Raw genomic sequence first — 72,089 nt, forward strand, 5'->3', positions numbered from 1 at the left:
TAAAACCTCTTTGTGCAGGGTTCCAACATTTCGGGCTCCGTCTGGTAGATTAAAAAATAAGCAGGCAAATAACGGTGCGTGGGCCAAATCTAGTCCTCCAACAAAAGGGTTTAGTCCCCTGATAAATTCTCATTGACGTTAATGCAGGAAGAAAGCATAAATATTTTAGCAACCTTTGCAAGTGCCAAACTGTGATGGGTAGATGACAGCTTCAGAGCAGCGGTTAGTAGCTATCAAACATGGTGAAAGGAAGAACAGCAACTGGGTTGTAGGCGTCCAAGGCTCATCGATGCGGGTGGAGAGCGAAGGCTGGCCCGTGTGATCCGATCTCACAGAAGAGCTACTGTAGCACAAATCGCTAAAAAAAACCTCCATGTTTGATGTGCTGCACATGATGACACCAAGTGAACACATTTCTCCATTTAAAAAGGCAGAATGAATTAATGAATAATTACAAAAAGGGCAACGTGTCTGATACCAATGAAAGGATTTACATTTATTTGAGATTACACTATCATCTTATTTATAATCTTTTTTTTTTTTATAGGTACCGACAAATCTCTTGAGGATGTTTTAGAATAATCTTTGTAGAAGAAGCAATAATTGATCTCCTTTCACACTTCGTTTGCTTCACTCTGAGATACCAAAGGGTTGCAGGTATACAATAAACACAGTAATTCCTTTTAATTTGATAAATTTTTAGGAGGAACAAAGCGTTGTTTCAATGAACTCAAAGGCAAATTTGCCCACATCAGGTAGTTACTCTGGATGGCTTTGCTTTGGCCTCCAGTACTTTTGTGAGGAACCTTGGAGTTATTTTGGACCAGGATATGCCCTTTAACTTGCACTTGTAGCAAGTCTCTAGGATAGCCTTCTTTCATCTTCACAATATTGTTGATATTAGACACATTGTGTCTCAGAAGAATGCAGGAAAAGTCAATAACATTTGTTTCTTTTAGCTGAACTATTATAATTCCTTATAATCAGGATGGTCTGACGGCATTTAGCAATATTAGCTTCTCTTCATCGGCTCCCTGTAAAATCAAGAATATAATTTAAAATCCTCCTCCTTACATACAAAGCTCTCAACAACCAAGCTCCATTACATATTAAAGACCTCAAAATTCCTTGTAATCCCAAATGAACACTTCACTCAGGATTAGTTGCAGTTCTAAAAGTTTTCAAAAGTAGAAAATGTGAAAACAGCTCCTGCTTTCACCCACGTTTTGAGAACATTATAATGCCAATTTTGTGGCAACTCTGTTTAAATGTTTTTGATTTTATTATTATCTATTAAAATGAACTTACACTGTCAAAATGTTTTCTACAATTTTAAAGAATTCACATGTATGTTTTATAGATAACTCTTTGTAATCTTTGGTGTTAATAACAACCTGAACCTTTTTCTGAGTGTTGTGTTGAGAATGTTCTTTCTTTGTCATCATGTTACATTGTTGGAATAATAATAATATAATCTGTTACCTCATCAACATCCCCAAACCATCCTTTGAGTTTTGCAGTGAAAACATTATGTCTTAGAGAAGATTTAACCTTTTAGGAATATTATTTGACTTGGTCAACATACTTAAAGGATTCCTTTTTGTTAAAGCATAATTAGAGCTTGTTGGTGATGTGCTGCTGGAGCCTTTCTGTGTGAGGTTTGCATGTTCTCCCTGTGCCTGCGTGGATTTTCTCCCGTTTACTCCGGCTTCCTCCCACCGTCTAAATACATGCTTGTTAGGTTAATTGGTGATTCTAAATGGCCTGTAGGTGTGAATGTGAGCATGCATTGTCTGTTCCTATCTGTCTGTGTTGGCCCTTGTGACCCTGTTCAGGATAAAGTGGGTATAGATAATGGAAGGATGGCTGAAACTTGCAGGTAGCCAAAGCTGTGGGAACGTACCCTGCTAGCTGGGCAGACCCGTCTCCTGTAGAACCAGCTCCCAGTTTGAGTTCGGGAGCACTTAGCACTTAGCTCGACACTCTTTTTCACTCTCCATGCATTTATATGGTACGATTACATCTCTAATTATCGCTGTACCTTTCTGTAGGTATCTCTGGAGCTGCATATTTCTGATCTACGGATAACGGCCCCACCTACCTGCCCAGTGTTTCTTTTTAAATTGTTTCTCTATGCTTTTCTTTTCTGTCTCGGATCTCATCTCACCCAAACCGGTCGAGGCAGATACTGCCAACCCTGAAACTGGTTCTGTCTGAGGTTTCTTCCTGTTAAAAGGGAGTTTTTCCTCCACTGTTACCAAGTGCTTGGTCAAGTAGGAAATGTGAAATTGTTGTGTTTCACTTTATAATTTTAATTCTGTCAGGTACAGCCCTGAAATCTCACAATTTGGAGCCATAAAGTTTACATAAAACATATGTAGGCTACATGCAAATGATAATAATGAGAAACACAAATTAAGGACGGTGATGGAATTATTGCCACATAATAGAAAAATTCAAGCAAAAAATAATAACATTTGCAATGTATTTAGCTTTAATAATATGTGCTTCAGCATGTGTGTAATCCAAAAACATGCACCTCAGGTCAGGTTACCTGGCGCTGCGCTAGTAGCAGCCTGTTGCAGCAGCTCCCCCCTGAGAGCCCCCCTGCTGTAGCGAAGAAATTTCCCCTCGGGGATTAATAAAGTGAAATAAAATAAATACATTAAAAAAAATAAAAATAAAAATAAAATTTGTCATGAAACCTGTGCACCGAGCCGTATACTGGGATTTAATGACCGATGTGTATTCATGAAATACATTCAACATTTAATCACAAAGAATGCACATGCGTTTGTCCTCAACTCTTTTTCCTTAATGACATTTATACCATGAAAGCAATTATTGAAGCTTTGGTGAAAATTTCTCATTAAACCCTGTAAACACATCTATTTTCTGGCTCCTGACAGCGTCTCCTTCACTGAGGAGGTTCACTCTCCTGTGTTTCCTACTTTGACCTGAATGTTCATCAACCGGTGGCTTAAATTATTTGGTTGTTGGACAAACCACAACCATGGACACCCCCCAAAACACACACAAACACTTATAAAGCTCCACCTCTGCTGTCCAGCACATTGAAGCGAACATGGCTCATCACATCCAGTCCACCTTCAGCCCTCAGCCGCGTGTCATGTTGGTTGACCACGGCCTCTGAGGTCATCCTCTCCCCATCGCCTCCCTCCAGACCCTCGTTATCTCATCATCTCTGTGTTTTTTTCCTGCCGCTGATGATGTCTACTGACTGTGGCTGATTATGAGCGCCTGTAATGACTCACAGCTCTAATGCACCGCATTTGGTGAAATGGACAATCATTTTCAAGGTTGAGAAAGTAAATTTCCAGTGAAGTCTTGTTTGTGAGCGTCTGGGGGGTGTTACTGACTGTGTGTATGTGTGTGTCTGTATGTGTGCACGTCTACGCTCCATAAATGTCAACACATGTGTAGGAGTTGCAACAGGGTGCATCCCTGGCTGCATGTCAGTCTCTCACTGAATGTCACAGCTTCTCTTCCTAATAAACTAACCCCACCTGAGGTAGAAACTCATTCTCCCTTAAATGTGATTTACCGTTGACAATAATGTCTAAAGTGCATCACTGACTCGTTACCTCCCCGGCTAATGGAGAGGCTTGCTGCTGTCTTCCTCTCAGCCAGTTTGTTGGAGTCATTACTCCTTTTGCCCTGCACAGGCTCTAGGAGCTCCAGTTCAACGCATATCATTAATCAATCCTAAACACACTGTATTCACTGTTCCCGCAGGCAGTCAGCGGGGAGCGGGTGAAGAAATCAGCACCCATTTCACGAGCTTTTGGGTTTTGGAAATCTTACCTATAATGTTGCTTTGAGGCCAGCGAACACCCAGTAACCACAGTTTACAACTTTACATAAAATGAGGGGCAACAAAGAACAAATGTGTCCAAGAAATTTTATATACAGTGACAAAGAAAGGGTAAAATAACCCAATGAATTATCTTAGATCTTAACGAAAGTTACAATTATGACTTCATACATACCTTTTTAGTAACACACAAATCATTGTAGTAGTCTTGTTTATATTGAATACATTAATCAGATCTTCATACTATGTCAACCCCCAGGCTAATTACATCAACATAAGCTAACTGTAGTCAGGAGTGAGAAACCTCGGAGTCCAAACAATGAAACAGAGTTGGAGGTGTTGGTTAGAGCCACAGACTGTATATAAAAGTGGACGCAGCGTTGCTTTGCTCCCTCTGACCCTAAACAACTCACGATCACTGAGAGAACAATTGATACCTGAATTTTTCAAGGTATCATAAAGGATAATATAAGCTGAAGCTCAGTAAAAGTTGGGGGACCCTAAAACCCCGGTACAGTCAATGTACTACAGAATGACTTCATTCAAAAATGAACTCTCCTCTTCTTAGAGTGGACTAGTCAGAACCTAAACCTTCCAGTCCAATAAAGATGCTGTGGAACGATGTCAGATGGCCAAAAACACCAGACAACTAAGTAATATGGCTGAGCGGCAGTTCTGTTAGTGAAAATAGACCAAATTTCCCCCATAGCCACCAGAAATGCTTATTAGACACTGTTGATGCCAAAGAAGGTTCGACTATACATCCAAGGGTTCACTTACTTTTTCCCAGCAGCAATGGGGATGTTTAATGGTTTTTAACAGTAAAAAAGAAACCTATTGAATGCAATAAAAAAATAGGCATACCATACAGAACATATTGCTCCAATAAATATTCAGTCCCGTTAAAGACATTATCAACCTAATCTGTCAAATAATCCTAAAACTATTTATGTCATGAATTGTCTATATTATAGATGAAAATCCAGCATCACATAACAAAAGCAGACTTCACGCAGTGAGACATGGCAGATGGCTTCATTCATAATGTTTGCTCATCATGTCAGAAATGAAATGCAGGTGGCATTACTTGTAAAGAGTATTATGTGAACATAATTTTCAAGAGACATGGAAAAAAAAAAATCTTTCCTGTATTTTATGCTATATGTGTATGTTCCATTGAAAAAACAACAACAATATACAATAAGGAATGTATAAAATGGCTCCTGGGGTTTCCAGCCATCATCACAAAAGTGCCAGCTGGCTCAGTGGCCTACTTTACAATGAGCTGATTTTGAAAAGAGAAAGAATCTCATCTCTCCTCCTTTCACACTTCTCTTGTATTCTGAGAGGTTATAAGGAGTCTCAGGTGGCGGGGCACATGCGCCAATTACACAGCAGATAGAAGTGCAACAGGAAAGCAAGGACAGTCATAGGACTGGGAGGAAAAATCAAAGCCGGGCTGTTACAGGAGAGCGAGGCCAAAGCCAGATGGAGCAGATAGGGATTATGCCTCAGAGACACCGATTTAATCTGCATCCACATCTGCACAATATAATTGGAGAGTGGAGCTACGTTCGACTTGAGAGCATGTAACATGACAGGCTAATTGCTGGGACAGGTAATTGGAATAAGGCCAATAAAATTGTAAATTTAAGTCAGTTCACCCAAACTGCAAAAAAAAAAAATCACATTCTCTCAATATCTTAGAGAGAGAATCTCAAAAACACAACTGCTGGGATGTCGTATTTATGAAGCCCAACGTTGGTTATTTGTGGAGCTGTTCCTAACAGAATTTAGAGCTTTTTTCTAAATTAATATCCCAAAATAGCCAGGGGCTTAATGTATTAAATGGTGGATGGAATAGGTTGTAAAAATTGCATCATCATTTTAAAGATATATTTAATCAATATTTCATGTGCAGCTGGTCTCATTTCCAGTAGTATCTACAGATTTTGAACACTGATTAGGCAGCCACTCAAAAGCCATAGTGATTCAATATTACAGAATTTTCAAATTTTCCTTACTTGCACATTTTAGAAACAAAACATATATTTCATATTGTATTCAACAAACTGAACTAAGTTTCAATAAAACAACAGCCCTACTAGATTAATACCACTTATAACATTTATTTTGTAATGAGGGTGAATTGACCTTTTAATCCATTATATGCTGATATTTGTGTTCCTTCATCTATTGTATGAAACTGGAAGGAGCACAACAGCAGCAGAGATAAACCCAGTAGTGGTACAGCGTAATGTCTATAGCATTTCTCAGTATTATATAGCTGCACATTCTTCTTTCAAAATGCTCCATACTGCACATCTTCATTGTCCACGAGCTCCATTTAGTCACCTTCATGGAGCACATGAGATATTAGGCATAATGGCAACTATGGAGGGTCAATAAGCTTTTAGTTACAGTTCACTTAGACCCTGGCACCGACTTAAGATGTACGACCAAGTAGCACAGGGACTCCTGTATTAATCTCACTGCTGGTTGGTGCGCTGCTAATTTAATTAAACCCGGCCTGATGCTTTTCTCCCGTGGGGAGTAATACGTTGATGAAAATAATGGAGGCCTTTACTCCATTGGAATTCCAAATAGTGGTATTTCTATTTGAAAGCAGAGCGCTTGACTTCATTGTGTGATTGTTTTGGGTAGAAATTCAATGAGATGCAATCAGCCCCACAGCGCATTGGAGCGGGGCGGATGTGTATCTATCTCTACACAGTTAGGTTCATCAACTAGTGTGTCTCACTGAGTATCTGGAGTGACAATGTCAACAATCAGAGAATAATAGAACCTTGTTTTAAATATAGAGCTACACTTGAAGCATACAGCTTGTGTTTCATGGTCAGACATGTTCACAATTAAACATGTTATATGCACTGATTTACAGCCACTGATGCTTATAAGGAGTGAAATATTGTTGCTGAATGAGCTTCACTCCATGAACGCAGACATTATTTATCTTTAACTGTAAATTGCACTACACGTGAAGTTCCTGCATTTCTATGGGAACCTACAACTTACACCCTGTTCAGCTTGAATTTTTTGACTCTTTGGCAAACTGGCACTATTTAAAGTATGCCCAATTAGCTATTAGCACTCTTAGCACAAGAAGTGGTAAAGTTGCACTACCCCATTCACGGTTGTAAAAAAAATAATACATGAGCAAAGATCTGATCCCATTTGATGCAGTGCCCGCAGATGAAGTTGCTATAATTTACCACAACTACATGAAAAATTAGCTTATTTAAAAAAAAATAATTTATTCAATAAAAATATCAATAGATAAAATATTCTTCTGTGGAAAAAGTAAGAAAACACTTGGTGTCAGAGCTTTGCATTGCTCCCTTCAGCAGAAATAACTTCTCAGGCATTTTGCATAACTGTCCACCAGTCTTTGACAACAGATTTTTTAACTAGTTTTTTTACAATTTAAAATTCTTTAAAGATTTTCCCAGTCTAACATCTTGATTTCATCTTAAAAATAATCACTTTGAGAGAAAGTTAGAAGCAAAAGAATATATTTTTCTCGCACAGCCTGTGCAGAGAGATCCTGGGCTCACACTGTTTGAAGCAAGTTGTGGGTTGCCAGGTTGCAGTGACGTTTAGGCTGAACTTCGATGTGAGGTGTAGATTGTTTGTTTGTGTATATTGTGTATACGATCTGGCACCTTGGGTAACGTCAAACAAATATTCAGAAATTAAAGATCTATTTATGATGAATAAACGGGAGAAAAAACAAAACGGTAAATGCCAAATACAAAAAACACTGGAAAAATGGAAATGTTGGCAGATATGGCCTAAAGGGGGTGATGTAAAGCAATGTAAACCCCATACCCTTACATTCCATCCATCCATCCATCCATCCATCCATCCATCCATCCATCCATCCATCCATCCATCCATCCATCCATCCATCCATCCATCCATCTATCCATCTATCTATCCATCCATCCATCTATCCATCTATCTATCCATCTATCTATCTATCTATCTATCTATCTATCTATCTATCTATCTATATTCTCCAAAAGTTGCCCTTGAGCTGAATCTGCTGGAGCGATCCATCTTCCACAAATTGCCACTCATTTGAAATCTATGCTTTCTAGTTGAATGATTTATTTCAAATAATTTGGAGATCGTTTTAAATCCCTTGCCAGACGCATGAATCCACACTGTTTTTCTGATGGTCTTGGAGAGCTCTTAGATGTTGGCATGATGACACCACACACTTCAGAAGCAAAGACAACATCTCACCCTATCAGAGGAGGAAATAAGAAAGGTTGCACCTGTCACTTCCTGAGAGAGTTTAAATCATGGCACATAATCTGGAACCCCTGATTCTAATTTTATGGATTTGATAAATGTAGGGGTATATTTACTTTCCCTATGTAACTGATATTTTTCAGAAACAGGAAAATATAAGTTTTTGTCTCTCTTTTGTCTCATTTAATGTCTCCGTTTCAAAGAGGGTACAATGTTTTTTTTTTTTCTCCAAATCTGTCAGAAAAGCCAACAATTTCTGTATATATTTTCTCACATCTGTATTTGTATTAACAATGGGTAAAATCATCATGTGTGATGTAAAACAGGTTGGTTGTAATGATAAACCCACAGAAAATTAGCACCAACTCTGCAACTCCCCTCAGATCTTTATGTTTTAATTATCTAAGCCTTAGCTTTGTTGTTTTATTTTTATCTCATGGTTCTAATTTCAACTTTCCAGCAACATCAGGCTCCTGTTTTCACACAGTACACCGACAAAGACAGACCCACAGTGTTAGCGTTCAAAAATAGTGGGGCATGTAACTGCTTAAAATGCAGATATTTTCCTCCTTAGGTGGCCAGAAATGTCTTCAAATTAAATGGGATACATTTATTAGCCTTCTTTCAAGTTTGAGACGAAAACATTGACACAACTTCCATGTCTGTGAGGAAGGCTGCTGGGCAGAGCCTAGCTTAGCATAAAAACTGGAAACGAGGTCTTTGTCCAAAGTTTAAACTTTTTTTAAAGTCTGCCATAAAAGCCACAAACTGATATGTTGGTTCATGCCTGGATTAATCAAATGTTATTTAATTAGCTTTAGAGATGTTGTACCAGGAGCTAGCATATCTTTTTTTAATTCCAGTGAACCAGGCTAGCCCTGGTCTACTTCCAATCTTAATGCTAAGCTAGGCTAGGCTAATCATCACTCTGACTCCAGCTGTATAAATAACATACAGATATGAGGGTGGTGTTGATCTTTTATTCACATGCTGCGTTCAAATAGGGTCGTGTTTACAATGTACTTGAGAATGGTCCATATGAACACCTCCCTCATCTGATATTCACAACGTCGGAACTTGAAATTTCTATTAGACCCCTAGAAATTAGTTTTACATTGGATGTTAAGCTGTTAATATTTTAACTCTTGAGTTTCTCTTTATAATTTAGATAATAGCCTACATTTGAGGAAAATGTCGATCTTCGCAACGGCCTCATCTTTTCCCTCTGTGCCTTTGTATTTCCTGCATTATGATAACCTAACCTTAATTCCCTGTGACTTCTAGACACCATCTACGTTGCCTAGCAACAATGGCTTTACGCATTGACCACTTTAAACCTAAGCATACGGTGCACACGACTTCTCATGTTGTAACCAGAAAGCTTCATTCGCCCACTCAGAAAGGGAGTTCAGATCATTATTCATGCTCATTTGAAAACCAAAAAGTGTCAACTGAAATTATCAGGCCAGAGGAAAGGTTACAAAATGTCACCGGGTCAAAATCAATAGGTTTCCTCCTCTGGGAACATGAACAGAAAAGTTCACCCCAATGTGGACATCCGTTCAGTGTTCGGCTGAGATAACCAGCTGCTTCTCAGACAGACAGAGAAAAATGATGTTTCGTAACTTTCTTTCCCACACGGGTCAACAGTTTAGTTCTTCTGCATTCTTCTCTGCTTTTTCATTTCCCCACAGGAGTGTTTGGAAAGATACTCAGGACTGCTTTCATGTGTTACCTGGTCATGTGACAGACACATCATTGCCTCTCACTGGTACAGCAGCAGCAGCAGCAGCAGCAGCGGTGTGGCAGTCAATACTTTGCTGTTCTCCCTGCAGTAAAAACGTAGCTGTCAGCACATTAAGTCCCGGAGGCCCTGACGTCTATGGAGCTCCCCGCTTTAATACTCCAACTCCTATGGCAGCATTTCAGGATAGACGGCTTTACGCTGTTCTATTTACTGTCAATAAAGTGTTTGTCGGCTGTTGCTATATTTTACCGTGCCACCACGGACAGATAAAACCTGAGTGCGCTTTGGAAACCCAGCTGCTGACCTGTCAAAAATATTAAATTCATTTAATTTAATTTAATTTCTTATATGGATGACTTACTGTATGCAAATCCAAGAACTGCCTCTTTCTGGACTGTATTCAATGTGTATTTTGAAAGGTATGCATTACATGAAATATAATAATTTCTATTAGCAGCCTTTACTCATTTTCTCTTCATCAGATCGAGGGGAAATTTCCCTCAGTGGTTCTTGTAACATTGAGGAACTCAAAAACCTATATTACCTGAATCATTTACTGTCACTGTCACTCTTGATAATCCGCAGATCTTCCTGTGAATTATTTTGTTTGAAAGTTTTGTATTAAAACCAGATCCACCCAGGTAAATGATAAAATGACTTTGGTAGACTACTAGGAGGTTGATAGTCATGGATGCTGTGGCTGTGGTTGAAATGTGCAACCCACTTGACACATCTCACTAACATTGAAGAAATGTTCAGATTTTGTTCTTTCCACAAGAGCCCTTTAAGATTGTTATTTTGAGGTGTCGATGAAAGGCTTTGGTTATAAGTAGCATTATGACACAAAATTGCCAAATCGGCTTTTTGAAGGCCAAAGACAGCCTGTGGCAAAGCTCTGACAGTCAGATAGAAACATGCATGGATGAATACGCGGTGTGATTAGGTCAGACAGGAAGAGTCCCTGGATGGAGATCCCAAATGCTGTCAGCAAAACGGCTGTTCCAGGCAATTTATTTCTGTGTTTACTTTGAGTCAGACTGGAAAAAGAGACTTTAAAAAAAATTAACATGTCAATTTGATTCCATCATTTATGGAAAGCTGCAGGGAGGTCACACGAGTTGGCTTCACTCCTCACTTCTGTGAATCTGAATGCAAAGTCACCATGACTCATCAGCTACAACGGACACATACAACAGAAATATTTTGTAAATTTTTTTCCAGGGGGCATTGACAGAATATTGGGGCGTTTGAAGCAATCTTTTTGAAAAGGCGGTCATTTGAGTAGCCTGGCTCCACCCACTGTCGCTCACAGCTTCAGTTTTCTTTGCTGTGAAAACAGTCTGGAAACTTTGCACCACTGATTGTATATAAAAGTGGACGTAGCTTCCAGCTCTGAAAAATGAGGCCGATGTGGAAGTGCCTTAAACTGCAATACCACCGGGTGCCACTAGAGGTAGGCTCCAAAAAGCCTCCAGTTCCATAGACTTCCATTCAACTTCTCATAAAATTCTCAGTCAATAAAATTTCTCAAAAGTTTTCTGTATGTCCTTCATTAAATTCACTCTTCCAGATTAGTTTTCTGCCATCCATCTGAAAATATCCCGTTATTAATCAAAAAAAAAAAAAAAGCCAGGTTTTGGGGGGAGTGTCTGTTTGATTGACAGGCCTGTGGTGCAGTCAGGTTACAGATATCCCTGGGCGGGATGTAGTATCACCGGGTTTACAGTCAGATCCGAGTCAGATTGACTCTTGATTGGACGGCTGTTGACAGTGATGAGCGCAGCAGTAATATTTTTAAACTGTCGCTGACCAGAAAAAAATCCCCGAACGTTCAGTGCTGAGTGCAGAAATAAAACCTCGTCAAGCTGCTGGCGTTCATTGAAACAATTTGAAAAATGGCTTTTCGTTGTTTTCTGTGGAAGGGTCTGCTCCAGTGCTTCGGACCCCTTTGACAGAGGAGCACGCTCTTCAACTTTTAAATCTTTTCACTCATATCATTCCAAAGAGCAGGGTGCGTTGGCCATAAATAATAGAGTTCACAACAGATACAGTTATCAGCTACAGTTCCTGTTGCTTAAATTCAGAATCAGCATTTGTAGTAGTGATTAAATGTTTCCAATCACTCTGTAAACATGAAAGTAACTAACAAAATATGGTTAGTGTTTGATGAATGGTCATTACACATGAAACAAATTTTCAGTTTTCCAAAATCATTGATAGCCAAACTAATAAAACGGTTTTGTGAACAACACAGAACAGATTTGGGCCAGTAATTATGAATTAACTATTTATTCTTGTGTTGTGGGACTTCAAGCTTCATAAGATACCCCCCCCCCCACCCCTCCCCCCATCCCAAGCTGCTATTTTTTTTCCTGTTGGAACAATTAATAACATTGCTTCTTGTTTGGCACCAGCATGAAATTGCTGCTCTCTGACTGGCTGTTGTTTGTGATCCATAACGTGACCTAATTAATATTTGAATGTCAAATTTCTAACGGATGCATTTAAAAAAAAAAAACACTCATAAATCTACTTTATATCCGCATGGCTTTTCTGCTCCCAGGGATAAAATTATAATGATATCCTAACTGTCCAGTTAAATCTGTTCATTATAATTCAGTAACACACTTTGATATAGCACAGAATAATAACTATCATTAATATTCAGGAAAGACGATGAGTCCACATTTTAATTGATGGAGGGCAGTAAGTGACCATGGATAATGGATTGCAGGGCGGCGGACTTAAAAAGCCAGAAAAGCACCATTTTAAGACTAAATACGGACACTAACAGCCCAAAGAACTTTGGCCAAAGCTTATTGTTTTGTTGCATTTTCAAACCATGAGAGCGGTGAAAGCGAAAGACGCAGGCTGATGACGTTTTTATTGTACTAACTTTCAAACTTTATCAATTCAACATGAATTCAAGGCACGATCTGAGAAACTGAAATTTATAATGTACAGCTAGAGAAAGTCAAATTACTCATGATCATCCATTTAATAGTCCACAGGATAATCCACTATTGCATTTTGCTTTCTGAATTTCCTTTGAAAAAGTGATAGGCTAGCAGACGTCTGCAGATACGTATGAAGGGTGATTTGGTCAGTTGGTAAGTTGCCCATGATGTAGATCAATATTCGTTTATTGGTTACGTTTTTGTTTAATTTTGGTCAGGCATGCTTCATGTACAAATCATGTATATTTGGAAAGCTGCTGATAAACGCTGTTTTGTGCGAGTTCTTAACTCCTCAAATCTCTTGAATGGAAGTTAGCATGACCCATAGAACATTTATTGGATATACGCCAGAACTCTGTCACCTTCATACACAGCTGTTGACATTTTATTGGGCTACTTTTCTGATCCAATGTGTAGTTTCTGTTACTTTAATTCTTTTTTGGGGGTTATTTTCCCTTCCTTTGATAGCCTGCCAGGCTATCATATAAAGACCACTTGACAGAGGAAGAGGTGCCGTTGGAAGAGAGAGGGCTATAGGGATTTAGTTTACTTTGCAGAATGAGAACCACTCTGGGGTGCCTCCTGAGCCACTTTTTCCACAGTAAAAACTTTCCCAAGGGACTAGGAACCTTTTGAGTTTCCCTACAGGCATTTCTAGGTAGAGGAACCAGGGTATGAATGAAATATGAGAGAGATCTATTTACCCCTAAAAATGTCTTTGTTTTGGGAGTAATATTTTCTGACCTTTTGAGGTCGGGCTCACAGCAGAATATTGTTGATTGTCAACCATTTTACAACTGCAAACAAGTTTTAAAACTGCAAACAAGTTTGGAAACATTGTGCTTCAACACAACAACATGGAGCTACATTAAATGATAGATGAAGAGCATGCCATGTCAAACATTAACAGGAAGGAAGCAATACATAAAGTTTTGTTCCTGCCTTCTTGGGTATGTTTTTTTTATTGTTCTGTTTGATATGTCAGCTAATTAATTTGCATGCCCTAACAGGGCTTTAGACCACAATTAAACATAGGTAACAAAGTATAAACCTTTTATGTTCCTTGGACCTTTGAGACTAAAAGTTCAGGAGACTTTTTGGTGAACCAGTTTTTGCTATTTTAGTGGAGCTAACTAGCTGTGAAAAGTGATTATATCACCAACCTATAAGGCTCTGATTGGTCAGTCATTCATTCTATTAGAAGACATAGCTGTCAAGATAGTTGTCGACACCAGATCTTTATAAATCACTGAATGCAAAAATACAATGATTTTAATTCGGTAGTCCAGCCATTTGCAGTTAGACTTCCTATAATATTTGAAGATTTGTGGGAGAGATGTTTAAAAAAATTGTAAAACTGCTATCCAGATATCCTGGGTTTCAGTCCCTGAATTGGGTCAAGCTTCAATAACACTGGATCCTACATTTCCCATAATGCAACTCAGTGTCATGTTTTGTTTAACCCTTGCCACGTTCTTGCCAGGTGAATGCACTCTTCTTTTGAATATCACAGCTCCATTTTGAAAAGAAGTTTTCTGTTGTAAGTGTCTCCAAACCCAAGTTCAGTTCAATTCAATTTAATTTGTATCATATTTTGCCAAATCACAACATGGGTTATTTCATGACACTTAACACAGTAGAGTCCTTACAACAAAACAGAACCCAACAATTCAACAATTATCATGTAAGCTAAGAGGGAAAAACTCTCCTTTATGGGTGAAAAACCTCCAACAGCGGGAAGGAAAAACTCCCTTTTAACAGGAAGGTTACTTTCTCAGATCTGTAATCTCTTCTACAGCCCCAAAAATATTTTTTTTACAAAGGCTAAGTAGTGCTGATGATGTAAAACATCAGTGACGTCCCCTTTAAATCAGAGCATTTCAGCATATTAAACAGATGAACGCTTCCCTCGGAGTTCATCATGTTCTTTTACACCTTTGGTTAGGATATAAATGAAACCGTCAGACACATATTTCACGAAGGTGGAGCCGTCTCTGTCCACCTCCAGACTAACGCTCAATAACTCTCCTGTTTGTTTGCACGTGTCTGAACGCCTTTCATTGACTCTTCCTAATTACTTCCAGATTTCTGAACGTTGTCCGCACGTTGTCAAACAAGGACAGGCTGGAGGAGTGTCTCAGTGCTCACAGTGTCACATCCCTCACGGAAACACTGTCGCACCTGGAAATAAACAATGTGGCAGGAGACGGATTTCAGGACAGATAATAGCCCGGGTTGTAAGTCACCCTGAATTACTAAGGTGTGTGGGGGGGAATAATGTGTCGCAGAGGAGTGAACTGACAGGAGTCCGATGTTGCGAGGTAGGATCAAAGAAAATGACGAGGCCGAGAGGAGAAAACAAAACAGAGCTGTCAACAGAAGCACGGTGGTAGATTTGGAGTAAAGGAACGGTTGGCAGTGGGGAATCTAAAGGAAGAAAAGTGATGAGGACTGAAGGAGACACTTGAGTGATGAAGGGACTGATCGGAAGACTGCTGGAAAAGACAAGTGAAGACATTAAAGTGGGCCGTGATAGGAAAAGCCCATCAGCAGCTAAACTCATCTTAAGTTGTGAAAATATCACCGTAATGAAGATGTACGTGTTGGAGTACAGAAAGTGTTGCAATCAGAATGGTGCATTAGGAATTACAGATTTTAACTAGGATGGAGGAGAAATGTTGTATAAAAAAGTGAGACGAAGTTTAGACGCAGTATAGACACAGATTAGACACTGTAGCTTGTCATGGTAGAGTGCAATAGTTGTCAGGTAACTCAGGGACCTAAAATAACCTCACTGTGGAATAAGACAATTCTATCAGCCAGGTGATGCGATGCAAAAAACGATTTAAGTGATTTCTTTTTGTGTTTGAAGTTCACAAGAGACCAAATTAAACAAATGAACAATACTAACATTTGTATTTTCCTTAACTGCAGTAAGGACACATTTTAATTGTCTAAACAAGATCAGTACAAGTAGTTGTTTGCTAGATAAACTTGCCTAAGTTTGTTAGATCGCTAGATAAAAAGCTTCACTTGTCTGCCGGTACCGGACTGCCCACATGACACTAATGATCACCCTGTATGACAGGCACACAGAGAGGGGTTATGAGACAGGAGCGGTTGTGGCTAGCTGGTTAGCAAGGACACTTCAGTGGACATCTGTGCAACACAATACATAGACATGTTTGACATAACTTCAACACTGCTATTTCTTTACACTCTTTGGATCATTTTGATGGATTTTTGAATGTTTTAAACGCAAAATTGCAGAAAAGTTCAAGCTAAATTCGGGTTTAGTCTAGTCTAGTTTAACTAGATACAACTTGTTTTGCAGCCCTCGAGGAAGCAGAAAAATCAATAGTTTGTTTTTATTTATTGCTGCATTTATTGCTGCATACAGCTTCATTTAACCCTTGTGTTGTCCGTGGGTCAAAATGACCCACAGCTGTGTTCAACCAAGTTCTATTTTATTTCTATAGTTTTATATTTTTTTGGGATCATTGGTCATCATTCTTTAGAGAAACCCTCACAGCCTCCTTGTCACCAATGATCCCAGAAAATATGAAAATAAAATAGAATTTGGTTGAACACAGCTGCGGGTCATTTTGACCCAAGGACAACACGAGGGTTAATACATTTATGATAACTCAGCCTAGTTTGAATTTACACAAAGCTGTAAAAGCTAACTGTCATGCCTTTTTAAGTAAATATGAAAGGATGATTTCATCCATGTTATCAAAAATATCTGCATTCATTCACTATTGTTAGTTCAATCAAAAGGACCAAACTGTACAGTTCGCGTCTTCATTTCACTTCTGTCATTTCTTGTGCTGAGTGCTGCGACATGTGCCGGTGCATGCCGGCTTCTCTGATGAAGCGGGCTGATCCAGAACCACTTCAACTTTCTCTCAGTCACTGATTCAACCTCCATCTCCCTCCCAACTACACACACTGCATTTGCTTTCAAGCTGCTTCAAGAGTCGACAGTGTGCTGTTTTCAGGTGTGTTTCTGTATTCATCAGCCAAACAGGCACGTTTGAGGACAATGTAGTACATTTCTAACTTCAGGCCAGAGCCCCGTTGTCCCATTGTTGTTGCCTCAGTGCACAGAAATTACATCAGATGAGTCACCCTTATCCACTTTTCATTTACTCTGAAATCTTGGCAGAATGACTATTGTCTTTCTCTCACATACAAGTGTTCAGTTTACAGTCTGCAGTGGACTTCTTAGAACATGTTCACAGTTTTAGAAATATACAATTCTCTGATAGCTACAGCCAGGAAGTGATTACCATTACTTAGCCAAAAGAGAGTGAGCAAAAGGAAGCAGCTCTTAAATAATGAAACGTAACAATGGTGAATGCAGAATGTCATAACCATAAATGTCAGAAATACAGTGAAATAAATTCTGCATTAAAATCTGCTAGCACAATACAAAAACTACATTTTATTATTGTTATGATTTTTGCCTGATTTGAGTGTTTAAAAAAACATCATGAACCAGAACTTCAAACTCTAAAGAACATAATCCCACATTTGTCTTTATTCTTACGATTAGCACTCACTGTGTCAGACGACAAGCCGAGGACCAGAGATTTGAATGAATGACCTGAGATTTTCTGCTAAACCCTCATTTTAATCCGAGAGAAAGGAAACACCGTACCAAACAAACAAGCTGGTTTCAGATAAACAACTTCAGATTTATAGTTAAGCCCCCACAAATCTCAACAGCGGCGGTAAGCCTTCAATGAAAATCCTCGCTATAATACACAAATATTCACAGTCCTTTGTTAAATCGCACCTGATTGTTGAGCTTTATCATCATCCTCTCAAAGTCTAAAACAAAGCCATTCAATTAGATGCCATGCCACGCTTCCATCAATAACATGCAAAGTTAATTGAGTCTCAGTCATTTGGTTGTCCATTTTATGCTACTGTTCTCCTGATTTAATGTAAAAAGGCAACTCGTTATGATTCCATTTATGGTATGAAGCTATATTCTAGATTATGATATATAGTACAATATATGTCATCTATCCTTCATCTCTTAAGCACACAGTTTTGAACACACTTAGCTCGGTCTGCCATGACAGTTTGTTTACAGGCTGATGGGTGCTAATTGCTGCAGAGTCACGGTTCTGGTTTTCAGCGGCCGGAGGCGGCGGTCTGGATGATCGCGGCTGCCCGGCACTCGGGGGCCACATTTACACCCAGAGGCGCTGGAACAGAACAAGCTGGCTCAACCAATTACGGATCAGCTCTGTCTGTCTGCACTACCACATCACGGTCTACACACACTCACAACCTGTGTGTGTGTGTGTGTGTGTGTGTGTGTGTGTGTGTGTGTGTGTGTGTGTGTGTGTGTGTGTGTGTGTGTGTGTGTGTGTGTGTGTGTGTGTGTGTGTGTGTGTGTGTGTGTGTGTTTGGAAACTGTCAGATGTTCAGCCTTGTTGACTGCAGTTAATACAAACAGCATTACAATCTGAGCTGTCTAGAACTAGTAGTGACGGGTTTGACGCACACAATTAAAGTCACCCCCACAAAATTGCACATGAAAAGTTAATGAAGTAGATCCCCAACACTTTAAAACTCTGCATGATTTAAACATAATTAGGTCTTTACTTTAGGTCTAGCACTACAAATCCACACTCACATATCTATCTATCTATTCATCCATCCATCCATCCATACGTACATTCATACATACAGTAGCAATATAGGTATTTCTAAATGCATGTGAGTATACATAAATGTTATTAGGCTTAATCTGTCCTCAGCTCACGGATCTGCCCTCTTGATCTAAAACCCAAACTTTCATGCTTGGATGTTGCCCATTTTTTGCTCTTCTGTCAAAGGAGGAATGAGACACGATATCATTTTTCTGTATAGAAAAAAATGATATGTACAGTGGATTTTGCCCAAATGAGCTAAATTCTGCCTTCTCCCTCCTTCTCCATCAACAAATGACCACACGGTGTTACACCATGTGATGCAGAGCAGCAGAAATCAGCAATAAGGAAGATAAACTCAGTGAGACGAAATGAGAGACAGTGAGGTACAGACAACGCTCAGAAAAATACTTGTTCAAAGGTTGTGTTTTTATGTTCAGTTTCAGACTCATAAAGCTTCTGCATTTAAGATGAAAACAAGACTGCTCCCTTCCTGTTGTCCACAGTTCCAAATCAGGCACCATCATATTTTCTATTATGTTTCCCTGTGTATCGGGTAAAGGAAATGCAATAACGGTTGATACTGAATACAAATCCTGAGAGAAAATTGGGATCTCAATTCTAAGCAGGATTCATATTTTAGCCAGAATCATGCAGCTTTACATCTCAGGACTTTAAATATGGAGAGCCAAACAGACTGCACAGAGTATGGATTACAGGATTTAATGTTGTTATATATTTTTAACTCAGCATTCATTACAATGGTGGATAAGCTTCCCTGGAGGTCACGAGGCTCAGGATGGAGGAGGGAAAGAGGATGAGACCAATTTCCTTCTATTACCTGAAATTAGGATTCCTGGGATGTCTGAGTCCGCTCCATTTCTGGTCCAAGGACAGACACAATACAGACGGGCTGCCAAGCAGACAGGCATAGAAAATGTCTAAAAGGAACAGAGACAGACAGATTGGAAGCATAAGACAGGGGAAAAGGTGCAGGATTTCTGAGGGAATCAAGAAAAAGACGTCAACCAGACAGAACAGACGGCGACAGAGACCACACGTTGGTTTGTTTGGAATCAAAAAGTAATTTAGTGGTGTGCTTTCTTCTTTCACACTCCCACCAGGATATGCAGGCTTTAAAGCTAACCTTAGATTTTAAGAAGCAAAGTTCTCCATCACCCAAAGTTATTTGGTTTTATTTGATTTTTAATGGGTCAGAAGTACACGCAGTATTGTTGTTTTAATATTATTTCCCTGCTTCCTGAGATTGAAGTCAAAGTGAAACTTTCTAGTTTTTTTCCAACCAGTTTACTTTATCCCCACTGAATGCTTGTGCGGTTGCTGGAGTTTATGTGGATAGACTTTAAAAATTGTATAAATTTGAATTTGAATTTAAAACAAGACAAGTTCAGAACCTGCACTGTGTAAGAAATGCGTGAGGGCTTAAGATTATGTCTGGAGTTTACCTTTCACACCTGTTGCACACAACTGGAGATGGTCCTTGTCAGAAGCACCTGCTGGAAATGCTGCGTTTGATGTGGCTGAAAGGTGTCGCCTGAGTAGACCGTGCAGAGATTGCTGTGAATTCTCCAGACAATGACCTGCTCTATTCACATTCCCACATAGGGCCCTATTTTTGTACTGGCGTAAAGCTGGTCTAAGCACAGATCCAGGCACAGATGCATTCTGGTACAGCGCAAGCTCCTTATGCAGATTATTTATTAACACCACAACATCAGTGACATCTGGAGGACGTTGCTCTTCATCACTGTTGTTAGTAAATGAACTGTGTTGGGGGCTTTAAGTGTGTGTAATTTACTTTTGCTCACTACTCAACATCTTGCCAACAGCTGATTTCACTCTATTGGATAAGTGTTCCTTGTTCACTTTCACATTTAATTATTGGCAGTGTTGGACATCTATTAGACACAAGTTTTGTTTGGCTCTTCGTCTTATATCGTTGAACCACTTCCTACGCTGGTTAGCGATTCTCATAATACCAGGGGAAGAGGCATTTAAAATATTAGTTACTTCTTCCCAAGCTAATTTGACATCATCAGCCCATGGTGGCCGACTTGTAGTACTATAAATCTGGTGATCACATGCCTGAACATCCCAGAAATGTTTGTCAGTTTCCTTCTGGGTAAAGTTTGGATGGGGGTGTCGGTCTGCTCCTTCTTCAACCATTAGGAAACTGACGATGCGCTGCGTTACAGCAGTTTTAAAGGTAACGAGAGGAGGTGAAGTGATTGGCCATGATTAAAGTCGGCTATGAAACACCTTCTATTTTCTATTCCTCCTGCTTCACCAGTACACCATGCTGCACCACAGTGTTTCTGTTCAACAAATGACCAAAAATGTTGGCCACACCTGCAAGCGCTCCCACCACACAGACCTCAGACCTGCATTTGAGCCGCCCTGAAATTCACACAAAAAAAGAGCACATGAGCTCAATCAGACATCATCAGGAGTTTCAGACATTTACTGCTCCATTCATTCTGACAAGAGGTTCGAGTGCCCTACTTCTTCTCCCTCTCATGTTAGTCTGAGAGCAGAGTAAGCACTAGTGACTCACTATTGCCTGTTGAAGTGGGCGGTGGTCTTATGAGACAGCAGCCCATGGGGCTAGCCAGTTAGCATGCTAACCTGAGTATATATCTGTGCAACTAATACGTAGACATCTTTGACATAGCATCAACATTGTGCTAATTCATCTCATTCAATGAATTGTTTGAGTTAATCTTTGAATGTGTTAAACTAATAATCTTGCATGTTTCCCCTTTAAAACAATATAATACACAGTATAAGAGGATAAGGTGGTGGTGTGGATGAAGGGTTACTTGAATTCAACTGACAGGACAATCAACCAAAAAAGCTGCTGCACATTCTGTGTCGTGTTCGGCCGGTATTATTGAAAGTAGAGAGGAGGGCGAAGCAAGCAATAATTGCCTCTCTTTCATGGGAGTAACAGTAAAAAAGCAGTCAGGGTGTTTTCACTCATCAGCTTAAAGTAAAGGTTTAGGTTTTTATAACGGCTCTGAATCTATTCATATTCATTATGGGTGAGTATAATAAAAGCAATTTCAGACAAGTATGAGTCACTATTATAGCTGCCTGAGCACCACTGGCACCAGATAGCTGGAAAGTGATGTCCACCTGGTCTGGACTAAATGTGTTTGAGATGGCAGTCAGATGACAAATTAGCAGTCAGGCAGCACCACAGTATGGGGGACACTAAAGTTTTAAGAGATAGGAGAACTGATTCTGATTCCGCTCATCATTATGCACTGTGTCACTGTCCTTCTGGCTGAACTACTTACTATTGTTTTCACTCTCATGGTTTTGTTGGAAATTTTGAAAGTGTTGCTGTTAAAACATGAGAAACACAGCAAGGCTCAGTGCAGCTTTGTATTCTGGTCATTCTGCTTCTCCGATTCTGGTCTATAAAAAACTGTTCACCGCAGATATTTTTTAGGCTTTTTCGTGGCAAAAGAACAGATTTTGCAAATATAATGAACAGTGGCTCAGTTCTATTCAAGTTTTCCAGGACCGTGAAACGTGTGGTTACATTGCAACCTTAGTTTTCTGAGTGAAGAGACGATAGAAAACTGAAGCAGCTTAATGAAATGCAACCATTATTCATTTGAGTGTTTAAATCAGTACTTTTCCTACTGTGACATGAGAAATGTGTCCTGTGCAAAAGGCCAATATGTCTCCGGGCAGAGTTAAGACTGGTCAATAGGAATAGGGCAGTCCTAATTTTGCTTTAAGACTAGTGAAATGCGACTTAGAAGAGTTGCACAAATTCTTAAATTTGTCTTCAATTTTAGAACACCTACCCAGCTGTTGGTTCTCATGAAGTTCTCCTTAAATGTAAGATATAGTTCTCTAAAAAAACATTCTAAAACTTTCTGAAAACATTTTAAGAACATTACCACAAAACATTTGCTTTATTATGTTTTTAAAGCCCATTATCCTAATCTAAACAAATTAACATTCTGAGAACATTAAAAAAAAAACTTCCCAGTGAAACCATTATATAAATTAGGGTATCATGTTCTGACAATGTTCTGAAAAACCTTTTAAGAATTAGGGAGGAATGCACACAAAATATTTCATAATATAATATATAATTAAATATTTTAGAACTTTTTAAATAAACACCTTTAGGAAGAACATTGTAGGGTAATATTCTGAGAACACTTTTTGAACTCCAAATTTCTAGTTGTCTCGCTCCAGCAAGACCTGCCTAATGACATTTTAGTTCCTGTATTTTATTGTAAAGCAGATCAGTAAGTGAGTTGAATTGTTCTGGATACATTCAGTGACAGCTGCTGAAACCATTAGTATGCGATCACGTACTCTTAAATCTAGAACTAGTTTCCATTCTAGCATCCAATGACACCTCCTGACTGAAATAGTTATACACAGCTTTATTTGTGCTTGAAGAATTTGTGAAGAATGAGAAAATAGAGTTTTAAGGGAAAGCGATGCACTTGTTTTTCAACTGCTTCATTTATTCTTAAATGTTCTGTGCAAAACAACCCTGTAACTTCTGTAAAGAACATAATGTAATAAATGAAGGCTTGACTACATAACTTATGAATTCATCTTTCAAATTGAACAATAAGATACTCACATGAATTCACTCGGTTAGGGTTTTGCTAACGGTTGAACTGACGCACAATCCCATTGTCATTTATTTTTGTACGCTGTACAATCAATAAATTAAAAATCCTTAAATGTACAATTAATTCAAGGTGTTTCAGTTTTGTAGTTGTTCTCATTAAGAGTAAAATGCTCCAAACTTGATTTGGAACCAGCCTGACTATTTATTGTACGCTGACCTTTTCAGGAATGTATTACAGAAACTTAGCCTGGCATTAATGATCCAATCACATGATATTTCCAGAGAGAGCCACTGTCTTCATTTACACCCATAGCAGTCAGCTCCTTAACCTGTGAATGTGCTGTGAATCACACAGCACATTAAAAGAACAATTAAAACATTTTTTTTTGCTGCTTCACAATCTGGCTTTTGAATGTAAGATAATTTCCTTTGAATTATAATTCTCAAGTCTTTTACTCATTATTTGGTTCACAGCATTTGGCAGCGCTGCCACCATGGCTTTTACACTGATGAGCCAAAGCATTATGACCACCCCCGACTCATATGCTGTCGCTCCTTTATGTACCACCAAAACAGCTAAGAGCTGCCAAAGCTTGGACTTCACAAGACCTCTGAAGGTGCCCTGTGGTATCTGGAACCAAGACATTGGCAGCGGACCCTTTAAATGCTGTGAGTTGGAGTCACTGTCAATCAAAATTTGTTCCAGAAAATCCCCCATCATCCGGTCTTCCTCCTTCGACGGCTGTCGATTGGTACTGACCTACTGACCACGAGCAGTATACACACTTTGCCGTTTGGATATGCTCCAACCAAGTCTGGCCATAGTGATTAAGCCCTTGTTTAAGTCCCTCAGGTTTTTAGACCTGCCCATTTGTCCCACATTCAACAAGTTGACTACAATAACCGACTGTTTACTTACAGTTAATACATCCAAGTGTCACAGTAAAGTAGACACGCCCGTCCACTACACCAAAACCTGAGATAGCTACGCTTGGCAATGTCTAGGCGTGACAGTTACACGTTTTTGCTGTTGTCGACCAGCGTGTCCAAGACATTGACGTGTGCCAAACTTATCAGACCAAACTATGTCAAATAATGCCATTCTCAGGGGGTCAAATACTGACGTTTTATCAAAGCTGTTAGCATCTCATACTAATGGCACCTTGTGCATTTAATATGAATGCTTAAGGTGCCGCTTGCCTATGGTGAGGAAAAGATCATGGTTCGGGTTAAATGTGGCGTGGACGCACAAAAACTGAAAAGGGTGAGAAAAATATCATGATTTGGGAATCAAAATGACTTCTGCTTTATCATAAACTCAAACATCGGTGAAAGTCCTGGCTTTGTTCCACCCACTAACCTCCATCTCCTCCATACATGGACTTTCCCCCCTCATTACTCTGTCCCATGAGCTTTTCTGACCAGCCGTGTCATGGCGCATAAGACATAAGGTACCTCGTGCATATGTCTTACACACCAAAGGTCACCTTGTGTATATCTTATCGCCACCAGCGGCACTGACCGAACAGCAGTATTGCACGTCCTGGGAATGAAAAGGGATTGCATGAAACATTTCATGCTTGAAACTTGTATAGTAGGTTGGGTTTTATTTTGAAAAAAGATTGAATTTACCAGATAATTTGCCCATAATTTATATCACATTGGTTCTACTAAAGACATAGGACACTAGACAGCTCTGAGCATCTGAGCTGTATCTGTTAGTATATGTGTTGGATTTGAGCCGGAGTTATAATTTGACTTTCTAAAACCCGTCCCAGGTGTGAGTGTTTGTTTGTGGACACTTTCTGAAATACACACTCAGCTCTCGTCTGTCTATAACGGACAATAAGACATTATCTCATTCACACACAAACACATATATACATGCCACGCAGCGCTGAAAACAGAACAGCAGAACAAAACTAATAATCAAAGCATGTCCTCAAAATTAACAACTCAATTCCACTCTTCATTCATAGAAAAAGATGCTAAACATCAGAAGTATGTTTTTTTTAATGAGGTAGCATCTCGAAAAAGAAGAAATCATTGAAGTTGTTTACTGTGTTCCCATTTTTAATTAAGCGAGCCAGACGCAGTGTAGGGTGGAGAATGTGCTCTATTCAGTGGAACGGATACCTCAGCCATGATGAATGAGCTGTCATCTCCAATTGTTGCTGAACCTCTGTCTCCTTAACACCCAGCGATTCCCACTGCAGCTCGTCTGCGCGACTGCTCCGCGCAGTCGGGAGGTCAAAGATCAGGCCAGTATGCTAATGTAGACATGGGCACAAAACCAACCAAACAACTTCAAAATACACCCCAGTGTATTGTAAGCTGCAGCACGGAGAAACAGCTCATTCTGCTATCAGTAAAGTCCAATACAGAATAAACAAAGCAAGAAAAGCACTTTAAATCTGAATCAATATAAAAGCAGCTCTGATGCGGCTGCTTTTACAGGAACACAGTCAAGGAGAGATGCTGCTCTAGAGGTCTGTCGGACAGCAGGGTAATAGCCTGCAGTGTGGGGAAATTCCTGGAACAGGCTGCACAAAAGAAAGCCACAGAGGACAGAGTTGGCAGCGCTGTGCTGTGACAGGTGACATTACCGTGGCACTGTCCACATTCTCCACAGGGAGCAATCCTACTTCTGCCACAAAGGACATCAAACAGCGTGTGACTTGAATCTCAGGAGTGAAAATGACAGCAGAATCTATGCTCAGATCTGAAAGACAGTTTGGGTAAGATTAGAGGAATAGCCCGGGAACCTGCAGAAACTGTCTCTCAAATCTTTACATCTGACTCGAACAAGGTCTGTCACTGCACATGATGTCTCCAGTGAGAATTTCAGAAGCTCTACCACACAAAATTCTTCATAAATCTTTTTTTTTTTTTTAACAATGACTAAGTCTTAATTTTAGACATAGTGAAGTGAAGGCAAAAAGTAGGCTCCTCGTTTGTAGCTCGCAATCTGACCCCCAGAAAAGTTCCCAGGTGTGTAAAACTTTGTCAGTTTGGAACGCCCTGTGATCCAAACAGTGACAGTCGGACGTCTATTCATGCTGACCCTGTCGTACTTTGTGTGGGTTCCTGGAACATTATGACAGCTTTATCCTCTTGGAATTAGAAGTTTCTATCTGAAATTTCTGTAAAAACTGCATCATTCAGATATTCTGTGACAACTTATTTACATTATGTATGTTTTTGTTTTTTTTAATAATTGTATGTATTTATAAACAAATCAAAAAGGTTCTATCTTCAAACTCTAACTTGGTACATAAGGTGGTTGTGAATCACAACATTTGACATGTATCTTTCATTCTTTGCAATACTTTTCCTCATCATCCATTGTCTTAGTGAGTCAATTGTAGATAATTCTCTATAAATGGCAACCGTTAGAAGACCACTTGAATTTCACTAAATTGATGAAAAAGTGAAGTCTGCAAGAAAACAGTTAAGTATCTTATAGATGTCATTAATTGTAATGAACTGATCATGTTTAACTTTGTAATTTTAATTTATGTTTTAAAAGATGTGCAGTATAAACTATAGTTTGTCTTCCTATGTCTTAATGAAGGTAAATTCAGTAAAGTTCACCAAAAGGAAACATTAACCCTCTAAAACCAACCTATTTTTTTAGGTTCTGCTCAAAAATTGCAAAAAGGATATATCTCTGGAACCACAATAAAAAATAATAATAAAAAAAAGCATTTTAATAATAAAGGGAACACTTGTGAGATTTGTTCAGCTATTTAAATATCAGAAAATATGTTCATATTTTAATAATAGTTTAGTCTAGGGCTTAAAGGGTTAATCTAATGTTGTTGTTTTTTTTAAATTATTGTTGCAGTGGATGTTTGAATGGTCTGCACTTATATACCGCTTTATCACCTTTGCAACATTTTCTCTTTACAGGCCTGAATAACTGTGGAGATGAGAACTGTACAAACAGACAGCAGTACAAATGCTGGCAGTTGCAATGTTTTCAAATCATTTTAGATCTTGCTGAGGATATTTTGTTTTATAAGCTACCATGCTAGCCAGTTAATGTTATCTTATGTTAGTCTGCCAGCTAATGCTAACATGAAGAGGCAAGAACTAAAGGATATCTTTGGGCTTTTGAAGTCTTTATTCTTTATTCCACTCACAGACAATGTGTGTTTTCACTTTGATCCATGTGCTTGTACTGAGCTGTAGTTGTGAAGCTCTCTGGTATGGTGCCTTGGATAGATCAAGGCAAAAACATAACCTCCAATGCATGACGTCACCCGTGACTGGAATAAAGGTCAAAACCTGAACGTAAAGTAGCTCAAGGCTACAGAACAAGAAAGAGGGTTCGAACAGTTGCTTAAGTTTTAGAAGGATGATTGCCGTACAAGGGTGGTGGAGAAACTGGTGCTGAGGAAGAAGAGGGAAGGAGCAGCGCAGTGAAGGAGCGATGTTGAATCATAAATCAGAATCAGAATCAGAATCAGCTTTATTGGCCAGGTATGTTAACACATACAAGGAATTTGACTCCGGTTGAACTTGAGCTCTCAGTGTGCAAAAAACAAACAACAAAACAGACAGACATAAATAGACATATTAAACATAAATAGAAAGAAATATATATATATATATACATATATACACTTAAAACAATGGTGCAATTGCACCTCGTGCAATAAAGCGAAAGGAACACTGATCTGGACACTAATACAGCAGAGGGAGAGAGAAACCAAAAAAGACAGAGACCAACAGAAAAGATAAGAATTAAGGCCTTTACATACAGGGGCTTTTTTTTTTTTTTTTTTTTTTTTAAATGTTTTATGCAATTCATTTGCACATTAATCTATTTTTTTCAAACTTGCAGGATGCATTTCTGTTAACATCCACAGGTGTGGTTGTGGAGAGAGTGGAAAGACATTTGATGTAAGAAAGAGTCAGTTTTCAGCTACAGAGGTAGTGAGCTAATGATAAGATTAACTCTGAATTCAATTTCAATTCAGTCTTATTAAAGGTTTAAAATTGCAACATGCTCCAAATACACTAAAATACAAAAAAAAACCAAAAATAAACAACCATATTCAATCAATATTAATGAAATATTGCTACAGAATTGTGTTTCTTTTTCTACAGGCAGGTGACAATGGTTTAGTAATGCTCAGCTATAACTGGAAAATAGCCTTTCAGGTGAGGGGTTTAACAGATCAGTGAATACATGGAAATTAGCTAATCAATTATTCTATATTTCAAAGTGTTATCAAAGACAATGACTCACTCTTTAAAAAAAAGATTGTGAAAAACAAAGAAACATTTTGCACCAAATACATCAATAAAATCCACATCCATGAGTCAGCAACTACCTTATACAATTTAACATATTATCACATTTCATTTAATGAAGCCTTGTGGCGTGTGATCAGCGGATATATCGCTACAATACAGCACAGTGTCTTCTGGCTGAAGATTTCTCGTGCTTCAAAATCATGTTCAGGTATGTTCTGTTGGATCAGATCATAACACCTCACTGGTTTGGTGCTATTCTTATCTTTGACTCATGAGAAACACATTTACGAGTGCGACTCAAGCGTTCCCAGCAAATTAACCTGCCTGAGCTCTGACATCAGTCTCGCAGTGATCGTAGCAGCGCGACCTCTCTTTGGAGAGGACGACATCCCTCCGTCCCATTAATCCGACTGGCTGCTGACTGATTGAAGCCTCAGTCTTAAGAAATTATTCTGTGGCCCTTCTCACTTGCTTCTGTCCTTTGATACTCATCATTCCAAAAAGGAAAACCATCTAAAATACCAAGCGTGGCAGATTACCAGTCGGGTCTGCTTAGACACGGCTGGCAATCTGGCTTTGAGGATTTTTTTGATAGGACAGAGCGTCAGTTATTACAATAAATGTGATGACACTCGAACCCGTATTAGAGTGTCACCACCGCTGCTGAAAGAACTGCTTTCAACCACAGTATCCCATTTGGCCAAAGCCATCTTAAAGTTCATGTCTTCGCTGCTTTAGAGTATCTTCAAATAGAAGTAGGATTACAGAAACAATATAACAGCTGAACAAAATTAGGTTTAGCTTTATTAGCAAAGGCTAATGGATGTCAATCCGTTCAACAATTGAATTCAATTGAATTCAATTTTATTTATATAGCGCCAAATCACAACACAGGCTATTTCATGGCACTTAACACATTAAAGTCCTTACAGCAAGACTTTCCAACATTATACAGAGAAACCCAACAATTCAACAATTCCCACACAAGCCAGGAGAGAAAAACTCCTCTTTCAGGGAGAAAAACCTCCAACAGAGGGACGGAAAAACTCCCTCTTAACAGGAAGAATCGAAACCACACTCAGAAGTGGGCGGCCATCTGCCTCGACCGGTTGGGTTGAGGGGAGAGCAGAGAGAGAAAAGGACGGCATAGAAATCCAAAACATGAACTGTTGATGGGGCCGACAATCACAGAGCAGAGACATGCAGCTCCAACACACTTGTAGTCTGGACCCGATCTGAAATGGAACTGGAAATACAAACTCAAACTCAGTGGGCATACATTAACTTTCAAATAAGAAAGAGACCCGATCCAAATGGGATCCGAGCGAAACCGGACCTGACCCAAATAAATCTGGAGAATAATTATACTCAAAATCTGAATTGACATCCAACAGAACAGATCCAATCAGGTAGAGCAGCATGATGCACAATCAGTCAATTCAATCAGGTAAAAAACAGCCACAGTGAGAAAGAGAAGTAATAAAATGTTTAAGAAGCTTCTCTTAAGTTCTGTTTCCACCTTCTACATCCACTGTAAAAGACATTACAAATGACAGAAGCACACTTGTATCCATTCAGGTCCACTTGAGTGTTAATTACATTAACGGAACCGACAGGAGCACAATGCGACCCTGACTAAGTAATATTTGGACCCACTGCGGGTACTGGCTGGACTTTGGTTACTCAGTATTGAATGGACCCATGAGGACCTCGACAACTCACACTATCATGACCAATGGCGACGACCAGCTGGAGGGGCGCCAAAGGGGAGGAAGAAGGCCATTTGTAATTGCTGCTGATCTACTTTTGAAGGTCGGTTACTACCATCCAAAATGTGCCTTGCACTGTTAAAAAAATAAAAACAAAACACTTGTACCAATCATAAACTGTATGTAAAAGTGAAAGTAGATTCCGGCTCCGAACATTAGGCTGATGTGGAAGTGCCTTAAACTGTAATACCACCAGGTGGCGCCAGAGGTTGACTCCAAAAAGCCTCCAGTTCCATAGACTTACATTCAACTTCCCATATGAAATTCTCAGTCAATAAAATGTCTCTACAAATTTTCTGCATGTCATGTAAATTCACTCTTCCAGATTCGTGTTCTGGCCGTTTATCTGAAAATATTCCCTACATTAATTATAAAAAAAGACAAAAAAAAAAGGTTTTGGGAGGTGTGTCAGTTTGATTGACAGGCCTGTGGTGCAGTCAGGTTAAGGCTGTCGGTGGGCGGGACGTAGTATCGTTGGGTTTCCAATCAGATTGAGTCAGATCCCGCGCTCGCTCCCCCCGCCCCCGGTCGCCCAAATATGGTCACTACCGGCTCCAAACCGCTCAGGACTAGCAATATCATGCCGGCCAAATTACAAACTTGAGGCTTCATAACGGTAGTTCACAAACCAACGGGTGACGTCACTGCTGCTTGCCGCTTGGTAATAATGCACTAAACAGCTGATACTGAGCAGAGACTACAGCTTGACTGTAGAAGGACACCTTGCTGGGAGCTGACGGACTCTGTCATATAACCTACTAGCTGCAGATATTGCAATGATTCTTACAATTGTTCATTTGCTCACACCGCTTTTTATATATAGGGAGCGTAGTAGTTACAAATCCAGAAGTTTACTCTTGGAATGACAGCTGTGAAAATCACCCCACTGTGCTCCGATAAAACACTTCAGGCTTTTAGAGTGAGTAATCTTTGAAGTCACTTAATACACACAGTAACAATATGAGCTCGTTTTAGTTGTTGAACCGCCGTGTTGTAACACCACACGATATCTTAAACTCACAGTACACTCGGCATACCTATGTGGCCGTGAGGTTTGTGATGTTACATACATCCTTTCCTCATGTACACAAGGACATTTATGATCACATAACTATTGTGTGAACTATGCTATCAACAAAAAACAAGTGATGGGTGCTTGGAGAAAGATAATTTATGGGGCCCTTTGAGGGGGGAATGCCAAGTTGAATTGTTGGATCTATAAAGTGTCTGACTCAGGAGAATTTTACAATAGTCTTTACGATCCCACCAGGGCAGAGTGGGATCTGGAAAACTTCAGCACAAATTTATGTTTCAGTCCCTTCAGGATTTTGCAGAAGTTTTTGCGATGCAATTTGCAAGGTTTTATGTGATTTCATTTTGTGATAAATTGGGAAAAATTGCCAAAAACTTTGTTGTCAAAAAAACCCTCCAATTGCGACATGTAATCATTTCCTGTGATAATAAGCATATTGCACATCATAGAAATGTTTAAGTCCTCCTTTTTTTTTTTTCATAAATCTTGCAAAACTTCTGCAACCTGCAAATATTGCAGAGATTACTTGAATTTGCATTAATTACTGTGAGCACAAGATTGTGTTTTCTTGGAGGGACTGATTCTTACTTCTGCCTAAATAAAACAGAAATAAAGAGTGAACAACAACATTTAGAACGATGACTCAGTAGATGTTGATGTTATCTAAACTGCAACTCTACCAGATTTAGGAGAACAAAAATTAAGCACAACAAACGCTACATCCATTTTAGTAATAGTTGGCGGCTGCTCTCAGCAACCTTCCAAAATGTCGTCAGGTTGCGTTTCATTAAAAAGATACAGCCTGATCCTGGTACAGGGAGCTGCAGGGTGTCAATAATTACTGCCAGTAGTGTGCAAAGCAGTCATCAAGGCAAACAGTTTGAAGACTTTAAAGAAATAAAACTATGAAATATATGGTTTGTTCAAAACTTTTTTGTTGACAACATGAGTCTGTGTGTTATTTCAGTTTTGAGGTCTTGCTCTACAAACTGGAAAATTGTATAAAAAAAAACAAGAAAACTCTGGCATAAGCAGTTGTGCCCAAACCGCCGCCTGTATTTTGTCATTTCAGTATAAAAACTCTTTTTAATACACAGTACGCTCTATACAGCAAGCACCAGCACAATACAGCAAACAAGAGAGCCTTGGCCTACTTCAGGGTGATGGAAAGGATCTTTTTCACAAACCGCAGCACTTCAGCATTTTCTCACATCTCGCTTTTACTGGACGGACACATTAGCACACAGGAGGCAGACTGCAATTTTAAACTCATCATCTCTGACCTCAAAGAATGGTCTCATATTTGTCCTCCTTCCTATGATGAATTTCTCTTTGCCAAAGTGCATGTCATTAAAATTTAACAGGACAAGTTCATTTTCTGACTCCAGTTTGAGCTACTCGGCAGCTGGAGTTTTGCCGTCCCTCCCGATACTATCGCTGAACCTCAAATTTATTTGAGGCTTTGCCTTTGGCTAACTACGCATGTACTGTATACACAGGAGCACACCTGGTTCTTCTGCTCTTGAGGGAAGATTTGATTGTTTGGCATGACAATGGACAACATCAGTTCAGCTTCTTCATCTTTGTGACATGACAGTGCATAAGCAGGTAGGTGGTAGCTCCAAATAAAAATCGGCAAATATCCTCACGATGAGACTATATTTATCTGTGGTTATGACCACACAGAGACTTTGTGATTGTGCAAACAAAAGCAGTATTTAGGGCATAAATCAGAAGTTTTTTATTACAGCACCTTTGGTGGGCAAGGAGAGTATTGTAAAAAAAAAAAAAAAAAAAAAAAAAAAATGGCTGGTCTTTACACAGCACTGCAGTGTCGATAATAATCTTGCCCATAAATAAAATTAAATAAAAATCATCTCAAGTGACTGTGATCAGCTGATCAGGAACTAATGATGTTTGTTACAAAGTTAAGCATAAAGCCTAAAATAAAATCCCCTCACACTAATCCACCACTGTCCCTGTGGATGATGAAAGATTTGTGCTAAAAAACAAACTAGCCAGTACTTATCAGCTAATGAATCCACCGTGTATGAACCCACAGCCTGGTTTTTTCCAACCTCTTAATAATTTATCTCACGAAAGCCCTGAGAAATAGTCTTCACTGAAATGTCGACCTTTTTCCTGTCCTGCAAGTCTTATCTTCAAAGTCTTGTGGGAAATAAATGTTTGTCCATTAATATTAAGCACACGGCTTTAACCAGAAATGCAGGGTTAATCCCCTAATTCGGTGTTTCGCCTATGGGAAAATGTGCTGACTGGACACTGACACCATTCTGCTGATTACATCATGTAGCCATCTGGTTTTGTCTGATGGCAGGAAGAAGGAGACAAGGACAGGATCTAATTTTGGTCAGTCAAGGTATATTGGCCAATCAGAACACCCGACTTTCCTTCGAAGAAATACCAGCAATTATTTATCTGATAAAATATGTTCGTAGAGGAACTGAAATTGATGACTACACGCTGCAGATAGTTGCTAATGCAAGTTTTTCATTCTGCTAAAGCAATGAAAATGGTTTCTTTCTTTTTTTGGGGGGGGGATTTGCCTAACTTAATATTCATCTACAAAAATCAATCAAAAAAATTAATAGAACATTACATATTGTAAAAATTCAACTTTTCCTTCTACTGCTGACCAAGTGAGTCAAAAATATGGTTTCGTGCAGCTGGATTATCAGAGGTATTGAAATGAACTGACATAACAGTAGGTCAGTGAATGGCTAAAGTCTGAGTCTGTTTATTTACAAAGACGTTTGTACATACATCCAAATAAATACAACTGGATTTCTTGTAGCGCTGCTAAAACAATTATTTAGAAGGACCAAGTCACCACTGTGGTGAAAATTCATCCTTCTTGGTTGCTGGCCAAAAAGTTACCAACAAGTTGCCAAAAAGTTTACTGCTGTTGCTTTGACTGTAAAAATGACTTTAGGAGGGATACAGTATCTGCTGTTGATAAATTAGGTATATTGGTAGTTCTTTCAACAACGATACAATTCTTGACCAAGTAAAAATATAAAATCCAAACAAAAAATAACCTGAGTGAATATAGAATCAAAGAACAGTGGTTCATTATGTATCATAACACATGTATCTGTATGTCTTTTCTTTTTTTAACTGCATACTTTTTCATTTTATTGACCGACTAATTTATTAACAATTCAAATAATGAGAACAAATTTAAACCTTGTTCTACAAGTTATTGATTTTCTTAACTAGACTGTGTTCTACAACCAATTAAATCACTCCAGGCCTTCTCTCGCTGTGACGCTCATTTCATGTGACGTCAGTCTGATGCCATATGAGCATCTGAAGGACACTCTGTTCCCTCACCTACTTCTCCCATAACAGCATGATACTGTCCGAGTCACTGGTGTCAGATATCCTCTCTCCAGGACAAGGAAATAAATACTGTGTGCGCAATTGTGTTTGTGTGAACATGGGGAATGAATGTGCATCTATACATGTGTTTATTTGGGAATCAGATTATTAGTTCAACTGTGTATTATTGAACTTGTGCTTTAGTTCAGCTCTATTATAATGCCAATGAAGTACGAAAAGGCACTAAGCTCCTCTTAGGGTACCAGAGGCACGAAGCTCCTGTTAGGGTACCAGGGGCACGAACGCCTTGTCGGTGTGGATTGAGAATGTTATGGGGTTAGGGTGAGGGTTGTAGGCTGGGGGAGAGTGCAGGGTTAGGGTTAGGATTAGGGGAGAGGCTGGGACCTGGGATGGGGTTAGGGTGAGGGTTGTAGGCTGGGGGAGAGTGCAGGGTTAGGGTTAGGATTAGGGGAGAGGCTGGGACCTGGGATGGGGTTAGGGTGAGGGTTGTAGGCTGGGGGAGAGTGCAGGGTTAGGGTTAGGGTTAGGGGAGAGGCTGGGGCTCATTTGTGGATAGTGTTCATAGTATATTCTGTATTAACATACTTTTAATAATCTAACATCATTATTCCTCAGGTTGTGCATTCTACATTTATTTATGTTAATATATGTTAAACCTTTCTCTCAGAGTTGTTAAAGAAAGCTTTGTTAAATTATATGAAAAGCACATTCGTAAAACGCTTAAACTGTTCTTAAAACTAATAAACATTTTGGTCACTGTGTACTATTAACATATACATTACATACTTTTAATGTTTACATTAAATTGAAACTCAGACACTAGCCCACTGCATATTGAAAGAAATTCACACTGATAACAATACTGCCTTTATCATGTTATTTTATTACCTATTAACAATCTGGTACTGAAATAAAATTCTAATTGACATTTTTTTTTTGACCAAACATTATTGAAACCCATTAAAGGGTCAAAGAAGCTGCTGGTGCATTTACCAAAGAAAGGAAAAACAAAAGGTACCGAAGCATGCATAATTAATCAGCAGAACAGTTTATAGAGTTTATACTCTAAAATATGCTGTTTTAATGCAAAATATACTTTTTAGTAATTTAAACGCAATGCCAAAGATCACAAACTAAAGCTCAACAGCAGTTTCACAACTGATGTTTCTCCAGCAGTATAGACAACAGCTCTGTCACACTATGAGTTACAGCACGAGTGTTACAGCCTGACATGAAGCGCCTATCTCACGACATGATGCAGTACTCAGGATTCTCCTCTGTATGCATGGCAGGATGGAGGGAATCGAAAACATCTTTTGTCTTTCCCGTCTGAATCCTGGTGAGATGCCACACAGCGACGATGCATCATAACTAATATTCATAACGACATGTACGCTCCTGAAAGAAAGCCAAACTGGAGAAGCGGCATGAAGAAATGCAGTGTGTGATTGACTGCTCAGATGTAAGGTTTCTCTGCTCGTCTGAAGAATCTGCCGGCATGCTGTTGGTCCCATGGGACCGCCACAGTCAACAGCAGCTGAAACACTGTGTCAGAATGGATTTCAACTCTGCTCCATTACAAGACTCCGCAAGTGACATGCACCATTCAATTCTGTAACTACACCCAGTATGTTCCTATTTAGTCAAAATCACTTAGATGTTACAGAATGTGGCAATTTACATGCTGATACAATACAATAGTCCATATTACATATATGGTAAATAAACCGTGTACTCTGTATAGTGGATTGTGAGAGAATTTCACTGTGGGGTCATTTTTCCAAGAAGATCACCAAATACTAGGCCAGCATTTAAATGGCTTAAATTCAACAACCATTTGCACAATAGATAAATGTAGATGTCTAATTAAAGTATGTTAGTTAGCTCGAGGCCATCGTCGAAGATTATCTTTGTGAAACCAACCCTGCAAAGGAGAATCCACTTTAACAAATGCCCAATTTGATTAGCTAGTGGCGTTCATGTAAATTTACATTTAGCACCTGGTTCAAGAAGTGTTCAGTTAAATGACGTTTTCCTACTGCATGTTGTTGGTTGCTTTAATTTGAGCTGATTTCACCTCCACTTATGAAAATACTGAAATCTTTGCCACTTTAAAAGGATACTTCTTCTGTATTTCAACCTGGTATAATTCCCCCAGATGTGGATTGACTTTGCAGTCTTCACCTCCGTTGTAGAGATTCAGGGAAAGGAGGAGTCACACCAATAAGTGTATATTGGGGCACCTAGCGCAAGAACCTTACAGCTTTTGAAAAAATAGATTTTTACATGAATCATTTTGAACGTTTACTTATTGAAAGTAAACACAGAAATTAGCCACCAAGAACAGCCATTTTTCTAATGCAGTTAGAAAAATGTCTTCTGAACCTCTACATTTCGCCACAACATATTACATTAAAGTAAAATATACTGGGTTGAAATAAATTGGGATTTACAAGTCAAACTGTGTTTTCCTGCTGTGACAGCGCGTGCATATGGTTTCTTGCACCAGTTCCATTATTAGTACACAAAGTAATGATTTTTTTCTTGTCTTCATTCCTGCATATAATGTTGGCCTTAGTTAAACAGCACTGTCTTAAAATCAGGTCACTTCACAAACAAGCCCTGAAAGTCCTGGACAGGAAATCACAACAGTATCATCATAGTGATATACTTGTTAAATATAAAATGTGAAGCTTTGACAACTTAATCCTGAATTCAGATGTCCGCCTAGAGCACACGGCAATTAATAATGCTGCTCCTCCACCTCTGAGGAGCTTTGTTCAGCTCAGCTCTGACAAAATGAGTCGAGCCTCAAGAGCTGCAAGAAGAGACTCCCCAAATGAAGCACAGACTTTGCACAATCTGTTTTTCTCTTAAAGCTGTTGAATGGAATAAGCTCCCTGTCAATCAGAAAACCTGCACAGATTTTCACATCTTTTCCCGTGAAGCTAAACATTTTTTTATTTTAAACAACCAAACCTGTCAGCATTAATTTTACATTTTACATTTGACAACCTGTTTTTATAAAATCTGTATGTATGTATGTAATATTTTGATATCTGTTTAATCTGTTTAATCCTGTTGAGTGCGTCTTCGTTCTATGAGTATGTGTTTGTGTACGTATGCCTGCACGGGTGAGTGTCGGCTGGCTGTTAGTTTATTTGTAGTAGAATGTTGTATTTGTTTCCATTCACCTGTCGTGGGACTGAAGATGGAAATTAGCTGGAAGCTAAATCTGGTACAAAGGATCTTTTCTTTTCTTTGAAATTTATGTATTTTGTACATTTTGGTCCCTGTTGTAGATAAATCTAATAAAGTAAACTTCAGTTCCACAATGAATCATCCAGTCATACAAAAGTAAAGGCTCAGTGTTTGGACCCTTGCTCTCCTTTCTGTACATGGCACCTTTAGCTTCTGTAATAAAGAAACATGGTATTAACATCCATTGCTAGCCTGCTGACACCCAGCTATACCTTTCCATGAAACTGGACTAAAATTACCTACCTTGCCTAAAAGATGTTCATTAGGGAGAGATCATTAGAAGTGGAAAATGATTTATTGAAGTGACAATTTGACATATACAGTATTTTGGCGATTAGACTCTGATGATGAGAGGTCTTTTGTAGAGCGATGTTCCAGATTGATGTAGGAGACAAGCCTCGATGCTGGAGGTGGTGGAGTATGTGGATTTCAAAATTTGTGTTTATGTAGGGCCAAATCACAACAAAGGACATCTCAGGGCACTTAAGACAGGAACCCAAACAAATCCCACATGAGCGACAGCAGGAAGGAAAAAGCTTTTAACAGGAAGAAAAACCTCAGACAGAAGCAGGCTCAGAGGTGAGCAGCCATCTGCCTCGACCGGTTGGGGAGAGGGGAGATCGGAAATGATTGATGAGAACTTTAGGTAGAGATGCCCATGAAAACCAGGCAGAACAGGTGGTGATGGGGAGGAGGAGGGGTGCGCATCAGGAGATCTGAAAGGAAGAATGGCAGAATGACAAATTGCAGTGATATCTAAAGAACAGGGATGAGAAACTGACTGGCTCAAAAGCGCAGGCAACAATATCATTGGACAAATATAGTGAAGACAAGATTATGAATGAGTGATTTGACAGCGTGGGAAAATGGAAGTGGTGCAGCAGAAGATAGCAAAGCAGAATTAATTCACAGAGGTGGAATTAAACCAGGATGCAAGGTTACAGGTCTTATTGAACTTCTGTAAAAGCTTAATTTAAAGTATGGATGATAAACAACTTCCTGCTGCTTAAAACAGATCAAATTGAGTTTATGTTTGTAGGCCCTAAACAACGGAGAATGACACTATTCAGCCAGCTACTCACACTCGATGGCATCTCTCTAACATCCAACACAAGTGTCACAGATACTGGTGTAACTGTGGACCAACACCTCTCATTCTACTCACACATAAAACATGTTTTTATTTACAAAATGTTTCCCAAGTCAGAAAAATCCTCTCCCTAAAGACAGAATAAAACTTATCCATGCGTCTATCATTTAACGACCAGACAGCTGTAATGCTCTCCTGTCTAGATGTAGCAACAAGTCACCAAAGAGCCTCTAAATAATTTACAATACCGCTGCTCGAAAACCTACTCCAACTAAAAAATATGAACACATTTCATATCTACTTGCCTCTCTACAATGATCCCTTTAAAAAGTAGCACTGATTTCAAAGCACTCCTTCTACCATACATAGCTCTAAACAGCCTAGCTCCAAATTCCCTCAAGAAGTTAACTGTCTCCTGTGGTCGACCAAGACTCCCTCATTCTCAGAGTGAGGGTCTTGTAATTCCAAGAGCACCAGAAACTAAGGAGGCAGAGCGTTTTGTTATCGAGTCTCCTTCCTGTGGAGGAATCGACCTGTCTCCCTTTGGTTTCCCTTTCCATCTTTAAGTGCAGACTAAAGTCATTCCTCTTTAATGTATACTGTAGTCACAGTGTACTTCACATACACCATGCATCCTATCTTTTACCTCTTTGTTTCTCTATATACAGTATGTCATATGCTATGTCAGTGATACTGATGAAGTGGGCATATTATTGTTGTTCTCTTTGCTATGGCATGCCACTGTACAATGAGATCAATGGTTAGATAATTAGTGTGTATGACTGATATTCTGTTTAAATGGTAAATGGTCTACACTTGTATAGCGCTTTATCACCTTTACGGTCTCAAAGTGCTTTTTCATGGTTCTCCATTCACACACACACGAGACTGAGCTGCCATGCAAGGTTCCCGCCATCAGGGGTACATTCACCATCAGAGGCAACTTGGGGTTCAGCATCTTGCCCAAGGACACTTAGGCATATGGAGAGGAGGAGGAGGAGCTTGGGGGGGGGGGAATCAAACCACCAACCTTCTGATTAGTGGGCAACCCACTTGACCATCTGAGCCACAGCCACCCAAGAGGTTTGACTTGTCTCTGTTCTCTCCTGCATAGTAAGACTTCTGCCCACCAATGCTGATGTATGTAATAACAATTTTCTTCATCACCACAACCTCTAATTACATATACGTATATGAGGCAACCCACTCTTCTGCCTCTTCTCATCCAAACTATTTTGTGGAAGAATTTGTGTAACATTAGAGTACAAAGTGTATGAATGTAGAATAGCTGCACTGTGTGTCAATCATGAGACAGCGTTAGATGGCAGAAAATCTAATTACAAGTTGCTCACTGTGTCAGGTGAATATTAGATAAAACCCATTGCGTCAGGGCACATGACAGAAGATGTGGAAACCTGAGCGCAACGTTCAGACCTGAACCAGTTTAAAAGGAAGTTCTTGTGACTTCAGCTTCAGTTGCTCTCGCAAGAACACTCGGTTTTTTGAAACCTTTGATTTTCACCCCAACCGGTCGAGGCAGATGGCCGCCCACTCCTGAGCTGTCGGAGGTTTCTTCCTGTTAAGAGGGAGTTTTTCTTCCCTCTGTTGGAGGTTTTTCTCCCTTAAAGAGGGTTTTTTTCCCTCCTAGCTTATGTGGGAATTGTTGAATTGTTGGGTTTCTCTGTATAATATTGTAACGTCTTGCTGTAAGGACTTTAATGTGTTAAGTGCCATGAAATAACCTGTGTTGTGATTTGGCGCTGTATAAATAAAATTGAATTGAATGGAATTGAATTGAATTGATTTTCAATAAACCTACATTGCATCAGACTCCAAAGACTACGCGTATGATAATGACAACTGCAAGTAGTGTGAAAGGACCAGGGCATCCGGGCTTCGGCGAAGAATTTCCACCACAATCTCCACTGAGATGCTATTGCAGGTTTTCCACCTGAAACTGTCTGCTTATCGCTGCTTACTCCCGCCAAACTGTAATGCTCAATTTCAACTCTGCTTATGACATCTTTTGTACATACTGTATGCCAGTATGATACCTCTTTTATACATTCTATCAGTATGTATAGATAGATGCCTATTTAGCTGTAATATAAACGCATACCATCATTGTTATGGTTTGCTACTTCATCGGTCTGCATCCATCCCTACAACCAATGCAATAAATTCCATCTCTCAACAAGCAATCTATGTATATATGTATCATGTACCATCTTGTATGCATGATGTAGTAGTGTATGTAATATGCATATCTGCTGCATGTATGAATTTGGGTTGTGGTTGGGTTGTGCTCAACATTTCTTCCTGTTAAAGCAGAGCTTTACTTTACCGTTGCATTAGTGCTTGCTCAAAGTGGATTCAAATTGAATAGTGCTTCTATTGTGTATATTGTTGTTTCCTATGATTGTCATTAAGGATATTTCTTTTGTTAATCATAAATGGTGTTGCATGTTTATGGTGAGGCAAAAGTCTTTGTCTGTTTATGTTTACTGTTTGAGAAACATCAGAATTATGCTGACCAAAAATCTGTCATAACACAGCATCACAGCATTCCTCTGTGAACCCAGCTGATCCATAAACAGCCAAAGGTTCTCATAAAAAAAGACAGAATAAGTTGTTCCCCTCCCTTAAGCTTCTCTCAAACAGCAAAGCCTCCCCAGACAAAAAGAGAAGTTTCAGATGCATACCAAATATGGATATACCAGCAGCTTTCTGTGCTTTTCCGTCCTCTGCTCAGCTGTCTGTGACATTTTGACGCTCATTAGGATGCCTGGATGGTTAGCATTGAGACAGTGCACTCCTGAAGGTGCTCCAGGTCGTATTATGATCGAACAAAGCACCAGGTCTCGCCTCTAACCTACTTCCTTTGATTTATTTATGTAGTTATAATTCAGTATGTATGTAGGGTGCCGACTGCAGCCGAGCTGGCCCAATTACTTATTAATATACAAGTGTTCTTAAGTCCAGTCGAGCCTTAATCCCCTTAACCACGATGGAAGGCTTTCCAAAGAAGAAGTGACAGCAAACTAATCCATAAAGCTTCGGTACACAGTGGCTTTAAGGGCGAGTTTACGCATGCAATTAATATGGCACAGCAGCCTCACAGATCCAGTCAATTTCTGTCTGGGCGCACCATAACAAATTACCCACATGTTCAATTTAAAAAAAAAAAAACAACCTCCATGCTGTATCTGTTCGTTGGATGGTTTTAAAAAGGTGTTTTGAAGAATCAAACAGGGTTAAGTAGTCAAATATCTACAATTTTGAAAATAGCACAGTAAGCACAACAATAACGACATCTAAATAAGATGTTTGATGATTGAGAAACAAATAAATAATCTGTCGTGTGTATCATTACATTTAAGACAGAAAACCTAATCCACTTAATCCTGCTAAATAAATACCTCCCCCTGCAGCAGGGCTCTTCGTCTCTTCGTGAAGTGAATCATCATATGGACGGTCACAAACGGTCACAGTCTATTCCAAGTGATCCCTTATTAAACCCGTGTGTGACTCTGGAGCAGCAGAGGCAGATTCATCGCTGGGAAAGACATAGACTTCTCGCTGTAGCCTGTACACCTGACCCCTCCATCTGCTGGTGGATCAACCATGTTGCCTCGGACACTGGGATGAAACCAGGACTCAGAGCAGCCAAATTAAAGCCGACCACAGAATCTGACCTAAAACAGGCTTCACAGTGATAACCCAAAACGGAGAGGTCACTCAGAAGAAACTGATTTCAACATTTTGTTCAAATGATTATTACAAAACTGATATTAAAGCGGTTTTTCGCTATTTTATTAGTTTACTTTTTCTGCCACTTGTTAGGCGTTTTAAACGACACTGACATTTTTGATTGAGCTGTATTACATTATATTTGCAAAAAAAAAAACATTTTTGGTAAAATGTATTACTCAATAATCAAAAAATGTCTTCCTGTTTGCCAGCAAAAGCTCCATATTGTTGTGTATAATTTGTTGAGCAAACCACAACAGCCTGTTAGAGCTTTTGCCAGCTTGTCTGTTTCAAAACTCATGTAGCAAAATAATACATTTCCGTTGTGTGGCTTGCTAACCAGCAGTTAGCTGAAAAATTGTGTTTTGTTTTTTTGAGGAACTGAACCTGGCTGTGGGAGAAAAGGTCGTGTCTTTATGAAAAATAAAGGACTCGTAAAGACTGCTGGTCTGTGGCTCATTTATTACACAACTCAAGGCAAAGTTTAGTTTAGCTGATTTGTATCAGCAAACATTGGCATTTGCTTCTAGCAAACCAAGTTGGATATTCATTCTTTACTGAGCTCAAGCTTGTTTTCCATCAACTCAAAGCAAAGACAGCTACATGTCTCTTTAGCTGCTAGGTGCTGAACTATGTTGACCAGCTAGTTGCTAATTTTGTCATTTGGTGCGGGGCAGATTAAGTAAATGAAGTAAGTTTATTGGCACTACAGTAAATAAATGAGTCTGATGACAGTGATGAAACTGAACTGGGTTCTGTCGGCAGTTTCTTCCTGTTAAGAGGGAGTTTTTACTTGGGTTTCTGTGTGTAATATTGTAAAGTTCCACGGTAAGAACTTTAATGTGTTAAGTGCCATGAAATAACCTCTGTTGTGATTTCGCGTTATATAACGGGTATATTCGCGGGTCAGAGAATAATTATCTGAGTTTATCACTACACGCGGGTTGCGTGTAGTGATAAACTCAGATAATTATTTCACATCCTGGAAATCATCTGGTTCACGGTTTAAATTGCACACAAATTTTGATTATAGCTAGAGTGACAAGGTCCTTTGTGCAGGATTGCACAGCATTTTCGTTCCTTTTTCGTCATCCCACATATTGACACTTGTCCCGCATTTTAATTGGCTTCTCTAAAATCTGGCTTTAATCTAATCACTCATCATGGGGGCTGTGACTGATTTCAATCAAACTGCGCTCGCGGATGAAGTGCACGTTAGTCTGTCACGTTATGCCCAACCTGGAAAATAGCGTCCAAAAGTCACAAATTGCAAATTTCAGCAGACTGAAATCATGGAAACTACATACAAAAAAAGGAGATGCAGCTATAACGAAGACTGGGAAAGTACCTGTAACAGGGTGAAATCGGTGGAAGTGGACTCTCAGAGAGTTTTTTTGCCTTTTGTGCCAGAGTTCTTTTTCGATTTCACACGGAGGAGATTACGACCTCAAGTGGTGCAGCACATGTGAGTCTCACAATAAAATGTGTTTCAAAAAGAGATGTGCAGATCCATGGACACATACCTGCTGAAACACAAAGAAGACTGCCTCACAGATAAAATAACAGCAGCGGAAATAACTCACCTTTACCACACTGTGCAACACTCCCAGTCTTACAGGTCAGCAGACACGTCATTTTTCCAGACTTTGATATTGGGAAAAAACAAAACAATGCACCGGCTATTATTACAGATGTGCTGGCACCTGCCTCTGTGCAGACTTGTTCAAGAGAACTAAAATCCCCAATGGTTCAACCCCAAAGTGACAAAAAGACACACGCCTTTTTTTCAGTAGATGCTTCTAATCATAGCGTGACAAAACGTGAGAGACTGGACACCAGAGTTGGGTTTGAAAAGCAAGATCCTTGACTCTTATCATCTGCTACAATATACTCCCAGATTAAAAATAAGTTAAAAGAAAATGACCTACAAGTGGATATGATTTCAACATACACTGCTGATAATGCAAGTGTAAATTATAGCAAAAACAATTCAGTTTTTCAGAAACTAAAAGAGGACAACAGTGGCATCAAAAAGGCAAACTGTATGGCCCACATAGGACACAACTGTGCAAAGCATGCTGGAGACAGGTTGGACATTGTCATTGAGTCCATAGTGAACACAAATATTTAGTCACTTTTCAGCATCCTAAAAACGAACAGAGGAATTAAAAGCAATATTCACATTTGTTGAAGAAGACTATGAGGTTGGACTGAGACACGTTCCCACAGGATGACTAAGTTTGTGGCCGGCTGTCAAGAGGCTACATGACAGCTGGACACCTATTAAGAGCTATTTCTTGTCACTGTGAGAGGATCACTGCCCAAAGTCATTGAGGTGACTGTTTAAAAAAGATCAGGACATTGATGGGCAACCCCTTGTGTTATAAGAATTTCATTTTTATATGGTAAAATACGGGGAGACGTCCTTGAACAACTCTTTGTGCCCGTGTAGAGATGGCTCACTGCTGTGCAACTTGTTATTTTCGTCAAGTCGTCAATAACAGGCCCTTTATCGAATAGCTAATTATGAAGGCCAAGGCCTCAGCCTGAAGAGAAATGTATCGTCTGAGTCGACGAGGACCACAAGAGATATAAATGCTGACTGTAAACGCTCATACTCTGAGCCTTTTACTCTGTAACCACATGATGTTGGTGCATTGTTAAAATGCTCCTCAATCAACTGCTGATTAAACCTTTTAACTTGTATTCTGGCTCCGGTCTCCTCTGTCTAAAAGTCAACGAAAAACTCTTTTGACACCTTGAGCTACATGTCCACCTTTCCTTCCTGAATGATGTGCTGAAGATCTTCCACAATGTCGTGCTGCTGTTGGAGGTAGTGGATGTGACTATCTGTGAGCAATATGAGACTATGTTCACTCTCAAGACAAAACTCGACAGATGGATAATTTTTTTGGAATGGAGACTAGTGCTATTCTCCAACAGTTTCCAGACAAACGGGCAGCCGCCATTAAACATGAACTTTCCAACTTCTACAAGGTTGCATTCGACTACCTTGAAAAGTGATATGACTTCTCAGACAAAGACCACAAGAATGTTACAAGCTTGATGCTGAAAAGCAAGTTCACATTCTCCCTTCTCTGTGATGCAGTGGACGTCCTCCAGATCAGGGGAAAACTGGACATGGATGAACTGTATGAAGAATACTGTGTGACTTTGCCACGCCAGCAGACAATTGTGGGGAGAAGAGCTCCTGTTCTTGTGCAGTGGTCAACCCTGCTTCACAGCACAAAGACACCACATATGACTGCTGTTGCATCTTTTCTCTTCAGCATCCCTGTTACCAATGCTTCTGTAGAGAAAGTGTTTTCCCTCATGATGGCAGCGTGGGCCGACCAACGAAACAGGTGCTCTCTTGAGCTTATCAAGAGTCCAATTCAAGTCAAAAGCAACTTTGGCTACAGCTGTAATGAGTTGTACACCTATGCACTCAAGGAGAAGGCCTTAATGGTAGCTGCCCGTTCAAACAAAAAGTATAAAGTCCAGAAGAACATCTAAGGTAAGATTAACTTGGTTTAGAATACGGAAGAGGATCATGTGATCCATTGTGGTGTTTAATTTGAATACTAGGCTGGTGCTATTATATTCATGTGTTTCAGCCAGGTGCTGTCCATGGTGCTGAAAATGCATATGGGCCAACCAGCAGTTTTTACAGAGTCCCTCAAAGAATAAGTGATTTAAATTTACATTTAATGAGTCTTTGATCACCTTTCACGTGTTGTTTTCTTGTACAGTTAAATGTTAAATTCCGACCTGTAACCTGAATTGTCTTTTGTGTGTGTTCATTTTTGATGCTGAATAAACATATCAAAATTTCAGACTACCTCTCAGCATTGGTAACGTGTCCCACATTGTTCTACTCAAACATATGCTGTGTTATACTTTAATGTTGTACTTCATTAAGAGGTGGTAGTTAGGTGATTCAGATACAAAATATTTAATAGATAGAAGCAAGATATTCCATAGTTAACTGAAAGAAATTGGATTACTTGACTATATTTGATCAACTCAGTGGATTACGTTGCTAAACCAAAAACAGATTACATCGCGACAGTAATCCTCCTCAAATGTTACACACCAGAGACGAGCTGCCCACATGCACTAATGTCATCACAAATGCAGGCCAAGCCACGTCTCCCTGATGCTTCCTTAATTCAACCAATTTTATTCACCACTCTGGATTTCCAGCTCTTTAACAGTCTCTCCCTTTTTACTTTTCATCCATATTTTATTGGAGCTTTTTATTATTCATTTTTTTGCAAAACAGCTCAGGACCCCTACTAAGAGGGGAAGTCTGTCTCAGAGTTGATTGCCAGCCACAGCAGTCCAACCTGAATCACTCTTACCGTCTGGTTGTACTTAACTGCTGTGTTTTTCTGCTGTTTTTTAATCTATTTTTTAACACGCTGTAAAAAAAAAAAAAAAAGCAAGTCATTTCTCACAGAAATATCCTCATATGCAGCTGTTATCTGTCAGGTACATTTTCATTTCAGGCAAGTAAGAACAGTTTATCTGTGGGTGACAGCACATGCTAGCCTGTAAGTGCCTGGGTTTCACTGCAATCAATCAGGGAGGTTTATTCCATTTAGTTGTCATGGGGGAAATCGGAAAAACAACCATTTAAAACAATCCACCACCACCACCACCACCACCACCACACCTCATCTGTCGAGGAAGAGAGAGCAGAGTCAGCACAATGCAAAAGGAAGCGGCGTGGTCTCAAAATTGCACGTGCCATTCCTCTGGAACATGAAACATGTCATTACTGTCAACCAGTTTCAAAGTACAACCACATTTACCAGTGTATCAATTCCCAGGCAGACTTCCAGAGCGATGCACATTCCAGATACGTGACCCATTTCTTGTACAGCTCTCATTCGTGATGGATTACAGCATCAGTGCTGCAGTGGGTGTTGTCGGTAGCAGTAAATTAGGCCCAGGATCTATTTTTCATCATGACACTGGACACAGGAAATAAAGAAAAAATTGTACGCTCTCATCTGCAAATTTCCTGATCGTGACCTCACACGGTGATTTATAGACTAATTAAAGGTGCACTCCACCAATTTTATAAATAAAGGGCCTTTCACGAGTAATACACGTCTGTAAAGATGTTCTGATTAAAAGCCCAAATTGAATCTTTAAATATTGATCCAATTTGTTGATTAAATACGTATCTGCCACAGTGAAACAGCAGGTGCAGCCTTTAAAACTGAATCCACCGTATTTGTAACAAGATACTCGGTTCTAAACTATTAAGCAAATCAGTTTACATTAATGATCTAATATGCGAAAAGTTTAAATGGGAGAATGTGCCCACTGAAACCGACATGATGCAGTCAGGTTGACAGAAGATGTCTTACTCTGTTGGAGTTGTTGGGACGACAAAAACAGAGGTTTCACCAAAAAACAAATGCACAGTACAGGCTGCAGCTTTATAACAATGAGTCGCTGACGCAGATGTCATTGAACCTGTTCTAAAAACACTCTCTGCAACCTCCTAAAAACATCTCCAGAATAGGGACTTCCAGGGGTACAGTACTTGAGTAAACATACTGCATTCCACCATCGCAAAAACTACAGTCTTCAGAGCGCAGTTGCCTTGTGAAGCTGAAATACGGGTTTCTATGGGATGGAAATTGACAACAGTAGAGCATTGGAACGCTTTATGGTACATTTCTACAGTCACATTTCTGCATTTCTGTGACACTTCTAACATCTGGATTACCAAAAATGGGGTTACAAGTCAGCACAATTTTACAAACATGTATCCTCCAGTAAAACAGAAGCAAGAAGAACAACAAATATTTCTCCACTATAAGAAAATAATATTTGGGTTAAAACTGTCAAACTTGCCATCAAAGTGAATAAAGCAAAGTGAAGTCAGTAAAATGAAGGAAAGAGAGACTGTGAAAGCTGGCTGTCGCTCTCCACAGGGCACTGATCAAGAGCCAGAGCAACATTAGCATTCCACCCTGACACCGAGGCATTACTGAGCGTCTAAGCCAGAGCCAATTGATTTTTGCTTGCGTTCTCTTATTTCATCCTTACGGGTGAAATGTGCAGCCCTATGTGTTCGCCCATCTACTAAGTATGAGCTCTTGATGAGCCCGGTCGAGACATAGGAGCACGACTCTAACCAAGGAGGTGATAGAAATTGGAAATGCACGTCTTACCACATTATATTTAAGTGAGTGACAATACCACACTGATTTTCATTTGTAGGGATCGCACTCTCTCATTTTTTTCTCGATTACCATGAGCGCGCTGTTCTAATTTTCAGGCTGTGGGGCGGGTGAGTGGGAGGATTTGTACATTTCTGTATGGTGAGCCAAGAGAAACTGGGTAAATAGGAGCATCAAAGCAATCTGCTGCTGGGCACCGAGAGCACAGGCTCATTATAGGGGGCCTTGGCTGAGGAGTCGCCAGGAAGACATGCCAAGTTAGACTCCCGTTGTGACAGACAGTGCTCTTTACGTATTAATCAACAGGCTGAGAAATTGAAAGGACAGCGAGTTGCTCATGGAACAATTTGTCTCACTGTAAGGGATTGAATTTCCCTGCACCGTGGCTCCCGGCATCATCCCATCCACCGCCTCCAGTCATTCTTTGTCAAACTCCTCTGTTTTTCTGCTGTGCATTTCCTCTAAAGATTGGACGACATCAGTATCAGACAGCGGGGTATTGTGCTTACTAAAGGGGTGCGGCAGTTGTTTTATTCCAAAACCCATATATTAAATGCAAAGTCTTCTGTACTTAATTTTCTTTTGTGGACCACAAGTTGACTGAATCATGACATGTCAGAATTAATATGAATGCAATTCAACTCTCTCTCTACTTTTAACTTCATGGTCTTTTAATCTTCAAATCAAAAACACAGTACAAAATGAGTGAGTAACAGAAAGAATATCCTTTTTGTGAGAGAAACTAATGGAGCGATCCAAAGTGACCAGTGGGTCCATCATTACAAAGACATGCTGTGCAAAAGGAAGCTTTTATCCAGCCCACCAAACTTTATTTTAATCTCAATGGAGAGACAAACATTTTCCTGAAAAGTGTTTCCTCCTGTGTTAACCCAGGTCTTGAGGACTGCACAAGTAGAAATGATGAGCAAATACAATGACAAATGTCAAGATATTTAATAATGCATCAGTGGTATGAGGTAAATGCTTGAGGAGAGACTCCCAAGATGCATTTCAAACAATCCAAACATCAAACTTTAATGTTTAATTCTGTGTACTTACAGGTAACTTTTGGATTCTGGGTAAATCATCATGTTTCTTCTCAGCTCCACTGACGTATGGTTCTGGTCATATGGTTTATGAGGAGCTGATACAAAAACAAATCAATCAGATAATGTGTGACTTCTTGCTTTACTTGCAAATGTTTGCCAAAATGTTACAAAATCAGCAACACCAGAGAAGAAGAGGCCTAGCAAAGTCCAAAGTACTGCATGTCAACACTGGACCTTTAGGTGGATTTTAAACAGGAATTTTAATGGGGGAAGCAACTATTGTGTGAACAGAAATTACAGGCAGCCTCTAACATCCAGAATTCTCAATATCAGTGAAAGACAGAAGGGCTTCGACACAAGTCAGCGAGCCGAAAACTTTGTAATGACAACTACTACAAGCAGCATCATTGTTTGTGTGAATTATGGAGCGTCTTTGGCCCAGTCCATTTTAAACAAAGCAGTTTATATACCGTTATTATGTGACTCACGCATACTATTGTTGCTGTTACATTTCTAATCTGTGTGAGTGGATACATGACAAGGTATTTTTGCAAGTCCATTCTGCATGGCTGGAGTCAATATGCCGAGCATGCACTGTGTTTCTTAATATCAAATACGATGCTTTTGTTCAGCGGTGGCTGAATCCAATTATCCCATGAAGAAAAGCTACTTAAACATTTATTAAATAGATACTGCAGAATAATACTGAATGGCTTAGTTGTATTATGTGCCTCTAAGTCATGTTAGCATTTAAAAAAAATAAAATAAAAATGTATTCACTTCATTTCTGTGTGACTTCAAATTCTAACTGTGTGAGGAGCGCTGGCCAAATGAGTGTATATGTAGGTCATGGGTGTATTAAGGAGAACCGAATACCAGATTACAAAATGGTGCCTCATTCATTGAAATTAAAGTTTCTCAGTGGTGTGTGGGAAAAAATGTCCAAGCTTTCTCCATGAGGTACCTCCACAATTTCAGATCCATATAAGGTAGCAGGTACATTATGAGACTCCCATTGGCCAAACAGCTGACTTCCCGTTGGCTCCCTGCATATATGAATGGGATGAAATAAAATAATCATGCGGCGCCTCCAGACTTCCCAAATGTTATTGGACCAATTGGAGCCAGCTCTGATGATACAAATAATAATTTATTGGGGTTTGTAAAGCTCCGAAAAATGGTATCACTATTTTACAACCACTTCTTTTCTAATCATTGTTTGTGTGGGAAAATGCATTTAGTGTCTGTGGGCATCACATAGTGAACACGGAAGTTGTAGTAACATGATTTGGCCACTACACTAATAATGCCACACATTGTAGCCAAGCAGCAACCAACAGTGATGTCACCCATTGGTTTATGAATGGTTGTTTTGAAGCCTCAAGATGGCGCCTTGGCTGGCGGCATCTTGCTATTTCAGAGCAGTTTGGAGCCAGAAGTGACCATATTTGGACAGGCTGGGGGGGAGTGAGCGATGGATCTGAGACGATCTGATTGGAAACCCGACGATACTATCTCCCACCCACCGATAGCGGAGTCTATGGACCCAGAGGCTTTTTGGAGCCAACCTCTAGTGGCACTCTGTGGTATTGCAGCTTAATTGGCCTAATTTTTCAGACCCCGGAGCTACGTCCACATCTATATACAGTCAATGATTGTAGCACAGTTCCTGTAGGCCTGATGTACGTGGGTCCTTAAACTTTTGGCAAGCAGGTGACCTAAAGCTGATCTCCGATTGGTTGCATAATATTTTCCACACACACAGGGAGCTACAAACCGTACACTCCTGCCTCCATTAATAGCATACAGTATCAGTCTTGTTTTAATTTTTTTGACCACGTCATTGGACAGTTCCTGGCATTGTTTCGTCAATATCGACCAATAACTCAGTGTCCTGACTCTCACTGAGCACTTACTTGCACGGCCAAGTTTCAGGATGGTGAAAATTCTGTTTTGTCTAATTTACTAAATGCTGATAATAAACCCACATCAAAATTCACTGATCGTTGGTACTTGTGACTTTTATTGTCCTGACCTAAGCTAAGCAGTGTTGTTTTAACACATCCTGCTGCTGATACTTTGTATCAAATAATTGTTATATTTATATTCAGTCTTGTGCCCCTGGATTAGTGACAGTGCAATTTTTTGTTTGTTTTCCTCTAAACATCACCAAGTCACATTTATTTGTAGTTTAGTTTCATACAGAAGCAATTCTTTATTTTGTATTCTTTTAGTGCTTTATAGAGAAATAAAACACACAAAAAATGTCCTCAGTTTACACTTTAAACAGGACAGTAAAAGTGAAATCCATAACTCAGCTGGCAAGGTGTTCAACAGTCTTTAATGGCAGATGACTAAATGCTCCGTCTCCTGGTTTGGAATGAATTCGAGAAATTGGGAGCGGAAAGCTTTTTTTGTGGGACTTCAGTGACCTGCTTGGTTGATAAAAAGGAACATTATTTGTTATTCAGGATCCAGGACATTGAGCACTTTATTGATCTTGGCAGCTCAACCCTTTTTCTGACATTTTTCCCTTATCTTGTTTTCCACTCCCTATTGCTTGCTAAATTACATACAAATAAAAAGTCTTGGTTCAGACAGCCTACTACTGTATACATACATGAAGTCACTGTATTTATTTGAGGCCATTAATAATTATTCTATTTTTCTGTCATCTCCCAGTCACTTTTATCACTGTGTATTGTCAGCTCTGCACAAAAAAAACTGTCAATGTTCCAAAAGTTTTAAGGTTGTTGTCATTACATTGTGGACCACTCTTTGGTGAAATTAATTGTGTTAATAGAGTAGAATAAGCCTTGTGTAGTAAGTAGAAACCGTTTTGCTTTCTTCTATCTTTGTTTAAGTCATTTCTGTTCATTCCAGCCAGTTGCCAGTTTTTTGTAAGTATTGGATTGTTTGTGTTGTTTGTACTCAATACCATGTAACCAATAAGAATTCAGATTCTGCCTATTCCATACAACTCCGTTTGTTTTAATATAGTGCCAATTTACAACACAAGTTATTTCAAGGCACTTGACATAGTAAAGTAGCCACAGGTCTGTGTTATGCCCAAGCAGCAACCAACAGTGATGTCACCCATTGGTTTGTCAATGGCCGTCATGAAGCCTCAAGTTCGGATATTGGCCGGCGCCATCTTGCTAGTCCAGACCGGTTTGGAGCCAGAAGTGACCATATTTGGACGAGCTGGGGAGGAGTAAGTGGTGGATCTGATTGGAAACCCAACGATACTACATCCTGCTCACTGTTAGCCGTAACCTGACTGCACCACAGGCCTGTTAATCAAACAGACACGCCCCTGACACACAGCTTTTTAGGAGTTTATTTTCTAATTAATGATGGGATTATTTTCAGATGGACCACCAGAAGACTAATAAGAAGAAGCGACTTTAGCTAGTAAATCAGAAATAACTTGTGTAAAAAATGTATCAATTAGGAATTTTATGACACAAGTTGAATGGGAGTCTATGGAGTCGGAGGCTTTTAGGAGCCAACCTCTAGTGGGACTCGGTGGTATTGCATCTTAAGGCACGTCCGCATCAGCCTCATTTTCAATCTACGTCCACTTTTATATTCAGTCAGTGCTTACACCTAAGTAACTGAGTCGAATCTTCAGTGACATAAGATCATTCACTAAAGTAAAAGTGCCATTATCATGATCTAAAATACTCCATTACAAATTAAGCAAATGTACTGAAATATTGTCACCATGAGGGTCATGAAAAGAAAACTCAGACAGAACACCTCAGTGTTGCAGCCATAAAAACATCAAGTCTGTTCTCAAGGCTTCGTAAGAACCACTAAATGAAGTGCTACAAGTGCAGACAACGACAAGTCATACAGTAAACGTAAATAGCTTTTAAACTGTGCCTAAAGCCACGCTGAATACGCTGTTCCCCTCCCTCCCAAAATCTCTGTAACCTCGGCTGTTGTTGTCAGGTGAGATTATGCTTTGACACACTGCCTCTTTGTCAGCCCCTTTGGCTGACAAAACACTAATATTTTTCCCAGCTGCCAGCGAGATATTAACTTATGACAAAGGTAAGAGCCAAGTTTGTAAATCTCCTGGCCAACATTTTTCTTGATCCTATTATGTTTGTTTTCATTTTCATTCTTCCTCTCAATCCGCCCTCTTCGGCTCAATTTATGCCCGTCAGAAAAAGACAGATTATCGATCCAGTTGTTCCTGAACAGCAGAGCCGCACAATTATCTCCCATCAGACGCTGTGGCTCACTGTCAGGCGCATCAGCAGCGGCCTGCCATTACAGGGTTCATATGAAGTGACAGCCTGACTCTTCCCAGGAAGATCCTAAACACACGCTGCTAGGCAGTCCGGTCCAAATGACAATCATTATTGAGGTGAGGAGACACCTGGGAGAATGCGATGGCTTTCATTGTGAAATAAGGCTTTAGCTTGGTTTCCATCCGAATGTAGTGCAACACTTTTCAAAATGTGCCCACATTTTTAGAGAATAGGCAATAGACAATGCAAATGAAGGTCAGTTTCCATCCACTGCAGTTATGCGGTTGGTTGATTGTCCAGGTAATAAGCTAGAGGTACTAATTTTCCAGTTGAGTACTTGTGAACATGAATGTAGGGAAAATGAGGGAAATATGACCTTTCTGTTTTTTTCATCTCAACCAAGCATACAACTCTGTGAACAAAGATAGGTGGATGCACCTTGTAAGACTGTTAAGGACTGAAGATTCCTAAGATCTTGCAAATACAACAAATGACTCTTGGCATCCACATCCACAGATCTTTTTTTAGTGTTGACAGTTAGAAGGAAACATATATTTACAGACTGAATAAATACAGAGGACAACTCACTGGACAACAGGTACATGCAGCGGCAACACCGGATAGGAACATCAGTATTCGATGTCTGACAGTTATAACTATAGCTGAAGGGTTAATGTAATGGCATTTTTTAAACCCTGTTTTTTGAGTTGCATGACAAGATCAATTCCACTCTGATATCTATTCATTAATATGTAACATGTATGAAGCTACGGCCTGAAGCCAGTTAAGTTAGCTTGACATAAAAACTTGAAACTGGGAAACAGTTAGCTTTCCCCTGTCCAATGGTAACTGGATTTTTACAAATCTGAAGTGCATGAAGAAATTTCCCCTCGGGGATTAATAAAGTGTATAAAATCAAATCAAATCAAATGTTGCTAAAAATGGTTGTACGTAGGGTTGCCTGCCAACGACAAGGTGACTGGCTGTTCTACTCACCTGAATAATAAGTTACTGTTAGGCCAAGCTAAGCTAACTGTATGCCATAATAGCGGTATCAATCTCACTGAGTTCCCACAACCATTTCTTTAAGGCATGTTTAGAGGTCAAGCCACTCAAACACTTGGATAAAGTTTTGGAAACATTGTGGCTAAATTTACTAAAACGTTCCTGCAAGTTCATGATCACATGTATACAAGATTCAACACCCTCTCCTCTTGACTGGACACATAAAGGCAGCACTAGTTCCTGCACTGACACTGGACATGCATTTAGAGGTGCAATAATGTCTGATATAGAAGTCATTTCAAAGAACAGCCTACTGCATATAAAATGAGTATCGTATTCCTTTTTCTTGAACTTTCATCTGTGCTATTATAAGCTGCAGTTCACACAGAAAAGAGCAAACCAATAAAAATAAAACTCTACATTTGTAGATAATTATTAAGAGTATGATTTAGATTACACAATATCGGCATGAAAAGACTTCAACCTTTAATATGAAGGGTGTTTGGATTCCTGCATTACAACTGATTGTTTAATTCCTTGTGGTGTATTATAGTCTACAACAACTGATGCTGTATTCAAGGTTCATGTGTGTCACAATTTCCCACCAAAAAGACCATCCTCTCAAAACTGTTTTACCTTCTTTGGCCCAATGAGAAAGTGAACAATAGTAGCACATATCCGTCTTCCACACATAAACGAGTAAAGCAAAAGGTTAAAGAACAGACTAACCACAGGAGGTGTTATCTGTTTGCCAAGCCAAGTCAAGTCATAGCAAAACTTTATGACCTACAAAACTTTATGAATCTATAATGAGCTAATCTGATGCACTGACCATCTTATCAGACCAGAATGGGGTGCAGTCTGCATAACTGGTAAGAACAGAGAACTTCATAAGTGTGAGGTGAACTTCAGGTAAGCACTCGCTCTACAATGAAGTCTGATGAAGTATTGGTTTAAAAAGTAGAATTGTTGTGCAGGACCTTTTGCCAGTTTAACATTCTCCAGCATGTTTTAAAGACTATTTTTTCACGCAACTTAAAAGTCTCGAAGTTACAAAAACAAAACAACTTCCAACCAATTCTGAAAATTTGTTGGCTTTACTGTATTAGAAAATGACTGATTCGATTCTTTTAAAAAACATGTATTTATTCGCCAAATGACATCACCAGCTTGCCGAGGAAAAATTCCAGCTCAGTGTGCATCATAATCTTTATACTGTAGAGTGGAGTAATCTATCATGCTACATCTTAAGCTTAAAACACACAGGCGCCGCACCGCTGCGAGACTGCAACAGAGAGAGGTGAGGAAGTCAAGCTGCAACAGGAGCAGAGTAGATGATAAACTCATACAGGAGCCGTGAGGTACATTAAACTCTTCTCTCTGGAGGAAATCTGCAACAAAGAGAGGTGAGGAAGTCGCGCTGCACGGGAGCAGTAGTTGCATGTGACAGGAGGTCGGGCGTGAAGATGAACTGCTGCAAGTGACGCAATGTACAAGAAAAAGCCTTTTCTCGGGCGGGAAAACGTTTTTTTTTTTTTCAGGTGCGGTGACGCTGAAAAATAGACTGTGAATGCGGTTTGTGGGTTGACATAGAAAACAATGGGAGCAGCTGTTTTCATGCACGCCATTGGCCTTTGGTATGTGTTTTGGCCTAAAATTTTCTTTTGTAAATTGAATCACAAATGTTTTATTATTGGAACATTCATTAAGGGTTCTTCCTACTTAAGCAGTTTGGTTTGATTCATTTTACATAATGGGAAACTGGTCCATTGTACTGTGATGACTGATTAACGGATAAATTCACACATTATGGTCCAACACACCTCTTTTTGTTCCCTCTGCCTTATAAAATATGCCCTATCTATTAACTGGACCTGTGAGGGCTGGTTTCAGTTTTTGAATAGTAATATCCATAATCACTTTGTGACACCGAAGATAAAGAAGAAAAAGGGGGACAGTGAAGTACTGCATGGCCTGCTGTCTCCAGAAATTGATGACAGTCATTACAACTGTCCAATGAGCAGCTCATATGGCTTCAGGTTTACACTGATCTTAATTTGGTGTGTGGACACAAAAAGCATCAGAAGCCAAAGACAACAGTAAATCATGTTTTCCTTGGTAAAAGCCCGGTGAAATGAACTAAAAACAATCTCAGAAAGAGTTTTTTGCACGTTAATTAAAATGATGTTTGAAAATCAGGACAATCAGTCAGTTGACGGTCAGCTCGGTACCACAAGGAGACAAAGGACAGTTGTGTTTGTTGACCCGTGAAGGAAATGTACTCAACTCTGTCCACAACTGCGGATGTCATTAAGGCCATGCTGCGAAACCACGCACGCATCTTATGATCCTCCCGTCAGCTGGAGGGGTTAAACAGTTCTTCAGCCTTCCTCTGGCTGCGTGACTGTCTCTCTCTCCCTCTCTCTCTGACTGAATCATTCCATTAAGATCCCAGCATGTTGCAGAATGGAACAGATCCGATGGGCTCAAGGCTGCCACGTATCCTCCATGACAACCAGTGATCAATGACGAATGTCGGCTCGCTCTAATGAAACCAGGCAAAGGGATTAAAAACAACCCTCCAGAACTTGCCAGCCCGTTAATACATTCCCCAGCCGTCTTCCGTCATGAAATCTCTCTATTCCTCTCCGCTGCCTCACTCTTCACTTTATGTTGTTTTATTTACTCTAGCCTTTGCACTCCAGACAGAGACTTTTTGTTGTGAATACAGAATAAGACCAAATTCTGTTTTGGACGTACAACTAATTTAATTCCCAACAAAGAAGGAGTCGAGATAACAATACATCCATTACAGCGGTACATTGAATACATTTTATTAGTGGTGCATGACATTCAGAGAGGCAATTTATTTAACTCAGCTGACAAAAAAACAACAACGAAACTTAACAAACCGTAAAGCTAATTTAAGAAACACTGTAAATTGATATAAAATCAATGCAAAGAAACAAAAAAACAACAACTTAGCTTTAGGTGGTACAAATAGAGCTGAAAACACATCCCAACAATAATGCAAATTTACATATTGTATCTTCAGGCTCTATAGCTAGGGGATGCACTGCCTGTGTGGCAGTTGTTAAACGTCTTGGTTTCAGGATTAGTGAGTCATCCAACATCTCCAGAGTAACTATATGGTTAGAAAGTGAGTGTATGAGGTTTTTAGGGGTACATACAATAACTTCAATTACAGTATGTTAACTCAGTTCAAAAATATTTTAGAAATAGCAAATTACGGACTGCTTATGTTTCACTGGCTGATATGTTTCATTTGGCTTCATAAATATATCCTGGTGGCATCAACATAGCAATAGAAATAAATGCAGCACTTTCCAATAAAATAGCTAAAGTATTGATCCAATTACAAGATCCTGTGTGCACATAGGAATCATAAGAAGAGGGAAAACAAACAGAACTAAACAATGCAGGTTTGAAAATATGAAAACAACTAATAAACCAAAAATGTATTAATTTTAAAACCAAAATAATGAACTGAAAGAAGCTAAAACACTTGTAGAGCTGGTAACAGTAGAATTGGATGGTAATTATCTCCCTATGATTCCGTCAGGACTTGTCTGTTCAAAAAGTGCCATGAGCAATTTACAGTATACTCAATAACGGTAACAACAACAAAAAAAGTGTCACCCACATTAAACTCATTGCAAAAAGGATCCTGTGACTTTGGCAGCCAAAGCCAATTCATAGCACTCATCTATTTAATTCATTTTTTTGCAGTGACATGATGTCAGCAAGTAACACAAGACATGAATCACAAACGGCACATTATTTAACAGGGACTAATAAACCAGCAACAGAGCAATGGAGCTATACAATCAGCATTTACGTTTATTTCTTGCTAATTGCATGCCTTCATTAGCTGAATGATCAAATGTAAAGGTGTCATTTATAACTCATTAAAACAATAATAAAATAAAAATATACCCACACTGTTTTTCAAAACCTGATTTGAACATGTCACTGATAATCTCTGGCCACAAAGTCTGACTCTAAAATTAGATAGTGAGCTAGAGGCTGAGAATGAAGATATACACCAGTAAAGAAAACGAGCAAGGGAAGATAAGACATATTAAAGGAAAAAGAGAACAGGGCACACAAAAAAACAGAAGAGAAGAGAAAAAGAAAGCTCCACTTGACGGATATGTGAGTGGAGGGCGAAAGAGTGATGGGGGCGAGATGAAGAGGACAAGAGGGAATGGGGGTTGAGATGAATGGGGGGCATGGGCCCAGATGCTCAGATACATTATTTACTTCATTCTTCAATACTGTCCTGCCAGCTGCCTTTCACTGAGCCTGTCAGGTGCCCACTAAGGATGGCATGGGAGGAGAAGTGTCACTCATGCCAAGGGTTGAAGAAAAAAAAAAAAAAAAGAGCTGGTGAGTCAAAGAAAGAAAGATACAACTTTTAAGTGCTGGTTCCTGTTGCACCAGATATTCAAGAACTTATGATTGACTTTCTACATAAAACTTAGCAAATTCTGAGTGGCAACAAGTTACTTCCAAGCAAATGATTGACTTCATTTGGATGCAGCATTGACATTTCTTAGCTATTTATGGTTTGAGTGATGTGCAAATCCATTAAGAAACATTAGTAGTACCAGGGAAAAAGTCAACATGTTTTTTTTTCATTCGCATTTTTCACGAAATTAAGTAAAAGATCTAAGACCATGCACACAAATCTGTGTCAGTGAGCTCTTCACCGTTACCATGATAATTCATCACCCTAAAAGGTGTGGCACGTCAAGATACTTATTACAAGGGTGGATCGAAAAGTTCACAGACTGATTGTGTTAAGTGCGAACGATGCGCTGCACCTTGAAGTATGCGGAGCAGGAGTAAGAAATAACCCAAGCACCCGAGTTAGGCCAATTTTTAGGATCGCCGGGCCTGTTGCTTCTGCAAGGTTTTACACACCTGAAACTTGAACTGAGCGCACCAGAAATTTGTGCAAAGTTGGTGAACAGAAAAAAGTAGCAGGGAACCAAATCCGGTGAGTAGGAGTGGTGGGAGGGGACGATTGTGTTGTTGTGGGTGAGAACTTGGTACGTTTTCAATGCACCGAGTGTGCGCATTGTCATCCTGGACAACCAAAGTGCCATCGCACCAAGGTTCATTTTATTTGCACTGAATTGTTTCCCTCACACATTTCAGAACGTCACAGTAGAACTCGGTGTTGCCGGTCTGACCCCGGTGGACAAATTCACGGTGCACCATCCGGCGAATGTCTAATAAAACCCACCTGGTAGCACACCTGACTTGATGCAGCTCTTTCGGTTTTGGATAGTGAATGTTCTGCCCTTCGGAAATGTAAATGTCACTCAAAACATCTCTCCAGGCCCATTCATTCATTGCTGTAGGCTTCCTGAAGCATTTTATTGTTGTCCGTTGCGGATTCCCAAATTGTGGTACAAACCTTTTGGTGCGCCCTGTGCTCATGATAGATAGATAGATAGATAGATAGATAGATAGATAGATAGATAGATAGATAGATAGATAGATAGATAGATAGATAGATAGATAGATAGATAGATAGATAGATGGATAGATGGATAGATGGATAGATGGATAGATGGATGGACGGACGGACGGATGGCATAAAAAAATGCACATTCTATACAATAAAATAAGATAAATAATATAAGGTAAATAATATTAAATAAACTAACCTAAACAAAACCTAAACCTAAACAACAGTGCAATGACTTAGAATAAAGCAACATACAACCAGCAGTGCAAGGGAGTTATTGCTGTGTGATGGATTTTGCCAGAGGTGAGTTATTGTACAGTCTTATTGCGGTCGGCAGGAATGATCTCCTGCATCGGTCCTTGTGACAGCAGCTGGAGGAGTCTTTTGGAGAAAGTGCTCCTCTGTCCCTGCAGCAGGTGGTGGAGAGGGTGGACAGGATTACCCAATATGGATAATAGTTTCCTCAGCGTCCTCCTCTCCACCACCTTTTCCAGGCTGTCCAGTTTGCAGCCGATGATGGAGCCGGCCTTCTTAACCAGTTTGTTAAGTCTGTTGGTGTCTCCGGCTCCAATGCTGCTCCCCCAGCAGACCACAGTGAAGTACAATGCACTGGCCACAACAGACTGGTAGAACATCTCCAACATCTTGCTACACACATTGAAGGATCGAAGTTTCCTCAAGAAAAAGAGTCGACTCATCCCCTTCTTGTAGACAGCATTGATGTTGGTCTTCCAGTTCAGTCTGTTGTCATGGAGACACCAGGTACTTGTGCTCCTCCACCATGTCCACCTCCTCTCCCAGAACTCTCAGCGGTTGTGGAGCCGTCGTCTTCCTCCTGAAGTCGACCACCATCTCTCTGGTCTTGGCCACATTCAGGAGCAGGTGATTCCTTCCCGCCCACTCCACAAAGTCCTCCACTACTGCCCTGTACTCATCCTCCCGTCCATCCCTTATACATCCTACCACTGCAGAGTCATCAGAGAACTTCTGCAGATGGCAGGACTCTGAGTTGTTCTGGAAGTCAGTTGTGTATAAGGTGAACAGGAAGGGAGACAGAACAGTTCCCTGAGGAGCTCCAGTACCACTGACCACCGTATCAGACAGCACACTGCCCAGACGGACAAACTGTGGTCTGCCTGTCAGGTAGTCAGTGATCCAGGAGACGGTGGACATGTCCACCCCCACCACCTGCAGCTTCTCACTCAGCAGCAGTGGTTGGATGGTGTTAAATGCACTGGAGAAATCAAAGAAAGTGATTCTCACAGAGTCACCGGTTCCATCCAGGTGAGACTGAGCTCGTTGCATCAGGTAGATGATGGTGTCGTCCATGTTGACGCAGAAACCGCAGACGCGCCAGGTCAGCGCTCAAATAAACTTGTGTAACTTAAGTGCTGATGTTGATGAAGCGACAAAATGTGTTACACTTAATCATTAGAGCTTTACCTTCCTCATAGTCCTTGCACGCCATAGTGCTATGCATCGTTTGCGTGCAACAGGAGCCGCCTCGAAATTTATTGATCAACCCTGGTAAACAAGATGATTATTGCGATGGTGTGCATTGGACTGGCCATGAATAAGGCCACTCTAAAGTCTTTGATTTTTATTTGAAAAAAATCAGAGTAAAAAGTGTTGTGTTATATTTTTGTTGAGTGTACTTTGAAATCTTCCAGTTCAGTATTGTACAGCTGGATCAAAAGGCTTTAACTCTCTAATCAACTCTTTCTTTGAATTTCCACTTTAGTCCCCTATATCTGATGCCTCTAAATGGGAACGCCTTAAAATACATATTGTATGAACCCAAAAATTCAATTTATAAATAGACAAATGCAATTTGACCGTTTAGCACCAAATTAAGTGTTGCTATTATACAAACTCTGCACCTTTGTGATAGCTACAGTATGCGTTTTGATCTGTTTAAAAATGAAAGAGTTGTTTCTTCCAGTGTGATCATTTCACAAATCCATGGGGTTTGTGAAGCTATTTTCAGTCCTAACAAGAACAAAAACACCTGGAGAAACTCAGCTGATAGCCTGAAAATGTTGAAATGTGAAGACTGTTATCTGACCTCAAAAGCCCACATCGGTCGATCTTCATTTTCACACTACATAACTAGGCTGACACTGTGTCCAGAGCTGAATCTGCGTCCCATTCGTCACAGAAGCTGAAAGTTAGTATCAGGTCTGAAATCTCTTGGGTTAATGAAGCACCGCTGCATATCAGGCATGTGTCACGGTGCACAAATGGCCTGGGATCTATACCAGCAGGACAGGTTCCTGATAAGAGTGTTTCAGTGAGATGAGAAAAGCAGATCAAGTTAGAGGGATGAAGAGTTAGTGTGTCAGTTTGGGACACACAGCTGTGATTGACAACAGTTATGTAATGAACCAAGGGTCACTGACAGGTGTCTTCTTCTGTTGGACGTATGTGGGTGATGATGATGCAGGTCAAAGCTCCGTTTAACCTCATTCTACCACAGGAGCAAGATGATTCATGTGAAAGTCACAAAATATGAGTGGAGCTCTGTGTCAAACCCAACACATATTTGTTTACATTTTGGTTGTGTTCAACTTTAAGCATCACTGAACCATCAAGTGTAATATCTTTGATTTTTTGATTTTATACACTTTATTAATCCCCGAGGGGAAATGTCTTCACTACAGCAGGGGGGCTCTCAGGGGGGAGATACTGCAGCAGGCTGCCACTAGCGCGGCGCCAGGTAACCTGACCTGAGGTGCATGTTTTTGGATGATGGGAGGAAGCCGGAGAACCCGGAGAGAACCCACGCAAGCACAGGGAGAACATGCAAACTCCGCACAGAAAGGCCCAGGACTGGATTCAAACCCAGAACCTTTTTTGCTGTGAGGTGACAGTGCTAACCACTGCACCACCGTGCCGCCCAATATGTGAATATATAACAAGTTGCCAACTAAATAAAATATGCAGTCAACATGTATTCATATTGTGGGGCAATCTGCTCTCAAAATAAAAAACTTTTTGTTTGTACGATCTCCGTTTCCATGGCAATACATGAGGTATTACTAACAACTGGAAAACAATTAGTTGCGTCAGCAGACTCTTATGCAATGTGGACTACTCCAGGAAGTAAGTCGACCTTAGTAACGACCTAGCAACAACGAGGATTTCTAGTCCGTTATTGCTTTCCACAGATTGTTAGATTTCTCAAACTGAATAAATACAGCCCATAGAAAACACAAAACTGCTTAGCTAGCTCAATCTTGTTATAAGTATATATAAGTAAATATCTACTGAAAAAAAGATATCAATGGACTCATGCATTTTGAAGATTTTATCACCATGTGATGTGTTAAAACATAACCGGTCAAGCTGGCCGCCGCTGGGATTTTAAGTGTGCGACTCTGTGATGTTACGGTATGCGTGCTCAGAGCGACAAAAAAAGACCACAATAGATCTGATTTCGGCAAATGGGTCACATTTAATAGACCTATAACAAGTAAAAAGAACATTATATTGAATATTATATGAAGTTCAGTTCCAATTATATATTGCCATTGAGAAGGCAGAGTGATATTTCTAGTGATGAGCACAAAAGTACAGTTGACCAATCAAATCTCTGGGTCGGAACTACTTGTTGTATAACTATCCTTTTTGTTCAAGTACAGTTACATTCTATTCATATCAAGGCTTCAAAACATCCTGGATTCTGAGATGGTCTACATAAACTTTTAATAACCAAACAGTTTAAAGAAACATTTATGACATAGGTAAACACAGCAGCAGCAGCAGTGCTCCGCTGTAGAGGCTGATTATTAGTGTAAACCAAAAAACAAAGGACACTGCTTTGACAGAAGACAAACGTTCTGAAGCTCAAGAAGTATAATCTTTTATGTTGGTAAAAATAGAGAGCATGACTAAATTAGCTATTAGCAAATGAATTACAAATATTTTCAGTGTGTGTACATATGACACTATTTTGGCAAATAGCCATGGTATATGAGGAATAATGCCCTCCATGACAAATCAGCCTCCAGTTAATGTCAGGTGGGTCTTATTCCCCAACCATGGGACTTTCTCTGGTATTATCCACTTCATGAGACAGTATTATAATATAGAGTATAACTGCATGTATTGACTTAAATCATATTCATAAGTCTACATTTTACACAAAAACAAAATCACACCTTCCATGAATGTCCCAGGTTTAAAAGTTGAATTCTGTTTCATGTTTGGGTCATTTTTGTGTGTTTTTTACTGTAGTTTGCTTAATTTCCTGTCAGAAGTAATGTCTGAGTTCTAGAAACAGATAAATATTGCAACACAAGAGTTGGAAGGGTTAAAAATGTGCATTCAGACAAACAGTAAAATCGTGTACATTTTAAATGACAAAAACTATTCTTGATGACCTACTTTTTACAATAAAAAATGAAACTACAAGTATAACGAAATCAAAACTAACATTTCAGGATGAGAACTATAACAATATATAGCTACTTTTAGGACTCGTTTAAAGATCTGAAGAAGTTTTAGGTCACTTTTATGCTGAAATATAGAAAATTCAAATAGGTCCGCAAACTTTTAATTAACACTGTAGTTAAATGTCAGCTTTATCAGAAACAAAGAGGACTCTAACTTTATCGAAAGTTATTTTTTTCTTCTGTTTGAAATCATATCATTTAAAAAATTCCCAAAGCTCAGAAATACAGCAGCAGTAACTGGGAGACCAGCATATTGACAAATAACTATAATTTTCCTTCTCTTTATGTTTCAATCACTGATTGAAATCTGTACAGCTCAGTATCGGGTTCTTTTGTCTGGACCTGATCAGCTGCAGGACGACAAATCATTGCCTGTAGATCAATTTTAGTTCCTGCTTTCGAACTTAAATTCCCCCCTAGCTCTCTCTCCCCAACGAGGCAGATACAAACAGTGAGAATTAATTGTTCATCTCTAAAACAGGATCGAAGAAAGCTGCTTTTGATGGACACCTGCGGCACGGGGCTGGCTGCAGCCTGACTGCTGCTGTGGAGGGCGCAGTCAATCAGATTTTGCTATGTATGGGAGCAGCAGGGGGTGTTATGGCTACAGTAAAGGCTTGGCAGGCTGAGTTATATTTGTAAGGCTGGCTGCTTCTTCATCCTTGATGATTGCTTGGGAACTTTCAATTTACCGTTTTTCACACCTGCTCCCATAGGGCAAGGGTGGGGCAGGGGAGACAAGTAAAACCTCATATTGCACCATAGGAAATAGTGTGATGGTTCATACAGTTTTAATTGCTAACATACATAAAATGTATCTCATTACGGCTCCTCAGATACGAGCAAACACGCATTAGTTAGAGCCTGTAGCATGTCCCAGAGGAGCCGAGGCATCCATACGTTTTGTTTTACACATCTCCCGCACAGCGCAGTGCTTTGTAGATAATTGCCCTGCATGGTATTAACACCAGAGCACATTGGAACAAACTCCTGTCGACCGTGTTATGGCGAAGTCGAGATAGAGAGGCGTAAAGATATAAAGAATCACAGTACGATCAGAGAGACGCTCACATTCCCTGAAACCATACAGCGCACTGTACCCCAGGGTTCATTGCTGCTCTGACCCAGATACACTACTTAAGCGCGGGAGTACTGGGGCAATTACTGAAAAGAAAATTCCATGGGCACAATGCCTTAATTAGACATGCGGTTTTACTGCCGGCTGATATTGGTGAAATTAATCAGAATAGAGAATGGGCTTCAGGATAGAAAAACAAAGTGAAGGAGTTGGGAAAGAGAGAATATAAAACAAAAAGTTATCATGGGAGAAACTCTGTTGTGCTACGTAGAGTTATCTATTTTTATAATTCAATTCAAAGGGTGTTATTGACATGAACATTTACAAATATATAATATATAGCTCTATTGACCTGCCACTCAAAAAAGATGTATGAGTTATTCTTTAAAAAATGCACCTATGATTTCTTGGATGTTGGTATGATTATTTTTCTAGCAATGCTATCAATAGCCCTGGTAACTGCAGGGGATCCAAAATGGATTACTTCTGTGTTTTGTGCATCCCTTCCTTCCTGCTGTTTTTATTTTTGATCAATCATACAAGCTGAAAATAAAGCAACATGTATTCATGTGAGCTGGAAGTGGGTCAAGATGGTTGTTTCTGCCATCTAGTGCCAGTATTACCCCCTTACCTATGAGCCTTCATGCTGTGGCCACAATCAATCAATTCAGTCCCAGAAAATAATAAAGAAAATGGGTTTTATTTGAGTGCCCTGTTGTGTGGTCTGATAAGAAGGAGGCAGCTAAATTTATAGAGACCAAAAGACATGCCACAGTATGGTCATTTGTTACCTATGCTACTGAATGTTTTTCTGACAGGTGAACTCTTGTGCTTGTGAGCTCTTTAAAGGATAAATTATCTTTATTTTAGCCTATATTTATATGTCCCATTAATGTAACTACAGTGTCTCTAAGGGTCATGCCAATATTGCAGTGTCCACCTCCATTGAAGAGATTGAGGGAATGAGAAGTCCCTCAATCTCTTCAATGGAGGAGGACAGTGCAATATTAGCATGACCCTTAGAGAGGAAGATTAGCGCAAACTCTCTGAAGCTTTCCAAAAAATGTAATAATTTGAAGCATTTTCTTTTGAGTCTCACTTAAGAAAAACACAGAAATGAACTGTCTGGAACCGCTCCTTTCTTACTTCATTGGGGATTTTCTTCCAACAATACCTGAATCATCTTTGAAGGGTCAGAACAATTTGTTATAAAAATGCAACCCACTGCCACTCTTAGAAGATTGCCGAGCATGGAAAGTTAATGAAGAGACTGTTTAGTACTATGTTTGAAATGGATGTAACATTGTTACAAAAAATGTTGCGCAATCCCGTTTCCCAAAAATAAAATAATAAATCAAAATAAACACAGAATGTGATTGGAAATCATGTAAACCCATATTTAACTGCACATAGAACAGACAACATATTTAATGTTGAAACAGATATGTTATGGTTTTATGAGAAATATATGCTCATTTTGAATTTGATAGCAGCAACACATTTCAAAGAAGTTGGGACAGGCTAAAAAAAAACAACTGGAAAGTTGTGTAACGCTAGAAGAAACACCCAATCAAACATCTCACAACTAATTATGTGAACTGGCAACAGAACAGTACATGATTGGGTATAAAAACAGCATCCCAGAAAGGCAGAGTCTCTCAGCAGTGAAGATGTGGAGGGGCACACCTCTCTGTGAAAGACTGCATGGGCAAATAGTGCAACAACCTAAGAATAATGTTAAGATAAAGATTCCATCATCTAGGGTATGTAAAATCATTAAAAGGTTCACAGAATCTGGTGAAAACTGTACGCAAGGGATGAGGCTAAAAACAAAAATATTGGATGGCTATGATCTTCGGGCCCTGAAGGGCTTCTGCATTAAAAACAGCCTTGATTCTGTCGGGGAAATCATGGCATGGGCTCAGGAACAGTTACGAAAACCACTTTATGTGAATACGGTTTGTCGCTGCATCCAAGGTGGTTAAACCTTTCCCATGCAAAGAAGAAATCGGATATAAACTTGATCTATAAGCAGTGCTGCCTTTTTTGGGCATGAGCTCATTTATGATGGACTAAGGCAAATCCAAACTTGACATTATTTTTAGCAGTCATGGACACTACGACCTCCCGACTAAAGAGAAGAGGGACCATCCAGCTTGTTAACAGTGGAAAGTTCAAAAGCCAGCATCCGTGATAGTATGAGGGTGTGTTAACGCACATGACATGGGTAGCTCACATATCTGGGAATTCTCCATTAATGCTGAATGATATATACAGGTTTTGGAGCAACATATGCTGCCATCCAGACAATGTCTTTCTCAGGGAAAGCTTTATTTCAGCAACACACAGTATTTTGCACGTATTACAAATGCATGGGAGCCATGCATTTGTCCGGGTGCCAAACGGGCCTGCCTGCAGTTCAGACCTGTCACCCATTGAAAACATTTGCCACATTATGAAACGAAAAGTACGACAAAAGATGGCCAGAACTGTTGAGCAGCTGAAATTTTATATCAGGCAAGAGTGGAGCAACATTTCACTTTGAAAACTCCAGCAACTGATCTCCTCAGTTCCCAAACATTTACAGGGTGCTGTTAAAAGAAGAGATGATACAACACAGTGGTACACATGCCCCTGATTCAACAATACAATTTCTCAGTTTCAACATTTGAAATGTTGTCTTTGGTCTATTTTCAATTAAATATGGGTTTACATAATTTATTTTTGTATTTACATTTTACACAGCATCCCAAATTTTTAGGAAACGGGTTTGTACATAGTGCCCATACTGTTTCTCTTGGCAGTGGTTCAGAGCAGCTGACTACATTTAGATGTTTTCTGACTGTTTGTTGGAAGCGCTGTGATAACTGGGAGTGACTGGTGGCCATTATTTGCTCATTACTTGTATGGTTGATGGCTGTTAATGGAGAGTTTGCTTTTCTTCTGACAAAGAGATTGTTGTTTTGGCAAAAAAAAAATTGGAAAAGTAATTTAAATGTTGGTTGCAAACCATACAAATGCCACAGAACCTACTCTATTCTATACAGCATATGTAAATCAACTTTAAATATGCAATGAAAAAACAACTTATTATTAGAGGTTGTTTACAGTTTACTGTGCACAGTTTAGGGTTATTTGTGGAAAGTGATAAGATGCCAAATACCAGTGATGTACAGCATTTATATTTGGGTTATTCTACCTGAATAAAAGAAATCCCTGTGTTGCAATTCCTAAGTTAGGGATCGTAAAATGACACGCAAACAGAACATGCAGACAACATGCGATATAACAGAAAAACAATTGCTAGAGTACAGTATGCAGCAGTGACAATACATGGCAATGACAGTGAGTAAGTAATAGAGTCACACGGTATGGAAGGGGGGGAAGAGGAGGAGCACCGGGACTGTGACAGACCAGAAGGTGTGTCAGGTATGAGGAAGAACTGGGAGCTGACTAGAGTTTAGTAGGCGAACAGCCTCATATGTGACAATTGCCTCTGGCCAGTCCTAGCTGCAGGGCAGCGCAGACACATGTCTGAGGGCAGCCATTCAAAAACCCTGTGTAGGACTTGGGTGAGACTGGAACAGGGGATGGGCTTTTTTAGACTGTTTGCATAGAGGTCCAAGACCAAAAGGGGTGGCACATGATTTTTTAGCAGTGTTCATAGCGCTTCTTGTCTTAGATTTAAACTTCCATTGTTATGCAGATGACAATCAGCTATATCTTTCTATAAAACCAGATGAAACTAATCAGTTAGTAAAACTTGAAGCCTGTCTAAAAGACATAAAGGCCTGGATGACCAAAAACTTCCTGCTTCTAAATTCAGACAAAATGGAAGTTATTGTACTTGGTCCTAAACACCTCAGAAACTCTTTCTGTAATCACTTAGTTACTCTAGATGACGTTGTCTTGGCCTCCAGCAAAACTGTGAGGAATGAGGACTTGTCCTTTAGCCACCATATAAAGCAAATCTCCAGAACTGCCTTCTTTCATCTACGTAATATTAATAAAATCAGGAAAATCCTTCCTCAGCGTGACGCAGAAAAACTCATTCATACGTTTGTTACTTCTAGGCTAGATTATTGTAATTCCTTGTTGTTAGAATATCCAAATTACTCATTAAAAACCCTGCAGCTGATCCAAAATGCTGCAGCAAGAGTACTGATGGGATTTAGCAAGAGAGATCATATTTCTCCAGTTTTATCTTCTCTTCACTGGCTTCCTGTGAAATCAAGAATATAATTTAAAATTATCTTGATGACTTACAAAGCTCTACGTGACCAGGCTCCATCATATCTTAGAGATCTTATAGAACCATATAATCCTAACAGAGCACTTTGCTCTCAGTACGCTGGTCTGCTTGTGGTTCCTTGAGTTTCCAGAAGTAGAATGGAAGGCAGAGCCTTTAGTTTTCAGGCTCCTCTCCTGTGGAACCAGGATCTCTATGCTGTCCTTTTCTCTCTCTGCTCTCCTCTCACCCCAACTGGTCGAGGCAGATGGCTGCCCACCTCTGAGCCTGGTTCTTTATTGATCCCGCAAGGCGACATTTTTTCATTGCAGCAGCATGCAAAAGCAATACAAAATTACAGAATAAAAATAGAGGTAGTAAGGTAAAAATATTAAAATGCACAGTATATACAAATAAAAAAGAATAAGATAAAAAAATTAAATCAAAATTAAAAACAGCACAATGGTGAAATAATAATGTATGGTGTCAATCATTTTAACAGTTTACCTCTGGTTAATCTGAAAAACATGATGTGCACCTCATTTGAACATTATAAACAGTGCATTGAAATGCTGACGACTAGCAGAGGAATGTTAGTCACAAGACCAGGGATCAGTTGTGAATACTCTGCTCCTCTGGCCTCTCGGTGGTCTAATTTTTCCACACACACCCTGTGCCATACCTCATTGAATAAGCAAGAGAGGGCTGTGTGCTAAAACCAGACATTATGTGAATTATGTTTAATAGAATCTATTCACCTGACTACACAATGTTGACTTCCAAGGATGATCAAACATCTGAAACAAGAACAGAGAGCTCATATCTGCCGCTTTAATCAAATTGATCCCCCCTGATATACTCTTAATATGTGTCTATGAAGGCAATTTTGTCTTGTTACTTCCACACTTACAAGTCCGCTGCTCCTCCTGTCCGTCTCTTTGTGCTTGGCTTCTGAACGAGAATCAGTAAAAGTGGAGAACAGGCTTGAGCAGGTGTGCTGAAAGGGTTTGATCTTTCTTTCTCTGGCCTCATTCATCTCTCTCTGTCACATCCAGCTGTGGCTCCCTGTCGCTACCTCATTGTCATTCCGCGGGGATGACCGCCCTCCAAACTTATCTGTGGAGGAGCTGGGCTCTTACACTGATTATACTGATCGTCCAGGAAAAGGAACCCACAGCCGGCTGCATCTCAGACATAATCTCCTTGTAGCAGGTGACACAAAGAAGCATTGCACAAACATGTAGTAATTGTATGGCTCATCTGATGGGACATTTAGAAGCAGTGAAAGTAGTGATATTTAAGTTAAAATCTTAAAGACGATATATAATGGGGTGTAAAAGCCTCTAGAAAGCTGGAAAATGTAAGATACTGCACAGTCAGCAAATAATAGTTCTTCTTTGACTGCTCGTATTATGGCTTTATTGTAATTCCTTAGAATGAAAGCAATCATTCTGAGGAAAATGTTATTGATTGCAACGACTACGAAAATATGATCTCAATCATAAGAAATATAATCATCCTTTTACACCATAGTTCCAAAGAATTTTATTTTATTTATACAGCACCAAATCATAATGTAAGTAATCTCAGATTCCCTTTTAAGTAAATGTCTGCAGAACGAGGTAACATGATAATGATTTAGCCTGTGGTCTACTGTAAAAGT

Source organism: Brachyistius frenatus, unplaced genomic scaffold, assembly GCF_029030835.1.
Source record: "Brachyistius frenatus isolate BFR_SWC_R1_liver_20210118 unplaced genomic scaffold, ASM2903083v1 Contig_78, whole genome shotgun sequence".
Classification (NCBI taxonomy): domain Eukaryota; kingdom Metazoa; phylum Chordata; class Actinopteri; family Embiotocidae; genus Brachyistius; species Brachyistius frenatus.